This window comes from Falco peregrinus, chromosome 12 (genome assembly GCF_023634155.1).
Source record: "Falco peregrinus isolate bFalPer1 chromosome 12, bFalPer1.pri, whole genome shotgun sequence".
Lineage (NCBI taxonomy): Eukaryota > Metazoa > Chordata > Aves > Falconiformes > Falconidae > Falco > Falco peregrinus.
Genome location: NC_073732.1, coordinates 9989908 through 10060866, shown reverse-complemented (window position 1 = coordinate 10060866; position 70959 = coordinate 9989908). Strand labels below are relative to the sequence as shown.

The window sequence follows — 70959 nt, the reverse complement described above, 5'->3', positions numbered from 1 at the left end:
AGAAGAGATAACCCAAGCCACCCAATTTGATAAAGTAGTATATAAACGACATCCTCTCTTTTTTTTTTTTTGCTGAAGTCGCTCACTAATTACTATTCTATTCCATGTCCTTTCTTTGACTACTTACAGGAGATCCCTGTTTAAATTTTACAGGTTTAGCCTTAAGACTGATTTAGGAGTCTTAAGTAGGAGAGTAGGACCATTGCTTTGTAAATAAAGACATGAAACATGTCTCTAGCCTTGTAGAGGATTGGTGAGTGGGTGCCTTGCTCTGGCTGGGGTCCCAGGGGCGATGTGTTCCACGGGAACCGGTGGGACATGTATGTTCAGCCGGTCCCGGTCCCATTGGCCTCGCTGGTCTGACGGGTATCTACCCCTGGATTAGTCTGTCCGTGTGTTGCCCAGCCATCAAAGGGAATGCCATGTGATCGATCCAGAGCTTCCTGAACAAGTTTCTTTCCAAAAACAGCCAGTCTGCTTTTGCAGACGTGAAGGAGCTCTGGTAGGTCTGATGCCTCCAAGAGGGTTTTGGGACAGGCACAGCTATTTGTGCGTGCGGTGTTTAGGTCACCTGCAGCAAATCTGTCACATGTGTGTGCTAGTCCTGAGATGCCTCTGGAAGGTGGCCACGAGCACCACAGCGTGTGCGTGCTGCCATCAGGAAACCCCCAAACAGAAGTGTAAAGAGCTTCGTAGACACGATGTGGCAATTCAGGTTCTTTGTCTGAACTGGGGTTCAGCTGGGTGGCTGCCTTGGCAGGAACAGCAAGAGGACAAGTGCATGTGTTACACCCCACCAATATACACTCCCAAACTGCCTGCTTTAAACTTGAGGGTCTTCTGAAACTAGCTGTGGTAATTCTTCTTTAAGTGTTTATCTAGTCTCCCCTTGAATCCACGTCACCTTCTTGTATGCAGGGACTTCCCCAGGCCTACTGCCACCTTCCTTTAACTGGAGCTGGCTCCAGCTGGCTTCATTTGATGGCTTCTGCTTCTTGCATTGCAAATGGCAGGGAATGGACAATCCTTATCAGTTTCTCCGGGTGGCTCGTGGTGGTTTAGCCTTTCATCCTCTCCATTCCAAAATGTCTTTTTCCCCAGGATACATGGGTGTTCCTCTACTGTATTTGCAATTACCCTTATCCATTTCTGAGCGTTTCCAGCTCCATGATACCCTCTTGTGTGCTGCAGGTGAAGGACAGGCATCATAGCCCAGCTTTGGGACCAGAGCTGCACCGTGCATAACCATGTTCTCCATTTCATTTGGAATAATTCTTAAGATTTCATTTACTTTTTAGACTGCTTCAGGCACTGAACTGATGCTATCATGCTGCTGTCTGTCACAGAAATGAGACCCTGGGTTACAGTCACCTCACAACCTAGCATTTTGTGTGTAAAGCCAAGATTATTATTTTTTTTCTATGTGCATCACATTACCTACATTTTCATCTGCTATCACTTAGGCTTGTAGGACCACTGTGCTGTTCTCTAGTGGGGCTCTGACTCATGCTGCAGGCGATTTCAGCACAGTGAGGCTGGGTGAGAGCATCACCACTTGGCCAGGCTAGAACAATCTGTTAATGAGGTTCTCTCTAAATTTTCTTCAACAGGTACAAGAGAGGTCCAAGCCCCATGAAGCACATGTTGGGCTTTCCCATCAGCATAACGCAGGCAATGAAAAAATCCTGCAGGACTCTGTCCCAGCCCCTCTCCCTGCAAAACAGGGTAATCCTGGGTGGAGAAGCCAGGAGGTCAGAGCCGCAAAGGGTAAAATAAAATCTGACCACAGCGAAGCCCTTATTCCTGAGCAAGCTGGCGGTGAGCTCCACAGGCACTTCTGCTCTTCTCACAGTGGTCCAGCAGCCCGGCCGTGGTGGGAAGCCACCCCGCTCCGCAGGCGGGCGAGCAGCAAGCAGCAGGCTTCTCGCCAGGAGAGCCACGTCCCTCGGCACGCGGCGGAGACCAACGTTGACACTGGGCTTGCCGTGGCCAATGCTGTGAGTGGCCGCTGCCCACTGAACCGCTTCTCCAGGGACCTGCGGAGCAGCCTCTTCCAGCTGCGAGCACCCACGGATGGGGCCAGCAGCACCATGCCCACCCCAGGCAGGACCCAGCTGCTGTCTGCTGCAGCCAAAAGGAGTAAAGGAGCAGGGCAGAGCGTGGCAGCCTCTCCCTCACAACCGCCACAAGCCAGCATTGCAAACAGGGCAGAGGATGAGGAGGAGGAATTCTTTATATGACTGAAAACAGACATGCTAGACAAAGTCAGCGTTTCCAAATGGCAGCAGGGTGCTTTTGTGTCTATTGTGCCTCCTCGTGCTGTGACCGCTGATGCTCAGCTTACCTCTGTAGCTGTCACAACATTTCGGTAGTGGGTTCACCAAAGTAGACGCTTACCTTCCATGGAGCAATGCTAAGGAGGCTGCAGATAAAGCAAGAAAAATAACACTGAATTTACAGAAAGCTTTATATTTTTTTAATGTAGAATAGATTGGAGGATTATTGTGCAATGAATAGGAATAAGCCATATGGCTCCTAGAGCTGTTCTAAGATGCTAAAAAACAGCCAGTGACATCTTCAGATGGGGTTAGGTGGGGTTAGATGCAGTTTGCCTAAGCTGCCCAAGCCGCTGGATGCCCCCAGCCATGGGGCTCATCGTCCTTCCCTGGGACCTGTTGGAACAAGGTAGTGGCATGGTCACGGTGGTTATGCTGATTTTCCAGTGTGTTCCTTCTCTTTTCCCTTGTTGGTATTTAAAAGCTATCAATGTCAGTTTTATGCAACATGTGAAACGTAAGCATGTTCTTTTAAAATATTTTTGAAGAAAAGATTTGTAGGTGCCTTTTCCCCAAATGAGCACAGTACATGCAAAAACACAATCACTAATAGTTTGAGCTATGTTTATGCTGCAGTAAGACCTGTGGTTGCCTTTTCATGTGACACTTACAAAGCCCACCATGTTGCTGGGTTTATTTTGTTTAGACCAGTGTGGAGTTACCAGCAAGCAATCATAACTGGGTTTTAATTAACAGAAGACAAGAGAAGCTAAGAGTCTTGGAGGGAGCTGCTGAATGCTGGAGAGTAAAAAGTGCAGGAGAAATGAAGTAATGTTTCAGGCACAGATGCTGAAGTAACTCCCATCCTGATCAGCAGTTTTCTCAAGCAGGATTAAGTAAATCTCAAAGGGAAAGAGATGGGAAGGGTATGACAGAGGCACGACTTTATTAAATGAAAAGCCAAATCTGATCATACTTACTTTCCAAACAGCACAACATTTTCCCCTTAAATACACCTGAAGTTGACTTTACACAGAAGTGTGAATGTGTCTGGTGAGTGCCATCTCGTTGCCTCTCCTTAGGTCACAACTCAAGCTTGACAGGTGATGACTTCTTGTGGCCGGAGGAGAGGCAGAGGGCGAAGGGCAGCAGCAGCAAAGCCTTCCTGGGGCTGCACAATGTTATGGGTATCTTCTGGTACTTGTGCCAGCTGAGCACAGCTCACACTGCACTGCTACAGCTTTGCTACCTGGGGGGGTCCAACGCCTGCCTATGCTGCGGGTGGGCTGTGCGCTGGGGGGCTGGGGAGCCATGCCACTGCTGGGTCTCCGCTCAGGCTTTGGGAAGGCCCCACGTTCTGGGGAAGTTTGAAGCCCAGTTGGTCTTAGGGCTGTGGGTGGGAGTAGGGCAGTCCCTGCTCTGCACCCCCACAGCTGGTGCTGCCCTGGCAGTGATGCTCACGTACCCTCCAGTGCGGGGCCCGGGACCTGCAGAAAGCTGAACTTATTTCACTGCACACTTACGCACCCCCACTGCTACATTTTCACAAGCTCCATAAATATTTTGGGCGTTTTAATAAATCATACTGTGATATTTTACATCTTTAAAGGGTTATTATTTAATCTTGCCTAACATGCTAGAAATCTAGCCAGCACTTTTCAGAGCCGGAGGAAATGTTTGGACAAGAAGGCAAGCGGCAGAGGGCTGGCAGGGGGGTGAGCTGTCTGGGCTCGCTGTGGTGTGGCTGGGGGCAGCCTGGGAGGGATAAGGAGAGAGAAGGGGGATCGGGGTAGGGCCCTTGGCAAGGTAGTTGCAACCCTGGCAATGGGCATGGACAAGGATAGTCATGAACCCAGGAGTGAAGCCAGAAGTGGGATTCCTGGGAGAAACTGCTTTAGAGATTTCATGGTATTATCTCTATTTTGATGCCAAAGGTACCTATTTGATGCCTATTTAGCATCACCTCATTCTACTTAAGAGAAAGAGGGTGCATAGGAGGTGGAAGGTCAGTATCTAGCATGGGGGAAATGCTTCATCATTTAAAACAAAAAAGAAGAAAATGTTCCATGAGGTTCACCTGCCTGCAATAGATCACAGAAGAGAATGGCTTCAAGTCAAATGAAAACTGCTCTGAAAATACTGCTTGTGACAGTGAATATATAAAGTCCATCTATTTTAAGTGTAGGATACACCTCACTTAAATTCTGTATTACCCAGGCAGCTGTTTGGTCCGGGGGTGCAGTTTCTCCCTGGTTGGATTCGGTAGTGAAAGGCAAAGATTCACATTTTCCGTAGACACTTCATATCTCTGCAACCTTTATTTTACAGTTCCTTGCATGCTGTGCCATTTCTTTCGGGCTTTTTAAAAAAGGCTGGTTAGAGTGTGTGCAGGCTGGCAGGGGGCTGCTGAAGCTCTGTGCCCCCAGTAGTGTCCAGGCAGCCTCCTGGGACCGGGCAGGAGTGCGGGGTTGGCGATGCTGGCAGCAGGCTGAGCCGGGGGCTTCCCTCTCCCCTAGCTCCCATCCCACATGTTGGTCCCAACAAAGCACGCAGGGGCAAACAGTCTTGGTGGAAAACCAAAGAGGGAGTTTTGAAAAGTTATGCTTAGAGGTATGATGGCGTTGCAACCCTGAATGAAAGGAAGTGGTGTGGGGGTTTTTTACCATCTGTATGTGTCAGGCTTGATATAAATGATTTAGTCTGGTGGAAAGGGTTCTGACTCAGTTGTGACCATCAGGGGTGATGATGCTGTGGGTACCGAGCTGCTGATTCCTCCAGACACCTTGATGGACAGCAGCCAAGGTGGTCAGCATGGGTTGGCACCTGCTAATCAAGATTTTAATGTTGAGATGTGTACTTTTAGAGGGTGATGGTCATCCTGTGTTGTGCAAGTCTGTTGGGTGCTATCACACCTGGGAGCAGGAGCATGGCCCTGGGATTCCTGTGAGCCATGTGGCTGGGTGACCCCGTTCCCAGGAGGGAGCAGAGATGCTGCTGTGGCTCTGCTCACAAGGGATGATGATGAATGGTCCTGGCCCAAAGGGAAAGGCTTTTCTCCTGGTCTGATTGCACAGCCTGGGTGATGAAGGCTAGAAATCTCTTCTTGTGGGAGTGGGGTGCATGCTGAGAGCGAGAGCTGCTGGCAGCAGGAGTTGGGCAAAACAGGAGAGCTTGCTCTGGAGTCACCTTAAGCCAGCCTGCAAGGGTGGCTGCTGTTGCTTTTCTTGTTTTGGTCCCTGGCTACAAAAGTGGTGTCTCTTGTCTCCTCTGAAGCAAGTGCAGCGGCATTTGTGAGGGACGAGTTGCCAGGAAGGAGTGGGAGCACTCCCGGATGCCTGGATACGGGCACAAAGGCAGGGGGTGCTCTCCCCACTCCCTGCGCCTGGCACGGTGTGGCGGCACAGGCGGGCACCCGGGTAACCTTGGCCTCGGCACGGCGGCTGCTGGAGTCAGTCCTGACACCGCAGGCTTGGCCCCTCATACTAAGAAGAAGCTGGCAAGCTTGATTCTTTCGGGGAAGCAAATGCTGAATGCACTCTTCTTTCCCAAGTTTTGGGCCAAATTCAGCTTTTGTGAATGTCTTGGTAAATCCTGAACTGGTCCAGCGAGCACAGCTGAGCTTTCCACATTTACACTGGTGGGTCTGGGGTGGGAGTTGCTTCTCTCAGCTCTGGCAGGATATTCTCCATCTGTGTTGGTGCTGCGCTCCGTGCCCAGGACAGGCAAAGCTTCACAGCCACTTGGTGGAGGGAAAAAATGTTGCACGTAGCAGAAATCCTTAATTTGTCATAGGGACACGAACCAGAAATTGTCTCTTTAGCCAAAGATGAGCGTGGCAGCCCCAGCTTCTCCGCGGGCTGTGCATGGTGCGCTCCTGGCACCCATGGCCGGGCCGTGGGGTCTGCCTCGCTGTAAATTGCGTGGGCAGGGTGCGGGGCGGCTGCCCGTGGGTCCCTCTGTCCGAGCACGTGTAGCTGCAGCAGTAACAGAAATGTTCTCTGTTGCCTGTCTGCTGTACCGCGTCCAGCCAGGTGGCCTGTCCCCTCAGGTGGGGACACCGGGGGGGTGCCGGGGGGCGGGGGGGCTGCCCGTCCCTGGTGCACCAGCTCCGCCTGGTGCCCGCCGGTGGCATCTTCCCGGCCGCTGCCGCCCCCGCCCCCCGGCAGCAGCGGGGACCGACGGCGCTGCCCCGCCGCCCCGCCCGGGCTGGCACCGAGCGGCCGTGCCCCAGCGGGCGGCCCCGCACAGCAGGGAGGGGGCAGCTGCCGGCGGCCGGGGCTGTGTCGTCCCCCCCCCCCCCCTCCAGGCTTTGCCCTTCGGCAGCGGCAGGTGCCACCCCCGCCGTGCCCCGGTGCCCCCGGGCTCCTCACCCCGCTGCCTGCCCGTCCTGCGGCTTCCCACCCTCGCTCTCGTTAGCACGGAATTAACCTGGTATAGAAGAAAATAATAGAGATACCAATACCAAAGAAAGCTAACTTAGCTCTCAGTCATTCGTTTTCTCTGCCAGCAAACTAAATTAAGGAGATCTGCCACGTGAGCGACAGGGGTGAATACCGTCCGTCATTATTCCGACGGCAGCCTCAGGCATGGATGCGCTGCAATTCCATATGCAGCTGTTAATGTGTATCTGCTGACTGCAGAGAAAAATCAAGGCACAGTGCTAGCATGCTTGTTACAAAGGCGTTTTGCTAAGAAATGCCATGGCAGATCAACTGTTTTAGCTGTAATAACAGAAAAAAGTAAATCATTAATTTTAACTGGAGGCAATTTTGTTTCAAAGGTTAAAAAAATAGACTTCTCCCTTTTTAGTTGAGCGCCAAAGGATCACTCTTGGCTTGCCGTGAATTAATCCTGTTCCCCTTCGTGGAGGTGACGATCCACTGTGTGATGGAGCGGGGCGGGAAGCAGGACCTTTGCCTTGGTGGGGTGGGGCAGGAGGAGATGCGGGGCGGGAGGAGAGGTGGAGCGCTCTGGGGCGGTGGGGTCATGGCTGTGGTCCCTCTCCGCCTCACTTGCAAAGTGAATTAGGAAGCTCAAAGGCTCTTAGGCTTTGCTTTAATAATGAGGAACTGGAAACTTCTGTGGAAGCCAAGAAGGGGTCTGGGCTGTGGGAGGGATGCAGAGGGCTCAGGGGTCCCCATGGCACACTGCGTGGAGCGCGTGTCCTTCTCCCCCGCCACCCCATGTGGGTCCACAGTTCACCCCTCTCAGCACAGCAGCAACAAAAGGGTGTTTCGGGGTGGGGGGGATTCTCTGTGACCCCCTTTGCCGGGGTGCTGCAGACGCTGCTGGTGGGGCAGGAAGGTCACTGCTCCCTTGTACACCAGGATCTCCCTGCCCAGCCCTGCTGGCACCTCCTGCAGCCAGGCACGGCTTTGCTTGAGCCCAGGTAGCGGAGGTGGGAGGTCTGGCTGCTGGATTTTGCCAGTGAACCCTGAGTGACCACCCAAACATTAGTCCTGTCGGCCTGCCAGGCCGGCTGGCATGAGACGTGCGGCAGCAGAGTGGGAGTGTGTGCACATCGGGGCTGGGGCTCAGCTTGCACGGAGCTACCTGCCCTGCATGTGTTCTTTAAGGGGTTTTGCTTTTGTCCTCTTCTCCAGTAAGTGTTCTCACGCAAGGTTCACCAGGACCTTTCTTTTGTCCTTAGGGAGATGAAAACTCATTTTTCCTTCAGTCTTTTGGGCCATGATGTGGTAAGTGCAGAAGCTGCATCCCTGCCTTGGGATGCCGCTTACTTGCAGACATCAGGGAACATTGGGAGAGGGAACTTGCAGCAGGAGCTGCCTGAGAATGGGGCAGGATGTACGGAAGGAACTGGAGATGCCCTGTTTGGGCCTCAATAAGAAACCTGGAGTATGATGTGCTTCCGTTCAGCAAAGTGCCTACCTGGCTGTGGCTTTTCATCCAGCGTAGGGTTGGCTCAGCCCTGCAGGGGCTCAGTGCCTCAGAGACGCTCTGCTGCTTCATAAGCCAAGTAGCCAAACACACTGGGGAGCAAAAAACTGACATGAGATTAAAAAAATGTCTTTTAAAAGACCTGCCTGAGAGCTGCAGTATAATCCTCAGGGTGGCAAGTCTTAGTCAGGCCCCTCTTCTGCCAAAGGCAGGTGTGCCTGCAGGCTGGGCTTCAGCAGCAAGTGGTGTCCTGGATCTGTCCCCTTCTTGGTGTCAGATGTTCCCCATTGGTTTTACTTTCAGGAAGAGCTGCTCGTTTCCAATGGCATATCTCAGGTGGAACACCTCATATCCTTAGTACCTCATTGAAAAGAAGCATCAGAGGTATTTCTCTACACCCAAAACGTAACAGTAGTTATACAGAATAACAAAATATAGCAGCTGTTACAGTGAGCAATTTCTTTCCTGTTCCTGTATAGTGGGTTTCATTAAGCACAGAGGATGCACCTGATCAACCTGGATTAAAAATTCAGTTATATTATATTTTACAGGAGAAACAATGATTGCACCCAAGTTTGGAAGGGTGTCTGGAAAGAAAATTCAATGTGTTGGGAAGCAGTCGGTATGGGTTTGTGGTCCTGGGCACTACCAGGAGGCAGTGATACTCCCGCTGCATTTCCCCACCTCCTCTTTCAGCAGGCTTCCCCTGACACTACCACTGCATTGCAGTTTGCTGCGCTGCTCTTCTAACATTTAATTCTCATTATTCGAGAGAGGTTTTGAGAGGTTTCCATCTCCCATGGAGCACTTGCATTAATATTCCAGTTCAGGATCTCAGTTCTGCTGCTGATTACAGGCAAGGACAGATCCGATTCCTATTAGTGTGAATTAATATTCTTTAAGAGTCCCAACAGCTTTCTTCTCCCCTATCACCCTCCTTCAGGCACTGGCAGCCTGGCTATGCTGGGAGGTGATTAGGTTTGTAGATTTGTTCCTGCAGACACTCGGTGACACCATTAGTTTTCTCATCTCACTTGTGCAGCTGAAATTGTGACAGCCTCACTTCTTTAATTGGGATCATCTTGAGTTGCATCTCAGCATCAGAAGGAGCCTTGTAGGGCGCAGGCCTGGCTAGGCACGGAGCAGGCAGGAGCCACTGGGGCTTTTAGCTGTCACAGCTGGTAAAAGGTTGATCCTTGCTTTCTGAAATGGGAAGGTAGGATGAGAGATGCCCTGACAACTGACTGGATGTGGAAGATGTTCCTTGCTCTGAAGTAAGCCCCCTCCTGTTGGCATGGCTGGGATTCAGTGTCTTGGTGTGGAGCAAGAGGAGAAAGTTCCTCCTTCTCCTCCTCTTGCCTTAGGTTTGACTCACTGCTGCTCCCTTGGGAGTGGCAGGAGAGATATCCTAGCCCTTGTGCCACTGTGTCACATGTGCTGTGTAGTGCTGGTAGCTGGGATTGCCCCTGGTGGATGTGGTGACTGGGTCAAGTGCAGATCCTGCATCACATCTCTGCTCCAGGGTGGGAAGGGGTGCAGCTGGAGTTGTGACTCCCCAAAGGTCACTTGCCCTGTGCCTGGGCCACCTTTGTCTCTTTCTTCACGTGGTGACAGCAAGCACTTCCACTGGGCAGGAGGACCAAAGGTCTCTGCAGAGCTCCACATGGCCCTGAGTCACCCTCGGTCCCTGTATGGCAGGGAACCACCCTGCCACCTCTGCAGGCAGCGACAGTCAGCCGAGTGGCTGCCTTTGCTCTGCCAGCTCCCAAGTCTGCTGTGGGGACAGGGCTCTTGTGCAACGCTGGGCTGCCCTCACTGCTGTCCTAGGACCACTGCTATCAGAGCATCTCTTCCTGGCCCCAACTTCATATTCCAGCATCACCAATTCTCCTCCCCTGCTCCATCTCCCGCTGTCCTGCAGAAGATGCTCATTGGGTCCCACAGCGGGTGTGCAGCAGGGTCCAACTGGGACCTGCAGCGTGGCACATGGGGGCAGCTCCCTGCCCCTGCTGTGGGCTGAGGGCCGTGCCCTGCCACTGCTGCCGTGTTTCCAGGAGGAGGGAAGGGAGTGACCCACTTGTGGGAGAGGTCAGCCTTAAATCCCAGTGTTTGAGCACCAGTAAGGAAAAACCTTGGGATAAACAGCAGCAGTCTCTGCAGTGCCCCTTTTAATCTAGATGGAAGAATTTTTCTAAGGCCTGAGAGTTACCAGCTGGTGGGACAGGTGACTGCAGCTTAGAGAGATACTACATTTATATGAAAAAAAATGTTAAACCGCAGCCTAAGTCTCCCCTTGGATCTCATACTTTATCTGTTCCCATCCACCAATGTTGTGCTGCTTGGCCAGAGGCTGCACGGCAGGGCTGTCAGCAGCCTCCAGCTGCCGGAAGGCTCATAGCCTGCATAGGAGTGACTGAATCAGCTGCCTGGGCCATAAACGCTCATCTGTGATCCTTTCTCTGGGCAGGCTGGGAACCCCATCCTACCACTGGCTCCTCCCAGGCTGCCCTGGCCTCCCCTGCCCTGAGCTGCCCTGATGCGGCTGGAGCCTCCCACAGCCTCTGTGCCCCGAATCCACTGGCTACGTGGGGAGTCAAGGCTGCTTTGGGGGGAAAAAGGGTGGTTTGGGGGGCTGAGAGCAGCCCCATGGTGCCGGCAGCAGGGCTGCTGGAGCTGGGTCTCGGGGCACAGTGCGTGTCCCTGCCGGCTCGGTGGCCGGGCCAGCAGCGTGGGTCAGCCCTGGGCATGGGCACACAGCTGTGGTCATTAAACTGCTGCCTGTTCCCGTGGGCTGCTCTCTCACCTCGCCTCAGAGGTAAGGCTTTCCTCCTCTTGCATTTATTGCTCAAACCCGGAGCTAGGAGACCATGTATTGAGCTGGAGTGCCTGGGGCACAGTTACAGTTATTGCCCACCCTAGATTCTGGCAATGAGCCCGCCTGGCTCGTCAGACTTCCCTCTTCAGCTAGCTGCCGTGGCTGAGCCAGCGCCGCTGCCAGCGCTGCGCTGGGTGCCCGGCTGTTGGCTCCTGTGGCTCCGTGCTGCTCCGAGCCGGGGAGCACCCTGGGGAGCACGGCCACCCCCTGTGCCCTGCCGCCCCGCGTGGGCAGTGCCCGCTCCGCCTGGGAGAGCAGCAGTGCCACACGGGAGCTATTCACTCGCTGGTGATGGAGAGAGGTACCTGAGCCACGGTGTTCCCACGCTGCTTTTTGATTCTGAAGCTTCACTGGCTTATGGTTGGAATGGAAGCAAGGTTTGTGGTTTTGCTTTTGCTTTACCAGAATTGGCTTAAAGCACCCCAAGGATTTTCAATTAAAACAAACAAAGGAAATTATATTCAAGGAAACTCCCAGGACAGTACAAGAGATGTGATTCTGATGTGCAATGAGTACAAAGGGAACGTGTTTTGGCCATCCCAGTGGCTGGAAGTTTTGTTTCCAGCCTGGCAGTGGATCTAAGCAAGTGGATTTTGGTTGTGTTCCTCTCCCTCCTCTATTTGTTGGTCATGTTAGATGGAAGCATCCTTGCAGGGCCACCACATGTATTGGGAACAGCACCAAGAGCAGCTTCCTTCAAATGCAGCTGTGGGCAAACCAAATAGCCACTGTGATGGATGTAAGCAAGTGGGATGAAGTAAATCAGTGTTATGGAACCTTGTCATGTAGATCAAATGCAACATTTCACAGCATTGATACCCCAGGGCTTCCTTACCCATTGGGCACGGTGGTTGTTGTGTTGGCCTGCGTGGCCTCCTGCCAGTCCAACCAGTGCTTAAAAATGTAGATGTACTTTCCAGAAGCGGGTTGAATTATTGGAAGGTGACTAATCAAATTGGTTCTGGCACCACTAGCAGCATCCTGGTGGATCAGATGCTGAACTGTGATGCCTGGGCTCTGCTGAAGGCCCTGCTGGGCTGCCACTGGCCTTGGCGGGGGTGGTTTGGCCACCAGCTGGTTTCAGCTGTAGGGTCAGTGGCTTCACACTGAGGAGGGCACTGGGCTCCCAGTCCCTCAGCCTGACTCCCCGAAACCTACAACGCCGATGTAAGCCAGGCTGTGAGGGTTTCCAGCCTGTCCGTGTAAGCTGGGAGACCAGAGGGAAGGGGTGGGGTGGGAGCAGAATTTCCCTGAAAATTTTGCTGTGTTTTTTCATCTTGATTTAATTCAGAGCTACTAGGCTTTGTGGAGGGAATAGCTGATTGCAGAAATGTCTCATGCTGATGTTTACCAGATACTCTTTTTAGATGGGAAAGTCATTCTGTGTCACGAGAAATTTTGCAAATGTTAGTTTTTGTTGCAAATCAGAGTGAAACCAGATTTCAGGAGATTTAGACTTCTCACAGACTTGGAGTTTTAGCCACCCTTAGCTGCAGCTCTCTGACAGCCTGCTTGAGCTGCTGAGCCACCTCCTTCAGTAGCACATGGCACAAGGAGTTAAAATAATTGGAACAAGATATGCGCCATGGGAAGCCAAGCATTTTCTATTAAGGAAGAGCAAACCTTCTACTTCTTGTAGCTGTTTTGATTCAGCAGTTGTCTTAGTGGAGACTGCTTTTTTTCCCGATTTCATTGTTCAGCTCTGGTAATAACCACTGTTGTGTTTGCAAGTTTTAAGTGATGACAGGCCAAATGCCTTACCAGCATTTCATTTCTTCCTGTGTGAGTGTGCTGGCTTTGCCTGCCTTCATCAGCACCATGGGCTTTCTCTCTCTTGCTCCACTTGACATGTAACTGAGCTGTGGACAAGCCCTATCTTGTATGATGCTGGCATGGCATATGCAGTCGCTGTGCCTCCCCAACAATCAGTGTCTTGAGGCACCGCTCATCCAGAGGGATTACATTCAGTCTGCAATTTTTTTGGCATCAGCAAAGCGGGTTCTCAATGTGGGGGTCCTTAATGGCCTTCATGCTCCTTCTGTGCCCTGTGTTGTATTTGGTTCCTGAGTTTAGTTTGGAAAGGAAAAAAAAAAAAAAAAGTGCTGCCAGGGTGTCGGTGGGAGCAGGGATGTGTGTGGGTGTCAGAGGTGCAGCAGATGTGGCAGGCAGGCTCACGCAGAGGGCTTGGCAGGAGCGGGGATGGTGTTGGGAGGACATGCCAGGGCTGAAAGTGGTCCCCTCTCCACGTACCAGAGCAGGCTGGCCACGGCCATGGCATGTGCCAGGAACAGCTCTTCCTCCTCCTCCTCGTTGTCCACATGCGCTGCTGGCACAGCCTGTCCCCACCGAGCCTGCCCGGGGGAGCACAGCACGAACCAGCCCCGCCACAGCAGCCGGTGCCACCCAAGGGGCACCGTGCAGGGCGGCCGGGAGAGGAGACTCCCGGGATTCCAGTTTCAGGGTGGGAGCTGCGAGTCACAGGCTGACGCCAGCCCAGTGGCCCCCGCAACCCCAGCCAGCCCCACCACGGCTGCTTGCACAAGCTGGGTTATTTAAGCTCCCGAGTGATGTGGAAAGCTGTGTCCCAAAGAAAACCTTGTGCGTTTAGCCAAAAAAAGACCCAGAAAAAAAGGAGGAGAGGAAGGGAGGAGGACCCATAAAACATTTTCCCCCACCTTGCAGACTCAGAGCCCTTGCCCCACTTACCTGGCCGCTGGGTTTGAATTTCAGCTGTTTGATTCATGAGAGCGTGTCTCGGAGCCTCTGGAAGCATGTGGACTGCTCCCACCCGCAGGGTGACTGCCCGGCGGCACTGCCACAGCCTGGCTCCCCGGGGAGGGGAAGGGGTGCTGGGGGCGTGGGGGTCCCGTGCCCCGGGGCCCTGCAGCGCTGCCTGGCCAGGTGCCTGCCAGTGCCGTTGGGTAACATGCAACTGCAAAACCAGAGCGGGATGGATGTTTTTGTTTTTGTTTTCCAGGTCTAATGTGAGCTTTTCATGGTTCCAACCTAACTGTGAGGTTTTATGGACTCCTGTTCACTGTGTTCTGCTGTGCTTTTATGGCAGGAGCTATGCTCACACCATCACCAAAACCTGTTTGGACTCCTGTTTACTGTGTTCTGCTGTGCTTTTATGGCAGGAGCTATGCTCACATCATCACCAAAACCTGTTTTTGAGTTGTTTGTGACAGAAACCGTACTGACAATGAAAATACTTGGGAAGTATTGCAAAGCCAAGGTTGAATGGAGATCTCCTCCCTCCACACCCACCACAGGGATCTTGGACCTCCAGGAGGCGGGTGAGGACAGCAGCCGTGGCCACCCATGAGCAGCTGACCCACGGTGCACGGAGCGGGTGGCCTCCTGGGTCCTTGTCTGAATTTCCCAGTTGCTATTCTGGGTAGGAGTTGTCTGCAAGAGAATCTGTCACGGTTTTGATTCAATATGCGGTTTACTGCTTGGAGAGGTGATTGAGAGCTTTTGTTCTATGTTTTTCTCCTTTGTGTTCTGTCTTGCTTGACCTATACACAGAAATGCACGTTGGCAACCTCAGCCTATCCATCTATAATCATTGATGCTCCAGCATGTGTTTTTACTTTACAGAGGGTTTCAGTGTTGCTGTTGGTAATGGGAAAGGAGATGTTATGGGCATGCAGCAGGGCCTTTTAACATCTACAAAATCTCAGCCAATTTTTAAAAGCCAAAGCAGTCACCCGCTGTATGTTCTAAAAGCTATTTGTCCGTAATTTTAAATTGTAATAATAATAATAACCTTGCTGATGCAGAGGGTGTGTGGAAGAAACAGGCATCCTTGAAAATTTCCTATGAGGCTTTGCCAAGCTTGAAGTGACTTTTTGATATTTTTCCCCCTTTTTTTCATGACTGAAAGCCATTTCTCACAGTGGTGGGTAGCAGCTCCAGCTGCTACATGTCAAAGCCGAGCACAGGATCTGGCTCTGGAAGCAGTGCAGCTCTCTGCTATCCTTCTGCAAAGCGTGCAGGAGGCAGCAATTTCCCCAGAAATGTGGGAAACGAAGCCCTGGATGCAATTGCCCTTCGGTCCAGCAAGGCTGTCAGCAGAGCAGTCCCATCCCCTCCTGGCCCAGCTGTGTGCTGCACATCTGCAGTTCACAGAGCGCATGCTTGGGCTCAGCCTTTCCTCAGCCACCCCCAGTTCACCCAGCATCGAGGCTGAAAAGCCACTGATCTCACTGGAAAGGATGCAATGCACCGGCTTGCTCCAAAGAGGCGGCAGGTTAAAACTTGCTTACCTCTGTGGTACCGTGGAGGTGTCGGCTGCGTAAATGCAATTTAATGCCTTGGAATCCATCAGGCGCATGGGTGTGCAGGGCAGCAGCATGAGAGCTGGCGGGGTGCTGAGCGTGCCCCGGGCTTCAGCCACCCCCGGGATGCTGCGCTGCGGCACAGGATTGATGAGACTGTCATAGGTGCAGCCGTGCGGTCACAGTTAGGAGGTGCTCCCATCCGCAGCCCCTCTCCCGGGGCTTCCAGGCTCTCCAGAAAATTACCCTGTAGAGCATCGCTTCACATGCTTATTCTTAGCCTAACGGTGTGTAGTCATTTGGGGGTTTGGAAACTGGATGAAATTCGATTCATTTGAGTTTAAAAATTCGGTCAGTCCGATGTGGTTGGTTGAGTTGTTTTTTCTTTCACCTTGTGCTTCATAAACATTTTGGTGGCGGGCATTGTGAGCATTAGGGCCGAAGTGATCTAACCCTCTCCACCGGGCAGGAAAATAGAGTTATTCCCATTTTATTCAAAGGGAAATGAAAATAAAGGGATTTTATACAGCTTGGCCAACACTGCAGGGAAAGTCCCTTTAATAAAAACCAGATCTCTCATCTCTTAATCTTACACGTTAACTGCAACAACATCCTTCTTCCTTAATCTTCCTTTCATGCACTTCAGAACTTTGCACTAACAGTTTGCTTTTATTGGGCATGGCCTTGATAAGTGATTTCTTTGAACAATAGCCAATTCACTGGCTATTGTTCGGTGGTAATGAGCTGGCTTAACATAAAGTCAACAGTGAGCCAAGACTTCACACCTGAATAGGCATCCAAGAGGTCGGAACCGGTGTCTGATATTTGAAAAAAAATCCCCATTACTATTTGGAAAATAGGATAAGAACAATTAAGAAGAGGACTGATGCAGGTGTATGACATAAATGCAAACTGCAGCCATCTTAGGTGCTCAGGCTGGTTTCTCTGTTTTCTTATGCTGGACCATCACTGCCTGTTTCAGTCTTTATAGTTACTCTTTGTCAGAGGGATGGTGAGACAATGATGTTGCCTTTACCCAGGGATGCTGGGGGCTGAGAATGGCTCCGTGAAGGTTGGTCAGTGGTGGGTGGGAGGGAAGGAAGTTTTGGCATCTGTATGAGAAGGGGCTGTGGATGACAGTGAAGTCCTCCTCCCTGCCTGGAGGAATGACGAGCTATTTAGTGCATCTTTCTTCCATCTAAAGTAGGAGTTGGGAGGCCAGCTAGACCACAGTTAAGGCACTTCTGGGTGAATCTGGGCATTCCCTGACAACAGGATATCTCAGAGGCATATGAATGATGGGATCAGAAAGAACTCATGAATGTTTTTATCTCTATGCTCCTTGGCTCTTCACATGTGTTAGTGGAGCTATTTCTGCCTTTTTCCTGCCTTTTGGAGGTGCTTATTACTACAGGCTGCTGGAAGATCCCGGGGAGTGAATGGTCCTACTTTGACAGGAGCATTGATTATGCTTGGAAATTGTTCTGGCAGCACTTAGTTATTTATCTTTTTTCCCCCCGCCCTTCCCCTAGGCAAGAAGTGCTTGTTACAGTTGAGTACTGTACAGTGATTTTGGATACTAGGGAGGCAGATCCTGAGGTATCTTTGCTGTGCTCATCTCTTGCATATTTAGGTTAGTCAGCTAACGTATTGTTGATGTTGCCTTTTAGAAGTTATACAACTGCAGCGGGCTGGCCGCCTGCTTCAGGTGCTCTGGTGCTAAGGAAGCCACACGTCCACCCATGGGTGCTCCCCTCGGCATGCAGGCAGGGCGTGCTCATCCCCCGGCTCCTACCTTCTGGTAGCAGAAAACAGAAGCTGATCCAACTGGGAATACTGGGGCTGCCCCCACTCACGTGTTGCCCTGCAGAGTTGTGTTGCACTGCTGGTTCTGCAAAGCATTACTCTAACTGACTTTGTTGTTACTGATAATTTTCTCCTGGGGTCATAGATTAGGCAGTTTTGGTTTGCTCTTTTTTCAGTTTGGTTTTAATTACTGTTTGACCTCCTTGCTGCTGGTTCTCTTCTGCACTTGCTGTATTGTAGTAAATTTGCTCTGGGCTGTATTCTGAGAAAAACTAGGACATACTCAGTGCCTTTGGTAGATGTTATGCCTGGAAGGTGGCCAGTGCTGTAAGAAATGCTCCTGACTGAGTAACAGAAGCCAAGAAATAAAAAGTTATGACAGTGTTCCAGTTAAAACATGGCAGTACCTCATACAATTTCAAAGTGGCTTAGCCTGTGTCATCACAGTACCAAAAGAAAGGTGCGTCCCGAGTACTGCTGTTCCCAGGAAATCACTGGCTGCATAAATAATCACTCAAATGAGGAGTTTTCAGTGATAGCCTAAAACCACACCTTCTGTCATGCCTGTATTCTTTGTTAGTCTACTGGCAGACAGGCCAGACCTCCTTTATAAGACTTACATGCAAAGGATATTGCTGCAGGCTCAGTATTTATCGAGAGACAAGGTATTGCTGGACTCTTTCTAACGGGTATCATTTTAGACCTAATGTTCTGCTCTGCTTTCTGTGTCCGTACTTATTTAAATCTCTTCCATGTGTGTTTCCCAGAGCGATAAGATCTCAGTGGCACAACCTCAGCAACAACAATTGCATTTAGCCCATCATCTTTCAAAAGCCTCTGCTGTCAGCAGCAGCCAGCAGTTCCTCCTCGCCGGGTGGAGGAGCTCCCTGGGAGAGCTGCCGGCAGCGACATGCTCTGCGGGGATCACGCTCAAGCAGTGAAGTTGGACCTGGCCATCCATGAAGGCAAACAGCTGGCAGCCAGTGATGGAAATGTTAAATGAGGTATGGTTGTGCCTTTTAAACGCTCCTCTGGGTTACATAGAAGGTCAAGTGTTTGTTTGTATAAGGTAAACAAATGCCATTACTCTTAGCCCATGTTCACAGGGTGTGCTGGTCATGACCTCCAAGTCAAAGTTATGGGATATGCAGGTCTTGGTTTGACATGAGAGTTGGAAGTATCCACCTGGAATAACAGGGATCTAGGTGGGTAAAAGCAATGGCAAGAGAACGTTTGGTGGAGATGCCTAATTTAATTGGGATTTGCCATAGGTGACTATTGCCTAAATCAGCCAGGCTCCAATGTACTCTTGTCCGTGTGACTTCTCTTGGCAAGAAGTGGGTCTTCTGCTATATGTTTGTAAAGTTCCTCATTTAACACTGTTCTGACTCGCTGGTGATACCGCTATGCGACGGGTAAATATTGAAATTTTATTGTCTAGTGCTGAACAGGCATAAACTTGCTATTTTATCATCCCTATTGAATTATTATTAGAATGTTGTTGAATAAAATACTAACTTGTCAGCATGACTTCATTTTGATGGTATTTGTTCATTGAATCTAACCTACAGACAATGGTGAACTTTGCCCTGTGCTGTGGAAACGCTCCTATTCTTTGACTTGTGCCCTTTTAAACAAAGTGATCTGCAAAGTGTTTATCTAGAGGCATAAAAGCCCCCCTATAAATCGATGCATATCCCAACTTTATAAGACTTGCATATTAATTTGCTTATTTTCCATCTGAACAAAGGATCTCAGGAACCCACAAACATGGTCAGAATCATCTTGATCCAATTTGCTACATAGTTTTGTTTGACTGCGCAGATGTTTTCTGTGTGTTTGGCAAAAAAGGGGTCAAACCCTCTATCTGGGCCTACTATTTCTGGCATGATCCCTGAAGTTTTTAATCCTTTTCGAACATGAATCTTCTGAGAGTTTATTTTGATTTATTAACCTGATTGTTTGAACACAGGGAAACAATCTGGAACTGCGACCTTCGCTCGGGAAAGTGCATGCTCAAGTATTTCTGCTCTAAATCTCTCCAAGCTCAGTGCAAAGCATGTGAAGGACCCTGATGGCCACAGCAGGGCTCATCAGAGACACGGCTGAGCCTGTGCATCCCCCCTGCAAGGTCTGGGTATGGCTGTGGTCTGCATGGGGCAGTGAGGCTTGCAGTTACCCAAGAGAGTTCTGGTGGAGGGCCCGGGCTGTATCGACAGAGCTCTTCATGGATGAGCAGCCCCAGCCCGGCCAGCATTGCGTGGGGCTTTCTGCTCTGGAGCAATGTTGACAAGGGCTGATCTCGTCTGGAGCCTGCGACAGGGCACTGTTCTGCACGTACGGGCTGGCCACTGACGGGGTAGCCGTCTTATCCAGAACAGCTGGGTTTTGGGGGATGTCACCCCATGCAGTTTCATTAAATAACCCTCTCTGTCTCTGCAAAGGAGACCTGGAGATCTTACGTGCTTTCGGAATATGCGCTGACATAGCCTTAGTGCAGCTCCCATTCCTCATTTGCCCCGTTGCAGCATGTGAGGGGTCCCCAGTGTGGGCACTCTATGGACAGGGTGCAGAGATGGACACCATCCCTCAGTGCCTTGCAGTGAAAGTGTATCTGGCCGGTGAGTGGCAGGATGAATAGTGCTCTTAACATTTTCTGCGGAGCTCCACAGCCCGTGCAATGAGGCAGCAGTCATCTGGGTCATTATACCTCCCTTCCTGTTACTCACAGAGTTACTGACTAATTCACACATTTCTGGCCAACGTTTTTCCAACTCAGCTGCCTCAAAGAAAGCACCTCTGACAAGAGCAGCTGGGTTTCAGAAGGTGCTAGGGAGTCCCTGCTGCCAAGCAGAGTCAAATCCACAACTGCTGGCCTACATTTGCTTTATAATTGCAAACTCTGTAAGCCTTACCATTGCAATTGGAACTGTTGGGTTTTTTTTGTAATCCAGTGGAGCTGATCCGAGTGTGCTGCAGACAGCGCGGGCGGACCCAGGAGCAGCGAGGATGTGCAGCAGGATGGTTCCTAGCCCATGGCAGAGCTGTCTCTGCGGGGCAGACCACGGTGCCACGGCTGCTGACAGGGTGCAGCACGCAGCGATGGCTGGGGAGGTGTCTGCTAGATGCAATTAGTGCTTCTTCGGCAAGCCGGCTGTTGGAGAAGCAAACCGATGGAAACAATAACAGGAGCCAATAAGCAGCCTTGTGTACAGCAAACTTTTAAATTCTCCATTTTGTAAGAAACAGCAGTTGTTCAGGGCCAACATCATAAACGCCCATCTCGGAGCGCTGCTCTCCACGCTGACGATGACCAGATGTTTAGTCAAATCTGACTAACCTCTGTTTCACAAGTTCAGGCTTTTCCGGTGCTCTGGGCCAAACCCAAAGCTCACGGGTGTGATGGAGGGCCTCTGTGGGACACAGGGGCTTTGAGATGTTTTCAAAGCTCCAAGGTTGTTTGTATAAATATTGGAAAGTGGTTCTCAAGCAGCTCTCGCTGTGTTTTGAGCGCTGTTCTCTTCCGGGCTTTGCAAATGCGTCAGATGGAGACATCAGTAAAAACCCAGCACTGAGTGGCACTGGCATGAAACCTGGGGATGGGGACAAAGATGATAAAGAAGCTGAGCTCTCACTACTTGTGTTATGTCTTGAATACACTTCTCTCCCTCCCTTCTCCAGAGAGGTCACTGTGGGCATCACAGAGGCAGCTGTGTTTCAGGCCTTAGCCAATGATTTTATGTGCTGACTTAAATTTTGGCCCTTTGTGCTCTTTCCCAAGGCAGTGCTGTAACTAGATTTTTCATTTAGGGAAGATTTGCCGTGGCTTTTAATTACCAGTCTTGGCTGATCCTGATGTGGCTTTGCTACCTCAAGAAAGCCCTTTTTGTCACAAAAGCCATCTCCAAGACGAGCCTGTGAGTGAAGTCCAGAGATGCAGCAGGTCTCATGGTCTTTCCTTCTCACTTCTAACCAAGAAAAGCAGAGCTGGCTGGCGGGTGGCACACAGGCGATCGCTGCCTTTGGCTCCCAGGGGCAGTGAGTTATCATGCAGGTGTTTCCAAAAAGCCTTTTCCAGCCAGCAATGCTCTGGGTGGTGGAAGTGGCTCTGAAGGAGGACCTGTACACAGATTTGGATTCATCTCTGTGATGGTCTGATCTGCCTAATGTCCAGGACTGAGACATCCTCAGCTGAGTGGAGACTGGAAAGGACATTGCATTTCATGCCTCAGTTGCCTCATAGTCAGCATACAGCAGCACAGTGTGATTGGCTTGGGCTCAGAGCTTGTCAAGGAAATTTCTCTTTTAATCCAGAAATGTAGGGCACCTGTCAGATTTACTCTGTTTTCACTTATCCCACGGTGCCTACTGTCACATCTTTGAAATATGGCTTGGGGTCCCTTTGACAGTTGTCCAAGGTGTAGGTTCCTCATGGACATGCTCAGCAAAAACCCAGGATATTATAGCACAAAACTTCAATGCCCAAATTTCTTTAACTCCCCTAATTTACATACTCATCTGCAAAATCCTCAAATATTTCCACTTTATTATACTCCCTCTCCTGCCCCCACATTCTCCTCATCTTTTACTCCTTATTGTAACAAAGGTCAGCAGGGTCAGCAGAAGGTTTGCCTATAGCCTTTGCAAGGTCTGGATCTGTAAACGTACCTGAATTATTCTTCACCCATCTAGGAGTCCTTAAACTTTTTGATATTGCATATGGACACCAAACAGCACCTTAAATTACTTTCTTTTCTATTAAGCTCCAACAGAGACAATCTTGGGGGTGGGATGTACAAGGGTTTTTTGAACTACCATGTGTTTTCCAGAATTGCAACTGTCATGCCTACAGCTCATTTCCAACGCAGGAGAGCCACATCCAGGAGATCGAACTGTGAAGTGACGAGCAGAAGCCTTGCCCACCCGGTGTGTTTCTCCCTGTAGATGAAGATCAGCACAATGAAGCTGGCTGGTGTCTCCAGGTAAGCTAAGAAAAGGTTTAGCAGGTCAATGAATAGCCATCTGTTAGAGAAACTTGGGGTGGAGATCTTTGTGGTGGAGAATGAATCATGAACTTGTGGACTACCCAGTGTTCTTGTCTAAGAAAACAAACAATTTGTTGCCAATCTGGACAAACTGATTTTTTTTGAGCAGGCCTTGTTCTAAGCCAATGATGACAACATGTCTCATCCCAGGTTGTTGTAAGAAATCCTACATTCAATTCAACTCTCTTAATAGACTGCCTACTCATCTGCTAGGAACAGAAATGATAGTAAATGTTTTGTATAACTTTGCCACCCAGTATTTCATATAGCAGTACTGGCACCGATGGCTTGCACCACACTGGTGTGTCCTAAACCCAGACCATAAAAGCAATGTGCTGCTGTTGACAATGACGCTAGCAGGATTTGAAAGGCTGGTTGTTGCTCTTCGGGCAAGCTCTTTCAGATCCCTTGGTCTCTCTGTACAACCCCATCCCCGAAAGGCCAGCTGTTGCCTCTTGGACACATCAGGCTGTACTGGGCAGTGGGGAACCCAAGGGGACCAGAGCTGTGGCCCCTGCCACCTGCCTCACCAGCACCCAGGCTGTGCCTCGAGCCACCGCAGGGCAGAGGAGAGCCGACCTCAGTAGCGTCAGGGGCCACTGGTTCTCACGCAATGATGCCATGCAGTTGTTTTGGTCCACACTGAGCAGTACCAAAGCCTGCAGACAGCACAAGCGAAAAGTATCTCCATGTTCTTCATATGTTGATTGACCGGTGTTCCTCTGGGACGGATAAAGCTGTCCTGTAGGTCTGGCCTGGACTCTCACCTCCTCTTGGCAGAGGGGAATGGAGCTATCGGTATCTGTTTAGTTTCCAATGACTTCTGAATTTACCTGTATCCTATGGAGGTGGAGCCCTTTGTGCCCCCCCTGATGTTAACTGTGGTAGGATGAAGCATTAGTTTTGCTCCTCTCTACTGCCAGGCAAAGTTTCTGTGTGTGGGCAGAAGGGAAGCAGGTGCAGGGAGTGCTCATCCTTCCTCATGCCCACGCATTGGGGTGCACGCTGCTCCCTCACCCCTGTTATAGGGAGGTGCATGAGCTGGCGTCACACGTAGCTCTCCATTTCTGTCCATGGGTCTTCCTAAGAAGAAGGATCTCTCTCTTAGCACTGATTGTAAAAATCGGGAAATGCTGGTGTTTTATAGCTTGGCAGGCATGGAAGCTGGGGCCTGACCGCTGTGCTGTGAGGGGACAGCGTGTCCTCCCTTTCACTGTTTAAAATAGGTTGATTTGAACACTATAACAGATTAAGGCACTGTGGGTGTTTAAACTTTCAGGATGATTGATCACCTCTCGGAGAGAGGCAGATGGCACTGTGATGAGTTCCAGATCCTCTCAATTGAGCATCTCCAGGGAAAGCTTTATGGACCAGGCTGGGGGCAGGGTGCTCTTAATTTAATTATTTCTTAAAAAACAATGTAGGATTTCAAATTAAATCCTCTTGGCTCATAAACAGAAGTCTAAAAATTGACTTCTTTTAAAATAAACTGCCTGAGCCAGTCTAGGACAAGGGCCAGGCAAAAGGGCCTCGGTTCACAGCCCCCTGAAGGCTTTGGGAAGGCTTGGCACGGGTCGGACTTTGTGCCATACTTTCACCTGGGTGCTGCTGTGTGGCCCCTGAAGGGAGCCCAGGTCTCCTCCCAGCCACGTGGCCTTGGATGGTGACCGCTGCCAGCTGCTGGGCTCTGCCAAAAGCATCCGCATTAGTGCCCCTGTTTGGATCACCCTGCTTACAGGCTCCTGATCCCTGGGGTAGGAACGTGCTTTCAGGCCCACTTAAATATTCCAGCAGCTGTACTGGAGCCGTTAGCCCAGTAACCCTGTAACGGGGCTGATGCTCCATGAGCTGTCATTGATCTTCATCAGTGAAAAGCAATAAGTAACTAATGAGCAGAGCTCAGCACTTTCCCAAACACATCCCAATTCTCTGCTAGCCTCAGTTGCCTGAGGAGGGGGAGAATTGATTAGAAAGGGTCATTTGCCTTCTTGCTTTCTGGCATAGGTTTTAACACTTCCAAGCAAGGATGCAGTCAGCATTCCCTTCGTCTGAAGCAGGTTCCCCCCAAGCATCCCCTGTGGCTCGGAGCAGAAGCCTGTATCTCCATGTCAGGGGCTGCATCTCCACGTTCCTGTTGGTCCCCACCGTTTGCCAGCGAGGCTGGGAAATCGCACACTGGCTTCAGTTCAGGAACCATTAACTGTGTGGGTGTTAAAGGAGCCGGTTAGTTTTTCGAAGGCAGTTTCGGGGCTTTATGGTGATGTAAAGTTCCTCCGTAAGCCAGTTGGCAGCAGCGCCTGGGTAAAAGCCCGTGCTGCGTCACTCTTCCTTGAAGTGCACTCCCAGCCTGCCCAGGCCCCGGCTCTGTGACTGTTTGGGCCGTCTGGCTTGACTTCTGCAATTAGTTAAAGGTTATTGTAGGTTTAAAATGTTGCCTGCTTTGGCAGTATCTGCAGTCCCTTAAGGCAAAGATGCCTGTTTATTGTTATAACACCGCCTAAGCACAACAGACAAAAAGTCCCTGTAGAAAAGAGTATTTCAGTGAAGTGGATTTTTTTTAAAAAAAAAAGTCTTGGCTGGCCTCTGAAACTCAGATGCCATTGGAAACTAATACTAAGTTTATGGTTTTTTTCCTCCATAAATCAATCTCAGAGCTTTTGTTATTCTGCTCTCATCCTGTGGTATCTCCCCAGCGCTGATAAAGAGCACTTAGATGCCCAAGGGGTGAGCAGAACTGCCGGGGCTGCTGGCGGGTTTCCCAGGAGCTGAGCAAGCCCGTGCTTGGGCGCCAGGCATTGCAGGAGGCCGGCGGTGCTGCCGGCCGGGACGAGGGTCAGCCCGTGCCACCGGGACGATGGTCAGCCCACGCTCCCACAGCCCCCCAGCACGTGGTGGTGCTTTACTGGTGCTGAGGGCTCCACTGCCGCCAGCACGTTGGTTCAGTCGCAGTGCTTCTGCCACCCGAGCAGGCTTGCAAACCAGCTTTGCCAGCACTGCGTCGAGCTGGGAGACATGCTGGCAAGTGTGACAAACTGACTTTCCGCTAGCTGCCAGTCGGTCTGCACTGGCATCTATCAGCTGTGTTTTGCGCTTTACCCAAGCATCACTGCTGTCAAGATGGTCTGCTTGGGCTGTCGCTGGAAAACGGAGGGAAAAAAACCTATTAATCTCACTCTCCTGCTAGTCCTGGTTCTCTTTAGCACAGCTGCAGGTGGCCGGGGCGGCACATGCGTGGCGCTGGGGGGTAGCATGGCTTTTCTCCCGCAAGGCCAGGAGCTACGCTTGTGGCTTCTTGGCACTTGCAGGAAACGGAGGAGACAGCATCGCTCCCTGTGTGCTGGGGGCTGGCCTGTCACCCAGCCTGCTCGGGGCACCCAGGGGTGCCTGCTTCTGCTGGGGGTCTGCTGGGAGCCACCACTGCATCCCAGACCTGTGGGAACAGCTGCTCTGGGGCTTGGTCCTTTCAAGGCTAAACACCCAGCCACCTGAGAGGCCATCTCCAAGGGGAGGAAATCCCATTGTGGGGTGGGCTTGCTTATGAATTAAAAGAAGCAAGTGCCTTGAAATCCATTTTGGGTTTCTCTTCAGAGGAACTGGAAGATCCAGTGTGAAAATCCCTGTATCCCTCAGTGTGAAGCAAGGGATGGCTGGGAGGCGAGGGCCTGTCTGTTTGGCTGTTTCAAGTGTTTGGATGTCTCTGTTTTTTTATCTGTAAGAGCAACACCACACATATATATATAAAATAGATGGGTTGTTTGGCCTTTTTCCCTCCAGCACCCACCTTTGAAGCTTTCCCTGCACTCTACTTGGGCCGTGCAGAGGAGGAGCCAGCCCAGCGTTACTGTGTGGCTTCATTTCACACACATTGACGTGAAGATGCTAAATGACAGGACAATTCAGCCCACCCCCCACTCACAGATGGGTGGGTGCAGGTGGCAATCCTGCTGCTCTGAGGGAGCAATCACGCTTTGCTGGGCCCCCAAGCATTTGCTCATTTCTGATTACTGTAAGCCAGGTCATCCTGGATCTTTGTAATCATACGGACTAGTTACTGAGGCCTTTTTAATTCTCCAGCTCACTGTAGAAGACATTGATGCATCATTCTGATCCTTTCCTACTATTAACCAGCAGGGTAATCACAAGAGAAATGGAAATATCCCTGTATGGATAATGCCTGACTGTACAGCCTGTGTGCTGCCTGCCCACGGTACCTATTGAAGATTTTCGAGTGATCTGGCACATGATGAACTGGAATGATTTCTGATTTCACTCCTGACCCCCTTCATCATGCATGAATAATTTAGCAAGAATAATGGGCTGGATCATCATGTCTGCTATGATGCACCAGCTAATGAAGTGGCTTATCATCTCTGCAGCTAATAGCACGTCCTGGTGCGAGCAGTGGCTTGAATGTCTTGGCTTTTACTGAGAGCGCTGAAACTTCTGAGTGGATTTATTTCACTTTTCTCCTTGCATTTGATGTGAACTTTATGCTAATGCATTTCAACTCTCTTGATGTTCCTGTCAATATTCCAACTTTCACATCTTTGCCAGTGAGGAGCAAATCAGTTAGGTTCCTCAGACTTCACAGGAGTGATGTTTTCAAAGCAACTGCTTGTAAACTCATTATTCAAGGAAGACTATTAGCAGAATATTCATGATTTAGGTTTATCTTCTCGAAGGAAAACATTCAAGCTTAAATACCTCTGTGTGCTTTATCTGCCATACTTTCCCTTTTGGGTCTCTGTAACTACTATATGAGATTCTAATATTATATAAACCTAAACTTCTTGAAGAAAGAGAGATAGGCGAATTATCTGCTTAAATTCTGAATTGTAGTGGGTTTTTTTTCCTGCTTTTTAAACAGCAACTGTGGCTATGATCTTTTCTGAGGATGAGGTTTTAATAGCAGTGTATATTATACCAATGTTTTCCTAAAAGCATGAACTGGAATTTACACTTAAATTATCATTTGATTAAAAGTGGGATTATGTGAACTCACAGTAATGATCTTTCAGCGAGGGTAATTTCTCTCTCATCTCTCTGAGGGAAAGTTGGGAGGAACCATCCTAGAATAAGCAAGGTCACAGTGTTATTGTAAACCTCCCATGGTTTCCAGAAGAACTTGAGACAATATTTATTGGAAATATAGTGCTGATACATGCCTATAAAGCTAGAGTGCATCCATTACCCTTACTTATGGCGAGCTGCAAAAATCCCTTTAGACCTCTTTTTGGTAAAGGTGAGTGAATATTGTGACTTATTTTTTTTAAGACTTTTTATGGGGGTTTAAAGATTTTTAAACCCTTCTACCAGCACTGCTGGGCAGCAGAGGGCAGGTTCCCCTGCAGCCTCCTGCTCAGCAAAGCCCACCACTCCGCTGCTTTCTCTGTGCAGTTTCAGGAAGAATCTGTATCTGTTGCCCCTCTGGGTGTGCAGTTTGCCAGCACTGTGCTGCAGCCCCCAGCCCTGGACGTGATGTTGTGGAGCCTGTCGAGCCACTTGAACCAGAAATAGCTGCTCTGCCTTCTTTGGCCTCTCTGGCTTTAGAGAAAAGTTGCTTTTCTCCAGGTCTAGCTGCCATCTTCAGAGCCTCCTCCCTGCCTGAGAAGACCCTGTAGGTAAACGCGCCTCTGGTATTTCCCCTCTCATTAATATATGGATGCCTTGCGTGCCCCAGGCTATCAAAGCAGAGCTTCACTACTTTGTGCTGGGGAATTATGGAATCTTTTGCCATTGTGCACGCTGTGCCTGAGATTCCATTGGGTATCTCTGTCCCACATGCTGTTAATTGACCATGGGACCAGTTGGCATTTTGCAGGCAGCTGGGGGGTGACTACCCTTGCAGCTTGTCGTTCACAGCTCACTGGCTTGTGCTAGGGATGTAGCTTGTTGCCAACATAGAAACTTCTCTGGAAAGAGTTTGGCAGGTTATGTCCTTTGAGAATTATGGCTGTGCCGTGGGCTTTGTAATAAATTAACTTTGATACAAATATTATTTTATTAAGTTTGATGGGAGAACTAAACAAAATGTTTTTGGGGTAGTTATGTCAGCGTTAAGCTGCTTTCCCATGTTAATACCCCATAAATAAAAACCTGACAACATATTCTTTGTTCAGAACCATACACAGACTGTTGCACAATATCCTTGCTTACTGCAGATGGGCTTTATTTTCTATGACTTGCGACTCACCATGGTTGGAGCATGAGCAGCCAGGAGCTGGGTCTGAGCAGAAAACAGCCCCACGGGAGGGGGCGAGCCCAGTGGCTGCAGTGGGGCTGGGACAGAAGCAGGGTGGCCATGGTGGCCAGGGAGGGGTGTGCTGGCTCTGCTGGTGGTCGCCGTTGTGGGTACATGGTGGGAGCCATGCCCTGAGGGACGGGGAGCAGCTCCCTGCGAAGGTGCTCCTGCACACGCCCAGCAGCTGATGGTGTGCGGTGGGAATGGCTGGCCCTGCGGTGCTTCCTATGTCAGTCACAGCTGTCGGTGTAGGCTGGGGGTCGGTGAGAACTCAGGAGGGAGGGGACACCTCTGTGCCCTCGCCAGCTGACCACCAGCCCTTTGCTGTATTGCAGTACCGGTCTGCTGGTGTGCCTCGGGTCCCCGGGGCTTGCTGGCCAGAGCTACATCCATCTCCTTGCTGCAGCGGGTGCTCATGCGGGCTGGTTGTGCCATGCCACCCCCCCGCTCTGCCCTGTGGCACACACCCTGGCACCACAGCCCCCTTCCAGCTCTGCTGAGCTGACGGCTGCTGGCTCATGGGGCTGATCCTGTAACGCTGAAGCTCAAAAGGAACAATTTGACTGCCAGCATTTAGATGCAGGAGAGACCCCTAGTCTTCGCAAGTTCTGAGCAGCAGCAGCCAACGATGGCTGCAGAGTGGGGCCCTGGGAAACAGCTAGCTGACGGGGATGTGCTGCTGGCATGAACCTCCTTGCCCTGGCGCTTTAGGGCCAGTGATTTCCAGATTTATGCTGGGGTATCCCCAGAGTTAAACCACGTGCGTGGAGCTGCTCTTGCAGGCAGGCAGCAGGTTTTGCTCACAGTAAGTCTGTCTGCGTAAAGCTCCTTAAGTCTGTTAGTCAAATTATTTCCATAGTCAGCATAAAAGCACTGAAGCCATGTAAGCACACTCGGGTGTTAGAGGCAACCCTAGGACCTTGCGCAGGCTGTGACCTCAGATGTCACTGGGGTTTTCAGCTCATTTCTTGTGCTTCAAGTAAATGCCAGAGAGTTGAGGGACATGGACAAAGTGCAGGAGGATACCCAAATGAGCTGCCATCACCTGTGCGGTGAAGCCTTACACAGGCAGCGGGACCTTGCTGTGCTTGCAGGATAGCACGGCTCTGATGAAGGGATGGGTTGCTCCCTTTGGTGGCTGCTGGGCTGCTTGCCTGGAGATTGTTAACGTCCTTCAAGCGAAAGTCGAACAAAGCTGCCCTCCCTGCTCAAAAGATCCCAGTTTGTTGCTGCTGGCAGCATGCTGCTGCTAACGGGAGCTGGTGATGCCAAGCACCGGCAGATCTCATGGCAGTGCAGATGGAAAATCCAACGGGGGGGTGAGCACGTGCTCTGTGCCTCGCTCTCCAGCTCCAAGCTGATGTGATTCAGCTGCCAGTGCCAGGCAGAAGCCAGGGAGAGCCTGTGGCTCGGAGGAGGCTGAGCCGAGTTTCCATGGGAGGGGTCCAGCAGGCTGTCCTCCAGCTCCTGGCACCGCAGAGGCTCCCCAGTTCCCACTAACCTTCCCGTGGTGTTGCTCATGTGCTACCCCAGCCCCACAGCCTGAAATGCAGTTTGTATGCTCTGCATATTTTGCTTCTTCCCACCATCCTTCAGCTAGTCCTGGAGCAAGCAGTAGCAGAAGGCTCCCAGTGTTTCTCCCGTGGGCAGCGGCCGGGAGCGATGGGATGTGTGCTTCTCCCTCAGATGTCACAGGCAGCGGTGAGACAGCCAGCTTCAGGAACTGGCTCTGTCTTTGGGGAGATACGCAGTGATGATGGCTCCGTCCAACCCTGCTCGTCCCAGCTGATATCCCTGTGCTGTGCTGCTTTCCTTCTTATCTCTGCATCCCAGATTTCTCCTCCTAGCTCCCTGTCTCTCCCGGTTTCACACCCCGTCCTGCAGTCGGGAGCCAGCTGCAGCAGTGTGACCGGGCTCCTTTCTGCAGAGGTGTAGGACGTGCTCTGCTTGAAGCGGCTTCTTGCAGAAACACTGAAGGCTGCTGAGACCACCCCTCCAGGATGTCAAAATGCTGCTCAGCATCCCGATAAACCACTGTAATGTTTTAAGTGAGCCAAAATGAGGAATTTTCCTTTTCCTTCCCATTCCTGGTACAAACATTCCCACTAAAACCTTCATGAAAAGCTCAGCCTCAGGGAAACACCTGGCTTGGGGAAAAAAAAATCTTGATGTGACTGGTTTCAGTTGCTCAGCTTTACAAGCACCTGAAAAGGAAAGGTTTGGAGGCAGAAAGTGCTAGGCAGTTGGTGGCTGCAGCTACCCACAGCACCTGGGAGTGATGGGGAAGCAGCTGCCGGCTGCACTGTGCTGCTTGCATGGCAGCAACGGCCGAGGCCAACAGCAGAGCTCCCCCCTGACCTCCTCAGGAATTAGACTGAAGTCAAATGCTATTAAGTTTCCCTTTCTAATTTTTGCTTTTCAGGGGGCACACACAAATAAGCGTTTAGCATACAGTGTGCAGAGCTTTTAGTGCCTTTTGAAAGATTTCTTTAATACCAAGCCTGACTGGAAGTAGGTCAAGTGAAAAATGAGTAAATTACACTTGTAAAAATGCATTAGGAGCTGAGGTGTGCATATATCTAGCTGTCATTTAGCAGAGGTCCTAACAAATTAGAAAATAAAGTTTTAGATAGAAAAGTTTTCCTGGCTACAGTAGGTGAAGCAGCCTCTGCTGCTGGGCTCTTTGCCTGCCCTGGTGTTGCTCTTCCACCTCACTTGGAGACCTGTGGGAGCGGTGTGTGGGGCAGCTCATGACATGGCTTTCTGTGCCAGATGTCCCTCTTTTTTGCTTTTAAGGTTGGATGATTCTATAAAAACTTGTTTCTTGGTGCACTCCTTATAAAAAGGACTAATGATGCTACCACTAGCAAAGCCCTGTTGAGGGATGAGTGCTGGCACTCTTCTGAAAATCAAAACCTGCAGCTTATGTTGAATGGAATTTAGGCATCACCAGCGTTTTGAAGGTGGAATCCTTCCAAATGTTTCCAACCTCGGTCACTAAAAAGCCAAACTCTAACTTGTGACTCTTGCTCTTTTTCTTAATGGTAGGGCGAGTGGGAAGGGGCTCATGGAAATACAGTTTCAGCAATGTAAATGTAACTCTTGTTTTATTTTCTTTTTAAAGAAAAAAACCCAAAACACATGAAAACCCACCCTGTTAAAACTATAGTCTGAGCATGCTCATCCAGAAACACCAGCAAATCTGTTTCTCAAAGGATGTTCTTTAGTCTCTAACAAACACATTAAATACCAAGTCTCCAAGAAAAAGCAAAGCAGTTTAATGTAAATATGTTGGGTGAGCTGTGATAACAAATACTTTGAAATAAGCATTTTTTTGAAATAAGTATTGTTTTCTGGTCCTCAGGCTTATAGTTCCTGGGCCAAGCACCCTCAAACTGCAGAAAACCAAGAGGTTTTTTCCTCTCCCTCTCCTCTCACCTAATTTGAACGTTGCTCTCTTTCCCTCAGTGTGGTGGTTCTCCTGCTGTCTGCCAGGCATGCCTCCTCCTCCAAACATGTGATGTATTTAAAAATAAATGTCTGTTGTGCCCTGGCACCTATGCTCATCCAGCTCTCAGATTCATTTGAAGGGTAAGAAGCACCTGATTTTCTTTAAAAGGTAGCAGGACTAGCAGTCAAGAAAATAGCTTTAAAATGCACCTCCCTTCAAACACCGTTCTGGGTGCTTGTTTTACCAACCGTACACATCCTCAGATAGCCAGGTAGGGAATTTCCTTCAGCCTGGGCTGCTGAAATCAGGTAATGAGCAAGTTTAATAAGCGCTCATCTGTACTGCAGATATACAGTAAGCACTGTTGCTGGGGTGTCCCAAGTGTGGCCAAGGGCCGTTGGAAAGGAAGACTTTTAATTGCTATCCAAGTTCATCCGATACCTTTTTCACCAGCAGTAATGGTATGTAAGCCTGGAAAGCTTCTGTTTAGTTCTTCATTGCTGCTAGAGCTTCCGTATGCTTGCAGGGTGAGAAATTTCACCCCGGTACCACAGAAGGCAATGTGAAAAACCCACACTGCTGTGTTAAGTCCTCTTGTAAAGCAGAACCATGATTTAAAATGTTAAGAGGCTTCTTCCTTGTCTGTCTTCATCTCCTCCTCCCTTTCCCCAGCTGTTTGTTCTGCAGTGAGTTTGTCACCCTCCTTCTCGCCGCATCGATTTCTAACGCAGGGCTGCAGGGTGATGCACCGCTGCAGTCGTCTTTCTGATCAAGGGGGAAGTGTTTAGCTGAGTTTTGCTCACAACAGCCTAAAAGAGAAGCATACACGAATACTGCAAAGTTGTTTACAAGCGCAGCTGGGCTCCTGGATGTAGCATCCCTATGACCCTGAAGAGCAGGAGCTGCTTGCTTTGCCGGAGCGATGGTTTGTGTGCTCTTTGGAGTCCCGAGTGCTAAATGTATGATAGTCAGCACCCGAGTGAGGAAACCCAATTACAGCTGCAGAGATTAATGTCCTGCCAGCTCATGGGATTGCTGTGCTTTGTAACCGTGACCCACATGAGGCAATGAGGCCTTGTAATGAAGCTCAGTTGCTTACCAACACCCTGCTGTCACCTGTTCTCTGACGCAAGCTGCATTTTTCAGCAGAAGCTTCTACTTTCACTGTCTTGGGACCTTGGTCTGAACTTCCAAAATACCTTCTTGTGCCTGAACCTAGGGTTTGTATTTGTTTATTTCATAGCTTTAGGGCCCCCCCCTGGTTTTGTGAGGGTGAGGGAGTACCCTGCACAGTTGTGTTGTACTGGCTGTCGAGCCTATATCTTTGATTTTCCACAAAACCATTGAAAACAAAATGACAGTAATTCTATTCCAGGTTAAATGCTGTCTTAAATGCAGGGAGGGAATTACAGGTGTAGACAGCTAGCAGTTTGATTGTATTTTAAGTGCATTTTCTCCCACTTTTAAATCTTTTATTAAATACCGTGTAGGTATTTCTATATCTCTTCTTGTTTTCATGCCAAAACATGTATTTTGAGGCATTACTGTATGCACTACTGAGACAAAGAAGAGACAGGTAAGACTGTGTTATGATGCAGAAACACTTCTGCATCCTTAATACCACCAGCAGAAGCCAAGGCCTCACGGAGGGTCCAGTTCTGAGCGAACTCGGCACATTCCTGCTGGGGCTGGAAGGGAGGCACGTTGCAATGGGGTTAAGACAGGGCTGTGTACCAAGTCACACACGTGTTGCCAGTGGGTGTTCATCCTTGCTTTAACTGGGGTTTTCAACCTTGTTAATGGAAAGTGCACTGAGTATTATGAGCGTGTAGGAAGAAATAAACCCCTGCCCAGGAGCTTTGCTGAGGCCTGAGCTGCAGGAGGTGGCTTTGGCCAATTTATGGAGAGAGGTAAATGAATGGGAATATTCTCCGACTTGCAAAGGCTTTGCCACAGGAATCCCTCACAGGTCTGCAGCTCTTTGGCAGCATACAGAGAGTCTTCATCCGTAGACATATATGTGGCAGATGGCCGTGCTTGTGCATTCAAGGCATCTTTCAAAATCACTGCAATGATTAAGACTTTAACTGATGGTTTCCATATTCCCGTGTCCTGGTGGGTCCTGCCTGTATAATGGAACAGGATTGTCCTGGGGAAGATCGAGATAATGGCGAATGAAAAAGCAGTTTTGGTGGAATACAGCAGAACACCTGTCTGGAAAGATAAGCAGTTCTGCAGCAATCAACAGGGTCAGGCTTGTGTACCAGTGACATGTCAAGTGCAGGGCTACGGTCTTCTGGTTTCATTTTGTTTTAAGCTTTTAAAATTGCGACTTTCCATCTCCTCAGCAGCTGTAGACTAGCACAGCTCCACTGATTACCATGGACCTCTGCTGATCTGAAGCGATTGCATGTCGTTTTGCTGAGGAAGACAAGGGCAAGTGCCGCAGGGGCACCAGGAGCGTGGTGATGGTCAGCGAGACCCCAGCCCTGGGCTGCAGCCCTGTCCCCCTGCCTCGCTGCCTGGCTCTGCCCCGTGCAGCTGGGGCTGGCCTGATAGTTTGCTGGGAAAGTTATTTGTTTCCCTCTGAACAGGGATCAAGGCATGGTGGTGCGGTGCTGATGGCCCTCTGGATGAGGACTGGTCTCTGTTTGCCTGTTTCTTTTTAACAGTCGACACTCAGAGCCTGTTCACAGTTTCAAAGGAGCAGAGACAGGCATGAAACCCATGGGAGCAGCTTTCTTTTGTGTGTGCCAGTTGCTTATTATTATTATACGTTTTGTCACTTGAATTATGCATAATCAGAAATCAGAGCCAAGCAAAATCAGGATATATTACCACAAACAAAATAAATGGAATATTTGTCTTTGTGTTCTTTTAGTTAACCGTTTTGCATGAGGTATTTCAACAGAGCAATTTATTCTCTTCGGTTACTCAGTATAACTCTATTGGCAAAGGCTGGGGTAATGATGGTTAATGATGGGTAAATTACTGTCCAAGCTGGTGAATCCCACATGTTTTTGTTACCTATTAAAATTTATCTGTTGAATATTCCTCCACAGGGGACAACTGGCCCTTCAGAATCAGAATCAGCCATCTTGTGTCTATTATCAGCAGAGGCTGCGCTCTACTTAAAATCTAACATTCCAAATGTCACTTCCAGATGATCCAAAGAGAAGCGCTTGCAGATGCCCGAGTTGAGGAAAACAGCAAGGGAAAGGGCATTACATGCGTCCATCTCATCAGGAAGTTTTGTCACATTGCCAAAATCTGAAAACATTTGAGTTGCCAAGCGCAGTTTCTCTCGCCCTCTAAAGCCGTTCAGTATGCCATGCAGGAAAGCAGTCTGAACAGCAGTGTCCTTGAAGGAGCTAGTACGGCTCACTTATTTTTAATTGAAAATAACGAACCAGATGTTCAGCATATACTGGGAAACTCGAAACACATGCCTACTGCTGCAGGGCCAGACCTTCACTGATGGAGTGGGACCACGTGTGGCCTGGGGCACTTTTCTCCCCTGGAGCTGCTGGGTGTCTCCCTCCCCTCCCTGCCTGTTGTCCTCGGCCCACGGTAGGGCTGGGTGTTTGTGCTCCCAGCCTTTCCCTACTGTCCCTACACCATCCCGCACAGCGTCACTGCCACCGCTGACCCTAAGCGTAGCACCAGGGTGACTCAGCTCTTCTGAGGGCAGCTCCTCCTGCCCCCCTCCTCTCCGTGCCTGACCTCACATACACTCAGATGCGCTTGGCTGTTGCATTTTATGCTTATTTGGAGTCAGAAGAAGCCTAAGTGGAAAAATAGCCGCTGTAACAAGTTACCTGACTTGTCCCTTTCTGTGTGGCTTGGCTGCCGCCCCAGCTCTCGGAGTAGTGCTCAGCAGTCCCCGAGCCTCCCAGGCTCTGGCATCTGGTCGGCTTTCAACGGGAGCAAAAGCCAGCCATTTACAGAGAGGAACGGGTGTTTGTGGGAGATGTTTGCATGTGGTAATGTGCTCAATGGCTCTCAGTCTAAGTACTGAAAAATGCAAAACACCCTGGAAAAACTGCTGGCCTTTGGTACTTAACTCTTTGGTGATCGTGTAACAAGCAGCTAATAACTGTAGTAATTTGGTCAGAAGTACAACTGGCACACCACAAAAACAAAATTCATTTGTTTCCTCTTTTACTGCTTACTTAAGAGAGAAGTTAAATCTGACTTCCCAGCTTGTTCAGAAAACCTTTGTAGACTTCTTTCCTGGTCTGCATAAGAGATATTGCTATTTACTACACTTTTTTTTTTACTCTATTTCAGGACATCCTAGAACTTCTTGATTTACCATGAGTCATTAGGAAGTTACCAATTTTTAGGTCCTAGCAAAGATTAATCAAGAGACTGTTTCACAGCACGCCGCATTAGCTTGCTCCATCACGTGCTGTACCTGAGAACCACTTGTGGTGAGATTTATGTCAGGTGATGGTATCTCCTGTTCGCAACCCAAAAGTGGTCCACAGATTTGTGTCACCAAGGAAGGGTGAGAGAAGAGCTGAGAAATGGCCATAACATCTCTATGGCTGAGGTCTGGTGGCAAGCCAGGCCGTGGCTGGGGGGAGGGGGCTGGCGGCAGCCTTCCCACCACCTGCATCGCCAGGCAGTGGCAGCGGGGGAACCTGGAGCATGGAGGTTAGGTTAGAACTAAAACATCTGTGAGAATGTCAAGGCCCAACTAGCAATATCAATTTTGGTAAATGATTTTTATGCACAAACACATGTATAATAACGTATATTGTGAAAACATGTTATACATTCCAGCGTACATACAGGGCGTGTGTACCACTAACACCTTAGCCCTAGTCTTCTGTGTGAAAATGCACAAGCTCCTCTGTGAATTTCAGTTGATCTTTAGTCCTTCTTCTAGCAATCAAGTATATTGTTTAAATTTTTTTGGACAATACACAGATCACTGACGGGCACTTCATTAAGATAGCTAAATCCATCCTTGCAGGCTTCATCTCTAATTTTATAATGTGGTTTTCTTTGTCAGATGACTATGTTTTTTCCTAACTCTTTCAACAAAAGTATCCAGCATGATTCAGGTTTATTCTTTTATCAGTCGTACGTGTTGTGCATTCAAAATAACCAACTCTGTCATCTGGAGAGCTGTACAGTGCTCCTGAAGCAGCAGGTGAGATGCTTTAATCTGAGATACCCATTACAAAGCTGGTGCAATCAGTCCGTCTGACTCCTTAAGACTTACACTGGGGGTTTTTCCCCCCGCTCCGTGACTAGGAGTGACTTACTGACTGCAGCATCCCTGAATTGCTCTGGAGAAGCAGCCTGCTTACCTGTGATACTTGCCCCACTTCTGTCCCTGTTGCAGGGCGAGTGATGGGCCTGCCCTGCTTCCCCTGAGGCTGGCTGGGAGGGCAGGGAAGGTGCGGGGCTGCTGCTCCCTCCCCTCGGGATTGCCCTGTGCCAGCCTCACCACTGAAGAGCTGTCGGAAGCAACTTGTTGAAGAGGTGCTGCACTTTTGGTCAGTCTCTTGGTGCTCAGAGAGCCAAAGCTTTTTGCTGCTGTTTTTTTAACCATGTTTTACTTTCCTCCCTGTGCCCTCTTTCCTTTTGCGAGCTCGAAAGCAGAAACATTCAGAAGCAGCTGGGGCTGCTGGGTGAGAAGAAAACCATATCAGCAGTTGATTTGAATGGGAGTAACAGAGTTGTAGATGGGAGGTCAAGGCTATGGTACATCATGTCTAACCAGCCTGTTTACCTTCTATAGTTCTTTCAAAATGTTTCTTCACTTTTTTTTTTTTTTAAGTGGAAAATCTGGGGGTGGTTCTTTCCCTTCTGCTTGTAACCTCTGGATTTAGTTAAACCCACAAAAATGCTGAGAGAAATTGCTTAATCCCACTGAAGTCTGTCATCATCTTTCAGCTCGATATAAATTTTTGTTTGATTTTTGAGGAAACTGTCATTTCAAGTGTTTCAGGCCATGACAGAAGATGGTATCTGTATGTGTTACGGAAAGGTTTTTAGTAAGTACAACTAACATATTGCAAAACCAATGTTCTGCACGTTCTGTTTTTAGAGGTAGGTCGAGGAAATGTCCTAGAGAGTCAGGCTGAGCAGGCTCTGTGTGCTACACTCGAGCTAGCACAGCTAGCCACACGTGTTTCACCACACGTAACTACTAACAATACATATCTGTGAGGGTTTTGCTTTCTGCTGTTTTATGCTTTTATACGTCAAAGACCTTGCTCTTAGCACAAACCTGAGCTTCCAGGCTTTATGGCATTGCTGTAGCCTGCTCCAAAGCAGATACTTACAATGTTCTCCCTTGTTACTGCTTCTAAAATCACCTTTTTTTTGAAAAATACATGTTGTGTTCTGGGTGATTACAGGTTGGATAATTATGTGTCTACACACTTGGCAGAATAAAATAGATTTATTGATGTATATAGCCCCTGGCTTCCCAGGGGAGTTATCGGTAGGAACCCTTTTTTTGGCCAGAATGTCTATGACTCAGCATCCATCACTGATCTCTGAAATTCATCACTACATCTGTCAAACGTTCAAGTTTTTTTCCATCTTACAAGTTTCCTAAACTGTTGTTGTATAAACAGCCTTTTAATTACATCTTTCTTATAAGTCTGTCAATTTACTAGAAGGACACTCTGTACTATCTGAATGAGCTATCACTCCTTCCCTTTGCCTTCCATCCTTCTAAAAAATCTGCTCGTAACTGTGGCAGGTATTTGTGTTCAAGTCATTACCTGATCTAGAAAAATGAGATCTTCTTGTACAAAGCACTTATGTCCTGTATTTCAGACTTATGGCTGACACTGAACTGAACTTGCTGTTGAACTCTCTATCTAGCAGCCTGAAAACATCTGGTCTCTTGTGACTGAATTGAATAAGCAGCAAAACGCAGTAATTCTTTTTTTATTATTTTTTCTTGACAAGTTTTAGCACAAATTCTAAGAAACTTCTGTACCTTTCATATTCTGAATGGGGTCATGAACCTTCCTTGGCTATAAATGTGCACCTGCTCTTCCACCTTGCAGAGCAGAACAGCAATAAGCTGTATTTAATCACTACCTGTGAGCATGCCCCCCATGAAAATGGCCTTGCGGGGGACTCTCAGCTGGCTGCAGCCCCCAGTTGAAGTGGAAAGCATCTCCCCTCCATCGTAGGGCTGTGTGGTTAGGCAATAGGGGCATGGGGGAAGTGAGAAGCAAGTAGTAGACTTTGGGTTGGAAGAGCATAGGAACTAGAGCACCATCAGCTTGCTTGAAAAGGTGTGTGATCAAAGGCTGGCATCCCCCCCGTGTTGTCTGTGTCTCAGGGCTGCTGGGCAGTAGGTAAAGATTGGGCTTTTCTGCCTGGTGCTACAAGTATGAAATGACTCCTCATTGTGTCCCTGTACTACTTCTTGGCTGATTTTCTGTTGGCTGCGAGTGTTGTGGGGATTCACTGGGGGCTTTGCAGCACTGAGGTGTTCCAAAACAACTGCAGAAGGTGTTCCCTACAGCTCAGAGGAGCTGTGTAACAGCATACAGCTGGAATATTTTGCCTTAGTAGGAATCATACACCTGGGTCAGAACAGATAAACCAGACTTGATCCCGTGGGCAAGCAGAAGGCTCCCAGCATCACCCCCACTACGCCCCACTTAGAGGTTTGAATAGCAATGAAGTGCTGTTGTACAAATGCCCTTTTGCAGGACAAATAAATGAAGTTTCTGTATAAAGGAGTAACATAAAGCTAAAGCCCTACTGATTCCTCTTGAAAATTCCATAGGAAGACCAACTGCGGCCAGCTCTTAAAACTAACTTCATTTACAGCATCTTATAAAATTATGTGATAGATGAGGAACATGTGTCCCTTTTTCCTGTTTTATTCTGCCCTACTTTAGCTCCTTTCTTTCACAAAGCCTGTCTTAGCTTGATGTAAGGGCTCCTTCTCAAATCTGCATTGTTTCCACCCTAGTTAAGTGTGGAGAAAATATTGCTCAACACAGCCTAAAAAAATGAGCGTAAGAAAAGACTCATCTGGATAATTTTTGATTAATTGGTTTTTTTCTTTCCCTCTTTTTCTTTTTTTTTTTTAATTTTATTAACTGAACTAAAGTGGTCCCAACTTGTATAAGCTCTTCTGAAAAAATGCAGCCAGCACGAAATGTGATAGCTGGGAAACACCCACTGCAAGGCTGATGGTGCTGATGGTAAAAGCCTGGCAGAAGCCAACACCAACGTGCTATTGGTATTTGTAGAGGGAGTGCTTCTCACCCCGCTCAGCAGTCAGAATTAGCTCCTGTGCTCCTTCCTGGTGATGTCTGCCTCATGCCAGCTGTAAAGGCAGGATGCTGTGTGGCAGAAGCTAAGGCAAAATGTACTTTTGGGGGCTTTGGTGTCTGAGGCTGAGAAAAAAACACCATGACACAACGAATCCACTGAGTCATCTGCCCGGGGAACAGTGTGCTCTGTCACTGGCTTCTGGAAATTTTTATAGCTGTTAATTTCCCAGGACAATCCCCCGTAGCAGTTCATTTGCCCCAAAAGGAATCATTTGCTGTAAATTCAGGCAGAAGATGAACAGCTTGTATTTCGAATCAGCAGGACCAGAGTGATGACTCGGAGGAGCAGCCCGAGGCCCCTGGGGCTGGGTGCAAGGGCAGCGCAGTGGGGACCGAGACCATCCCACTGTCTGGGGACAGATGCTGCAGCTCGGTGAGGCCATTAGTCCTCGTGGCATCTTCCCGGCTTCCCAGCAGGCTGCATTTAGCTGGTGTGGAGAAATGAGCAACTGGGCACCGTGCACCCCTTCTGACAACCAGATAAGGAACCAAAACTTGAAGCTGCTGCCATCAGGTTTTGGTGGGCTCCAGCTGCACTGCTGAGGGCGAGTGTCCACCTTCAGGGCCTCAGCAGCTGGCTCCAAACTGGGCTCATCCAAAGCTCTGCTCCCGCTAAGAGAGCATGGATCAGCTTCAAGGCTTTGTGCACCAAGGAGGTCTTTAGCAGGAAGGAAATGAAGGGGGAAACAAAACTCAGGCTTTCAGAGCAGCTGAAAAATCCCCATGATCCAAGAGCCAGCATTAGTTGTGCCCGCGCAGTGAATAGGAGGAAGGAGGGATCATTTCCTCGGGCCTCCTTTTGTGCCTGTTAAATCATTAATGCCGCTCTAGGTCTCTATGACTCCTTTAAGCTTGAGCACCTGGAAAGCTCTGGGTTGCATGTAGGCCAAAGAAAACATGTTTTTGCTATTAAAAGCTCTCTTATTTTGTCTCGTCAGCCTATGCATTTCTTGCAGACCATGCTAACGTGCGCAAAAGTGAATTTCTCTTTTCTCTCTTCTCCTTAGATGCAGCTATTTCATTGGAGAACACCCGACCTCACTGGAGAGAAATGTCCCATTCAGGGTACGGAAGGTAAAAAAATCTCATTTAGTTTATTGCAGCTCGTGTCACGTCCTGGAACAACGACACCCCTGAGACAGCACTGATGTACAGCTCTGGGTGGCTGCAGATTTCCCCACCAGACCTGGCCCCCCCAGTGGGGCCATCAGGACCTGATGCTGGGAATCCCCAGCAAAATTTCTGAGCTGACAGTAAGAAGACAGATGCCACTGTGGGGAGAGAACTGCTCTGTTACGAGATGACAGGAAGGAAATCTCAGGTTACTGCCAATAATACAAGGACAGTACTTTTTCATGATGAACTGAAGTACAGGTGGGGCCAAGAACAAGTCCATCCTTTTTTTACCCCCAGTGTTACTTCATAGAGCACTTGTAAAAGATACGTTCTTCCCCAGAGTTTGTTTTTCCATAATTTAGAGGAATTTGTAACAGGGAAAGATGACCCTGATCCAACTGGTTAATTGAAGGATGTTCTCTCTGTAAACCTGTTCTAGTAAGATGCCAAGAAGGTGACTTACAAGCAGGTGAAGGCTGTTGGGTGCTGTGCCGCTGTCGGTGCACTCCTTTGCGTAGTTCCACACTTGTCCTTCACTGAGATGCTGGTAACAGAGCCAGGGTTCTACTGGCAGAGCCTGTGCCCCAGCTAACCCCCTAGCATTTTATGCAAGGTGAATCTTTATCTTTGCCTTTGGGGATTGATTGGGTTTTTTTATTTCTATGGTTTAAGAGTTAATACTCTGTTTCTGTTTAATATTGGTGAATTAGCAGTACAGTAAGGAAATAACTTGGTAAATTAGCTCTTTCAAACTGATGTGATCCAGAATTACATACACAGTGTAAGGACTTGATTTCCAAATGCTCTGGAATGCATGTCAGCCCCGTTTTTCCTTATCCTTTCTGTGTGTGACTAGCCTTTGCCATCCAAATCCGAAAGCTGTAGCTGGAGACTAGCCGGAGCAGTGGCGTGGGGCAGGCGGAGGCGGCTGAGCCAGCCCAGCAGCCAGGCTGCGGAAGGAGAGGAAGGACCTGCAGGGCACGCCATGATCAGTGCTGGAAGGGAAGGGAAGGAACCTGAAGCTTCTCCATGATGAGCATGGTCTTGGGTAGCCTGTGCACAGGAGTGATGCCGCATTTTCCCAGTGACCTTGGGAGCTGGATGTAGTGGTAAGGGCGGCAAGAGTTTGGAACAATAACTGCTAATGCACTACAAAGGGGGGTGGGCTATGTAAACAAACGGCTATGATTAGATTTTACTTGGTTCAAAGAAAATATTCCCATTCCTTTTAAGTTTCTGGTAACATCTGGGCCATCTGCAGGCTCCGTGGCAGGTGATGTTTGCCAGCATCCTCCCCTCGCCTGTATCCTCTTGCCTGTGTTTATGGCAGAAGAGAAAGATGTTAAGGAGAGAACCAGCCTTTAAAAAACCTATATCTCCAGGTCTTTTATTCCCATACCCCCGACAGGAATATTTTCTAGGCTTTTCAGGTGTACAGCTGTGGTAAATAGCCCTCGCTACCCCAGCTGTTGATTTAGCAAGCTAAATCTGCTCATTTCCCTTAGCCCCTGGAAAGCTCACGCCGAGGGCTCTCGGTGCAGTGCTGGGACTGGGAAGAAGCTATCCGTCTTTTGATTATTGTTTTCTCCTGCGGTGTTTCAGCTGGGAACAGTCTTGTCCTGCTCTCCTAAACAGGGAGGACTTGTGGTTTTCCTGCATGCTTGATGAAAAGCAAAATCTGCCTGGCATCTCTGGGGGAGCTGGGGGGCAGCCGCAGTGGTCAGAGGAGGGAAACCCAGATTTCCCCACTTAGCCAAAACCAGAGCTAATTGTAGGAAAAGGCAAGGTCCGGGGGGTGGGCGGGGGGAAGCGTGCCATGCTGCTGCACCCCAGCCAGCCCTGACGTGCTGGGGTGGGCAAGGCTTTCGGAGCACTTGTAGCTCCCTGGTGCCCAGCTGGGAGAGGCTCAGGGAACACGGATCCGACAGCCTTCCCGTGCCACTTCCCTGGGACTGCAGGCAGAGCCTCTGTCTTGGGAACGGCTGTAGCACGGAGTTACTGCAGGGCTTAGGAGTGCTTGCCACGGCTCGCGCTCCCGGCTGCACCTGCTGCTGTCAAAGAGGAATAAAGAGAGATGGTTCCTGCCCCCAAAACAGCGAACCTTTATAGTTTTGGGGGATTTTATCTGATTAATGGAGCTGTTCCTGCATTTATTCCTACAGGGTCAGACCATTTGTTTTCATGGGGTGTGCTAATATATTTTTTATTTTTTCTCAGCCATTGCTTTTTTTAAAAAAATAATATCTTAGAGGTTTGTTAGGGAAAGTGTGGTAGAGGTACTTCCATGTGACATATTTATACATACCATCAGTGATGTGAATTCAGCCTTGCACTAAAGTAATAACTGATAGGTTGTAATGTTTATAAACATTGCTTTGAGATTTAAATTTAGAAGACAAGCATAGGAAATAGAACTTATCACAACACACTGTAACCAAATAGGGTCTCAATAAAGAGAAACAAAGAAAACAAATTTTATACCTGGGCATTTACATTCTCCCAGATGTTGGGTACCATCTGCCAGGACTTTTTAGCTCTAAAGTAAGCTGCATTTATAACACCTATAAACCCGGTGATTTCTTCCCATCTTTCTCCCCTGCCCACACTTTTGGAAGAGAAGGATGTACAGTATAGTAACTTGGGGTGACAGTTTTCTGTTGGTGTATATGGAGAACAGCACAAGCATATTCAGGGGGACTTGGCTCCGTGAGTAGGACCAAAAGGACCAAAAGGTTCTCTTTAGCAGTGGGTGGGAGAGCCGTGGCTCCAGCTTCCCATCGCAGGTGCTATGAAGGTGCAGCTGCAGCCAGGGAGGAAGGTGTGTCTCCATCGGGATTCCCACCTCTGAGCTACCCCGACCATCAGTGCTCCTGGGAAGGACTTTCATAGCTGAGGAGGTTTTATCTTCCAGCACCTGCATATTTAGGATGCTCCCAGTTTATTCTGGCAACAAGGCTGCTAACTTTTATTATTGTTTTGAAAAGATCCACACAGGTGTTATGTGTATTTATGTACAGTTCACATGTACTACTTAACAGATGCTCGACATCTCAATTCCGGCCTTATTGCTGTGTGCTTGTTGTATCAACAGGATATTTAGACTCCCTAGAACTCAAGTTTTTACTGGGAAAAAAGTCAGGTTTTACTGAAATATTGAAAAGTCTTATCTAGTTTTGTTTTCATTCTGAATCCCAAGGATTCCGCACAAAGATGAGATTTATTAGAGGCTTGAATGCTCAGTTGTGTGCATTATTTCCATTGGATTGGGAGCAGATTGAAAACTGGAGAACTGGACATTCACATGGTCCAAGAAATGAAAGGTACAACTAGCACTGGGTTATTTTTTTTGCTCTCTGAGTTATACTGACAGCAGCCATAACATTAAGGCTGAAAAGTTTATTTACTATATAAAGGCCATATTTTCCCTTCTTATCCCAGCTTTTCTTGGCTTTCATTGCTTGGCAGTATCCCCTTAACCACTAACACCCAGAGGCGTGGTATGAAACTGGGATGAAAAATGAACATGCAGAAGAATATTGGAGATTTAAGTGGGTATGGCTCTAAGAAAACCAGTGGAAAATATGTTTACTCCAAGCATCTGTAGCACCTAATTGAAGCAGTGATATTTTCTGTAAGAACATAGGGAATGCTTTTGTGCTTTCTCTTTGGCTTTGAATTTCACTTTGAATCAATGTGACATAATCCATGGAATTATTTTCTCACAGCTGCAATGGAAACTTTCTGCCAATAGACAAGGATGTGTTAATTGGGATGAAAAAGCTTACATTCAGTCCAGCTTTGTTGCTTTCTGGAGTCTTTGTTAGGAACTGTTGCTTCCTTCTAATTTATTGAAATCTAGTATACAGTAAATGCTATTATTTTGAAACTATTAATGTTGCTATAAATCTGAATGGCTAGAAAAGGGTGGCAGATCGTGATCAAAAGGGAGCTGATCTACAGCTGTGTGTGAAATCTTTGCTGATACTAAATGTGACAGAGAATGAAACACGTATTTATGCGCCCATAAAGGATGATGCAGTCCTCCTGGGCCTGCAGCGTTAGCATCGCTAAATGAATTTCTGTGAATCTAATTTAGAAGAACATAAAAGAACCCGTATCACCTTCAGGGCATCTGCGAGTGCTGCTGATTTGTTGTTTATTCATATTACTTTTCCCAGGCACCTCTCATTTGGAGGTTGAGTTCCCCTCGGGTGGACTTGGTGGCACCCGTGGGGGCACGCAGCCCTGCCAGGATGGGGGCCCAGCTGCTGGCTGCCGGCAGCGGTCCCAGCTGAGGGAAGGCTCCCGGTGCAGGGGTCTTCCCCTGGAAGAGGCGGTGGGGTACAGGGCGGCCCTTCATGGGAAGGCTGCCAGAGCGCTATGCACTGCTCCCTGGGCACTCCTCGCTAACGCCATGCATGTACCGGGGTTTTAATTACATACAGCTAAGCCGTGGTCAGCAGTTTTAGCTCATTATGGTCCATTATTGGTCTCAGGGTTCTGCAGTGCCGTTGCAAAATAAATAAATAAAAGGCACTGTGTGTGTTTGATGGGAAGACACGGGCAGAGAATGGCCTTTTCTTTCCTGCATCTCCATGCCCCCCTTTTTTGAGGCAGTGGGGTCCTGCAGCAGCCATCTGTTCTAAAAGCTACAGATTTAAGCATCCAAATCTTTTCAACTACATTAATCTGTATTTATACAGGTTACTTACCTTCCCAGGGACACAAAATGTGCAGGCAATAAGTCTGCCCACAGTGCCCTTGCATCCCCAGGGAGCCACAGCAGTCCCAGACAGGCAGGGGACCCCCCAGCCCTTCCCCTCCCTGCAGCTGCATGGCCAGCTGGGCTCATCCCACCGCTCAGGCATCCCCCAGCATTGCAACTCACCATCCTTTCACTCCTTCCTCCAACCCCCTGAGGAAATGCCACTCCTGCCAGAGCTGCCCGGGGCCCCCGCTGACAGTCTGGTACTTCGGTTGGACCATGGCCGCTGTCACCAGGTCAGACCAAGCCTGGAGAGCTGCCTGCTGCACCACCGGTGACTGCCCCAGTGACCTGCCAAAGAAGAGAAGATGGGCTCCCACACCTCTCTGGTCAGTCTGACCTCCTCTCCCTTGCCTTTTGTTGTATGTGCTTAATCTGGAGCTGTTTCAAAAATGTACTCCCTCCCCCCCCCCCCCCCCCCCCCAAATGCAGATTTACATTTTCCAGAGGCCTTTGAAGACATAAATCAAACAAGATAAATTTTAAAGCTCTTCTAATCAGCATCACAGTCCTGGTTTGTGCCATATGGAGGAACAGAGGAACAGACTGGAGCTGAGAGTGTGAGGTGGGGTGGGTGACGCACCAAACAGCCTCACCAGCAAGTGACAGCAGCAGAGATAAGCCCAAACAGGGAGATTTGATGGGCACTGTAATGTACATGGTCATGGCCATCACAACAGAGCATGACAGTGCCATCAGGGCAGCTGGAAAAAACTGTTTTTCCTATTTAACCAACTGTATCATTTTACAGTCATGTTTTGGAGATTAACAACAAACAGCAGAGGCTACTAATGCAAGTGCTTCAAAGAGGGAGACTTCATCCTGCAAAAGGCTTATCGAAAACCCTGACTGAAAACAGCAGGACAGTGTTCAGGCTGCATGAGCAGGGCCAGCAATGGGCTTTGAGTAGAGGTAGTTTCATGAACGTACCTGTGGGGAAAACGGTCGGAGCTGAAACGGCCCCAGCTGCCTGCTGGAACTGCTGCTGCAGGCAGTGCTGTGCCAGGTGGTGCCTGGCTTTCACGAGCCTTTGCAGAATGACAGAAATGTAATACCCACCTCATTACGGGGACCAGTTTCCAAATCTTTCTCAGTGAAGTTGCAAGAAAAGCTAATGTTCCTTCCTGGACAAAGCTTTGCAACTCTTCTTTTGGCCAACTATCAGCCCGAGTGGTGGATGTTGCCTTGGGTATGGGATACCATGCCCACGAGGAGGTGGCTTCACGGCAGGCTTACAGCATTTCATGTGCTTTAGGGATTTGCTTAGTCTGGCAGAGCGGTGCCTTGTGACAGGAGGGGGTGGGCTGGCTCCTCCTGCTCCCCATCGCTGCCGGTGTCACTCCAAAGCATTCCATGGCGAGGTAGCTTTCAGCCGGATGAGCAAGGTGTGATGTGCTGAGCGGCCATGTGGTTGCCAGACCCCTAGCATGGGGCTGCTTGAGAGAGTGCAGGCTGCAGCAGGGATGGGAACAGGACCTCTTGCTCACCTGAAGGTCAATTCTCTATCTTCTCACCATGCAGAGCAGGGCTTTATTCCAGGCTTAGTCCCTGAGTACAGGCATGCCTCCTTAAGGCAATGGGAGCAGGATGGCACAAAATTCAGCTCCGTGGGATCTCCGTTGGTGTGTGCAAAGAGCAGGCAAGGGGAAAGGGCTGTGGTACCTCACGCAGAGCAAAAGCAGACATGAAGTTCTTGATTTGAAGGGGGCTGTTCAGACTTTATCTCCAGCTTCCCATGCATTCAAAGCTGAGCTGTTCCCTTCTCAGTGTTAAAAGTTCTTCAAGCCCTGCCTGACTCCAAGCACAGAAAGAGCCCTAATTCTGCCACTCTTTCCCGCCTCTCAGACCTGTTGGGAATTTTTTTCTCAGCAGGAGTAATCAGAGTGCAAACCGACGGGCTGAGAAGGGCAGAGCTCTTCCCCAGCTCTCACCTTTGCCTGCAGCAGAGACCTGTGCCTCCTACCTGTGTCACTGCAGGGCTGGCTGCTGGGGAACTCGCATGGAGGTGACAGCTGGGCGGTCACAGCTCTGTAGGTATCCAAGTGTTGACAGGGATTTCTAAAAACCGTTTTGAAAAAATGTATTTTTGCCATCGCAAGTCCCATCAAAGGAAGTCCACAATGTTAAGTACTCAAATAGAAAACATTTATGGAAAGAACAAAAATGTTATCATTCCTTCTCTTTTCCGGTGAGTGTAAATTAATGGCAGTTCAGTGCTGCACTGAAATAAGCAGGGTGAGGTTGTGGGAGAGCTATTTTTAGGCCAAAAATATTCAACAGTTTGTCACTCGCTCATTCACTTTTTAATGTGAACAAGGCTTCAGCAGGCTCCAAAAAGCACGTGCCTGCTGCCCGCACCGCCCTGCTCTGCAGCGGCCCCAGCCAGGGGCCTCCAGCGTGTCCACAGGCAGGTTTTTACACAAATACGAGATCACTGCCCAAGGAGCCAGACGCCACCTCCTGTGTCTATGACGGTGGCTTATGAAAAAGGGCTCCCCGCTTTCCAGTGGTGGTAAGCTAGCAAAGGAAAGTTGCTAGCTTAGCCCCCTGCTCCATCATTTCCCATGAGATGTTGCTGGGCGCTGATAACCTCACCATCTCCCGTGGTGAGGATGTGCACGCAGAGCCACCACAATGCACTGTCATGGAAGGTGCTCAAGCTTTGGGCTTTTTCTTCCCCAAATCTGTGATTGTTTTTGGAAGGTGAGGGAAGGCTGCTCTGTATCTGAGGGTTTTTCAGAATCCTCTGCAGTGGCCTAATCCTGCTGTCACCCATTTCAGCTGGGGAAGAGCCTGGCCGCTGCTGAGGATTTTTGGAAGTGAGGTGCAAACAGTAAGTGATGCCCCCACATGGGAGAGGGGCTGGCCACCCTGCCAGCGCTGCTGGTGGGACTCACAGGACTATGAGGCCCAACAGCCCCCCAGGGCCACCTCCAGTTCTATGTTGCTTTGTATCCATAGGCAGATTTACCTCGGGTGTTTGCAAGTTACTATCAGGGAAATGGAATAATATTGCTCTACTTCACCTTTGCGTTGGAGTTCAAGCACCATCCTCAACCCCATGCAGAGACCCACGTCCTGGAGCTGTAGTTGCACCTGGGACCTTCGCACAACATAATGCAGAATAACAACCTGACAACTCTGTGTGTTCAGTCAGGATCAGACCTGCTGTCCTCCTTCGCAATGAAACTACTGCTGCTCAGCTAGCGTTGGTTTTCCAAGTGTATCCTATGGCTTGTTATCAATTGGAGCGAGGCTTAATTTTGATTCAAGCTTTCTCCTGAAATATCCAGCAAAGCCAAAGAAAGCCAAAGCCAGGAGAGTGAAGCAGAGATAAATGCACCTTAAAAAAAAAAAAAAAAAAAAAAGACCCAGGGTTCTCTTTAATTTGCAATTTATCTGCAATTTAAAAGAGTAAACACAGCCATGCTGAAGATGCATAAACACAGCTTGGAGAGCTATTGAAATCTAGGTCAGGGTTTCAGCTCTGCCTGGGGATCTCATTATGTGAATCAGGGAGACTCTGCTGCTCCAGGAACCAGGTGGAAGATACTTCTGAACCAGTGTAATGAAACCAGGTAGGCTTCTGCTCAATCGACAGCAGCTCCATGCAGGCTGATAAACAGGTCACAAAGCCATTGCTGAGCTGAAATTGCTGAATTATGACCGAATCACAGTGTTCAGTAACGGCGAAGGAAGCCTTCCTTTTACTCTCTAGTGGCTTCGGTCTACAATTGTGTTCTGAGGAGGACCTGAAGCATTTGCCAGCAGTAACCAACTCGCCTTCCAGATGCTTGAAGTAAAGTATTGAGCTGTCAATCTGACAGCTGTTAACAAAATACACAATTTGGGGGGAAAGAAAAAAAAAAGCTTGCATTGATCCACATTCATTTGATTTGCAATCTGAGCATATGACTTTTGCAGAGCATGAACCTATTCTGTATTTGAGACCCAGCCTGTGTTTGTATTTTAAGCTAGTCTTCCAAGCAAAACATGTGAAAAGAGAACATTTAAACAGGAAGGGTTCGATATTTTTTTTCCTCTCATAAATTTCTGTAGGTCTTGTTGCTGCTAATTACTGGAGATCTCAGCACAAGAGCTTTTCTTTCTAGTAAACCAGCTTCTCATGTTTCCTGCCCTTCAGTTAATCAGTTATAATCTCCTGTTCTGTTTGCTTATTTAACTTTTAAAAAGCTAATTGACTGTTTGTGACATGAGTCGGCCTAAGACTACGAAAGCAAAGTGTGTTTGCGTGTACCCGCAGAGCAGATGGAGGGTGGGCTTTGGCAATGCCCACAGCTGGCCGCTGCGTCCTCTAGCTGCTCCTTCCCTGATGCCCAGCGACCACCGACGTGCAGGGCGGGGGCGTTCAGCCCGGCTGGCTGGCTCTGTCCCACCATGCCTGCCCGTGCGCCTGCCAGGGAGGTCGGCGGGGCTGGCTGGCAGCCCAGCACCCCTGCAGGTAGGGCACGGGCAGCTGCCGGGGATGATGACCTGCAGCCTTGCCCAAGCGAGGCAGAATCCCAGCCGGCGAGGGTGGGTTAGGGTCGAGTAAGGCAGGGATGCGCAAGGGAGCCTCTGCAAGCCTGGTCCTCTGATTCTTCTGGAGGGGCTGGGAAAGCGGATTAGAAAGTAAAAAAATGAGGAGCTATTGCAACCTCATTTGTGCCTCTGCTCTGTTAATTGAAGGAACATGTTTGTGGTGGGAGTGGTGGACTTGTGTCCCCTGTTGCTCTGCTGTCCCACGTCCCCTCCCTGGCACGGGCATGCTCTTTGGAAACCTATTTCGTTTGGTACCTATTTCTCTCTGTGAACACGTAGAGCAGGACAGCAGCTGCACCCGCAGCTCCTCACTCCCCCACGCCCTGGAGCTGGACTTCACAAGATGCAGACCAGCACGTATGGGTGCCAGGGCTTCTCTGCAGCCAGTACTGGTTTCCTTGTTTACGTAGTAACCATGTCTTCAACCTGAGTACCAAAGAGGTCTCTTCCCAGCATGTACTTCCCGACGGCTGCTGCCTCCACAGGCAGCATCTCTGGTGGGGCAGCCCAGCGTGTGTGAGGCTGATGTGAGCCACCTGGGCTGGGACGTTACTAATGGTCTATTGGATCCTCTGAGCAAGGTTAGGAGATGGCTTTTCTCAAAACGGTATTTAATTGATTGCAAGTGAGGGGTTTTTTCACAGTGTGGTTTTTGCCTTGATCATGCAAGAATAACTAAGCCACACTAAATCTTTTTTTTTTTTTCCTCCTCCCTTTAAAACAGGTCTCTAGATCACACCAGCCTTTGGCCCCCTTGCAGCTCTCTGTGGCATCGCATGGCTACAGGCTCAAAGGGTACAGCCAGTGGAGAAGTCCTCCCGCGTAAGGTGAGTTTCTGAAGGGATGGGTCTGCTGTGAGGTATCTTAGCCATGCTCATGCATGCATATTTTTGCTGCAAAAGAGATTATTTTTTTTCTTTTTTGGCAACTACGTGCTCCTGGGATTGTGTTTCAGCATGACAGAAACAGGCTCAGAAGGTCCCACTTGAGTTCCTGGTATGACAAAACTACCTTTTAACGTCAAGCCATCAAATATGAGGCACTCTTGGTTTCTAAAGTGATTTGAGACATCATGCACAGTTCTATAAAAATGCAAAATGGGGCTGCTATATTACCTCCCATGGTTCAGGAAGTCTGGAGGAACTGGTTCAACATTTATTAGCGAAAAAGCACTTCCTTAAAGCCATGGCTGCAGCATCTTCCTTTGCAGCAGGCTCTTTATTTTTGTGCTTATAACATTGCAGTTTATTTCCGTGGCAACAACCATAATGCTATAATTCACATCCATAGCCACTTCACTGTTATTAGAAAAGGTAAACCTGTGACAATAATTTTAAAAAAAAATTATCTGGGTCCAGCTGAAATAGCAAACTATTAAAAAAAAAAAATTAAAACTAAGTGAATTTCTGGTGCATTAAATCATGAGATACTGAGCTGAGCTTATGATTTTTCTCCTCTCACTGCAGAAAAGTTGTCTGCCATACCGAGAGGTAAGCCTGCGTAAGCAGGCTGAGAGCTGTGGCTGCAGATGAGGGAACACACAAGCACTCTCATTTGTATTTTACTTCAGCTTTACCAATGTTGTTCTGTGTTTTTCCTTCCTTGAGGACTCCAATTACTCATGTACTGTTTTCCTTCGTTCTACTAAGTGATGCACAAATTGTTTCTGCATTCCAGGTTAGTTTCTGACGTCCCTCTCTTCTGTTTAAATGTGGATAATGACGATGCTGCCCTGCTCATCAGGAAATGAGTAGGCTGCTTGACCCCAGCCTGAGCTGAAGGAAAGAAGCCACATCTAGGTCAGTGGAATCACTATGGCTTACCACTAGCCCTGAATCGGGATTTGCCCCAACTTCACCAGTTATTCAGTGTTTTTGAACATGTTCTATCTTTCACCTGTGTCCAAAGTATCAATGCTGTCCTTCACTGACAAGTTTAGGACATAACGTGGGCTCTGCTGGGATGAGCACTGCACGCAATCAGTGAGGAACTAAGGGAAAAATTGCCTTTCCCTTGGTTCAAATTCCAAACCGGCCGCACAGTGTCCTTCCTAGTTCTGTCTGCTGTGGGTTTTGCTTGCTTTAAATATTTTTAGAACATAGTAAAAGGGTTTTTTTATTTTATTGTGCATGTGTGCGCACACGCACTCTCATAATTAATCAAATAAATGAGAATCCTGCCTGTATGATGAGACTTGCCTACAGAGGGTGTGTAGGACTCCACACTTGTCTGGTCTTCATTGCCATGCCTTGATTCACATGATCTTCTGTTTTGATGGGTTGATTTAATCTATTTTAACTGAATACTTAGTAGGAGTCAGGCTACTAGTAATATTAAATGAGCTAAGAAAAATACTGTACGTATGCTTTCCTGAAAATCTTTTATTTCCTCCATAAATAGAAATATAAAAGCTGGCACTGAGAGAACACAGCAGGCTATCAGAGGGGTCAGTTTGGCTGGTGTAGAAATTGCTCTTCAGATGATATGATTTTCCATTTATTACTGACTACATAACCAGGTTGTGAAGTTAGACTTGTTTGAGAAAGGTGTGAGCCATACGAACCATTTGGTCCCACACGTGGTCACGAGCTCTTCATCCTAGCTTGAGGCAGCTGGGTGAGCGAGTATCACCTTTCCTAGTTGTGTGTGATGTGGGTTGCAAATTGGCATTACGAAACAAACCTCCTCACCTGCTGCTTTGTCTCGTTACATTTCCATAGGCCAAAAAGAACAAAAAGCCCCACATTCAGTAATGCAGGTGTAGGCTCGCCTGGGCGCTGTGTTCCCTTGCCAAAGGTGGTGTGAGGTCTCTCCCTGGCCCCTGAACGCTCCCAGGAGATGACCAGCAGCTCAGCTGGCCTGGGTCTGCCTGCTCTTCGTGCGCACTCCTCCTGCACGGGGCGCTCACCTACACTGCTACACGGATTTGACACGTCAAGTTTGCGGCTGTATATAGACATTCTGCAATCTGCTAATTAATGCGTGGCCTTAATCAGAATACAGTTATGAAGAATTGGCTCTGATATTGGGTTTCACCAAGTTGGATAGGCCACATTTGATTTTTGCTTTCTTTTAAATTTCCTGCTTTTCCTGTTGCATGTTATTGCAGTCTTTTAACAGCTATCAGAGTCACCACGATACATGCTCCTTATTGCTGTGTGTGTTTATTTTTTACTTCATGTTCAGAGTATTATCAATATTGATTCTCAAGATGGTTCTTGTGCCTTTTCTAGGGCGACATGCAAATGGAGCGACTTTCCATTTAATAATAACTGAAACACTCTGGAACATTATCATCTGCATGGCAACCACGAGCCCATCTGCGGCTAACATCAATATTACAAAGCAAAAAAGCCTGCTTTTACATGGTAAATACACATTGTGAAAATCCTTATCAGAGCTGAATGTGGGCTCGGTGGGAAAAGCCATCCTCTCTGTAACACTAACAGCAGGTCACTTTATATTTCAGCTGTGAACAATGGACAGCAGTGATTCACTCTGCAGCTAGTCTCATAAAAGTCTACTCCTTATTCTCTGAGATGAGTAGGAGTGATATTTTTATGGATGAGTGTTGTTGTTGTTAAGTCTTTTCTAGGTCAGTTTAAACCAACACGTGTAACCCCTCCTGGCTGACTCCCACCTCTGTGCAAACTGGCAGATCCATTCAAACACAGGCAGGCGCTGGAGCGGTGCTCTGGAGGGGACACGCTGGACAAGCCACATCATCAGAGTTGGGAATTGGGTACAAAACGGCACCTAAGCCAGATGTCGAAACTCAGGAGTGCTGGACTCCGGTCTTTAAGTGAAAAAGAAGAGTGCCAAATGCTTGCCAGGGAGGAAGAAGCCTGTTCATCTGGGCACCAGCCAGAGAGGACCTTCAAATCTTCTCTTGGTCCTCTGCCTAGGGGTGACATCAGTGCAGGCTCCCTGTTTGGGGTTGTGCTTTCCCTCAAGTTAATGCTGCTCTTCTGCTTACAAAAAATCAGCACAGTATTAATTTCACTGTGTCTTAATTATTCCATTTCTGGTTTTATAAATATATAGCTGCTTTTATGCTTTAATGCAATATTTTCCATTAAGCAATCCTATACGGTACAACAAAAATAAGCACTCTTATAACAACATGTGTAAGATTAAACTATTAAACTCACTCAAAGTACACAGTTCATAAATTAAAAGTGCTTATGCTCATACTTTAGTATTGATTGCTGAGTTTATAAAAATAGAAGAACTTGCCCTTAGGAAACAAAAATCATAGTTCCTTAAGCTTTTCTTTGTCAGGAAGCCAAAAAGACAACATTACATGGAAATGTCGCCATTTGTTCATGTCAAATGTAGTTTATTCAATTAGATATTTTATAACTCTACTGAGTTATACGAAGGAGGTTAATATTTTTATTGTTTTTCTTCATGCTGTGCCTCTAATACACAGAAACATAACTTAGCCTAGTAAAATATACAGTGTAATTTGGTAATGTGTTTATTGGATTCCAGTAAAAGACTACGAGAAATTACTCAAGATTTTTGCATCTTCGACTAAAATTATCTTTTTTCTTTCTGCCCCTCCCCCCCCCTTGCAAGCTTTTAGCTTTTTGTTTTCTGAAAATGCTTTAAAGAAGAAATTGCTAGAAACAGTTACATTTTTTTCCTCAAGAGTCAGGAAAGAAAAGACTTTCTGGAGAACAAGGTCTTTAATTACTCATGTTTTTCAAAATTTAATTATCTGTGGTTCTGAAACATATCTGACATCTTGCAGAATGATAAATGCAAGAGGACTCTCAATTTACAGTAACTTGCTTTTTGAAATTGTCTTATGGAGGGTTCAGATCAGTGATGGGTTTATGGGTGTGGTTTTGTGGTAATTCAAAATAGCCAAGAAGTATTCATTTTTCCTGTGGACTTCATTTTCTGCCAGATTGGAATCTGGAGCTCCATTCAGCTCCAGGGGTCAGGTAAATGCCACCATCAATGTAGGAAGAAAGACGGGAACATGCAGCCAGTGCAAGGAAAAGGAGAGGACCAGAGCGACATCAATTTTAGGTTCACTTAACCAGTGATGGAACTGCAGCCTAAGCAGCTGGATAAAGCTACAGGCATGCTCATGAGTTTTACTGAACTGGGACAACGGTACCATGCCCCGTGCAATGGCCTTGCCACATATGCAAAGAAAAAGGAAAAGCAGGGCTGTTTAGCTGACTTTGGGCTGAGAATCACATATGTGGTCCATGGTCACTTCCTAAAAGTTCCTGTAAGCAATTTCACTATGTGACTCTACAGGAGGTGATGTTTCTTGAAGAGACCAACGCCCTCCCTGGAAAAATATCAGAAGTTCAGAAAAGGTGAAAGTTGAATGCTGCCACCCCCTTCCTCTTGTATAATTTGATTAGCTCATCCTCTTGGGCAGTAGAAGTTGCCGTCCCCATGGTGTTGGTTTTAGGGCTTTTTTTGAAGTCTTGTGTTGTATTAGGAGCTGCTATCATGTTTGAACTCAATTGAGGACATGAAACCAACTGCAGTTTGGCAAGCCACATAGGCTGGAGATAATTTTTGTTCTCTGTTAATTGACCTGCCTGTGGTTTTTTGTGCTGCCCAGGATTTAACCACAGCTTGCTCATGAGATGCTAAACACGTTTGTCTGAAACTGTGCCGGCTGCTGACCAGCAGCAGCGGTGTGTCATCCATTCTGGTTCCTCTTCCCCATGGCCAGGCACAGCTGCTATGCTGTGACATGGACAGACCCCAAGCCTAAGGCTTCCCTTGACTGCTGCATCCCTGAGGACATGGAAGGAGTGTTGAAAGGGTCTTTCACAGTGGGTACAGTGCTGGTCTGCCCCGGCTGGTCAGGAGCTAGTGGGGCTGACATGCAGACACTCTTCCATCCAGCTTACGGGCTACGCAAAGAGAGCAGAAGCGCTGGAGATGACAGTGGACTGTGGCACATAGTTTGTGGAGTGGCCTCTGGGAGAGACGCTGCAAACTGTGATGACTAAGAGTGGCCTGGAAGCTAAATCCAGTGTAACTAAGGGTTACATGAAATGCTTAATCCAATTTAAATGCAAACTGCTTCCAACAGAGATGGCCTCCCCGCATCCCACATGTGCATTCCTGCCCTCTCCCTTCTGTCACCTGTGGGTATCCTCGGGCTGTGGGCTGACTTGGATCATGCTGTTCATCCAGCACAAAGCAGGCGACGTTCTGTGTGTTACAGGTTCAGTTTGTGTCAGGCCAAAACTATGCATGTGCCAATCTAACCTGGGAGACCCCATCTGGCAGAACAGAGGGAGGAACACTACTCCGTTTGGTAGCCTTCAGTCAGACTGGATTGAGTAAAAGGAAACTGGGCTGCAGGGAAGCCAGTCTGAATAATGCTCAGGGCTGAACCGGTTTCAGCAGCTCAGGAGACTGGAAAACAGAAAACCACTGGACACTCCTCTTTGCTACCTCATGCAGGACCCACACAAAATCTGGAGCCTTCCACCAAGCTCTGGTGAGCAGGACTGCAGGCAGAGGAGCCTTCTTTTGGAAGAAACCAGCCAGCTAAAGACAGTTTGATGGGGCTTGCTGATATATTTATACAGGTCAATAGTCTGGAGGTCAGAAGGAGCTCTGGTTTCTAGATAAAGGCCTCTCTCCTGTTCACTTTACTACTGGTCACAGCTCTCTCCCATTCATTTTGCTGCTGTTTTTCTCCCATTTCAGGACAGGGATGTGGCAGGGTTTGAACAGGGCTGGTTCACACAGTTGTGAACCAGGGCTGATTGAACACAGCACTCACACAGTGGTGCAAAGGAACACAACCAGGGCATCACCCTCCCACTCCACTGGCATCCAAAGTAAACACCTTTTTATCACTGTACTTATGCTTTGATTTTAAACACAGCTTTTCCATTCCAGATGTAAACCCTTTCCAGGATTATCACCTCCAGTTTCTGTAAATGGACATTTGTTTCAGGAAACAAGTGGAAGAGCAGCATACTGCCAGGGTAAGTTCCCTGAGCATGAGGTTGCATCTCAGTGTTGAGAAGCCTGTGGTGATTATTTCTTCCAGTCTTGTCAGATGAATGTAGTGGCGGCACACTAACAAAAGGTGCTATGGGACTGCTGAAAGGAGCAGGGGCTCAGGGAGGTTTTGGGAGGTGCAGGTGGGAGTTGAAAGTGAGAGATATGGAGGGAAGTGGAAGAGATACCATTCCTGGAGTGTGGCAAATATTTGGTAGCTGTGGGAAGGATAGAGAAGACCTCTAAGTTTTATCTGTAATGCAAAAAAAAAAAAAAAAAAAAAAAAAAAAAAAATCTCAGAGAATTCAGGACATAAAAGTGGAGATAAAGGCAGAATTCCAGCTTCTACTTCTCTGTCCTGCTCCTTCTGTTCTCTCTATGCTTGGTGTTGGCGTGTTGCTGCTCTACATTCTCGCCTGCGGTATTGCTGTGAATTCTCCACCCGTCCTCCTCCCCGTGTGGATCACAGCGTAGGTGCTGTTGGGGGTGTTTTCTGACATGCACAAGTAAAGGCTTTGTCTGGGTGGGTGCCCACCTCGGGCAGGTGGGTTAGGAGCCCCTTGCATTTCCAGGAGAAGTGACATGCCTACCAGCCCAGCACCAGGCAGCCAAACCAATGTGCGTGCAGGATTTGTGAGGCTTGTGTGCAGCAGAAGCAGGGCTTCCCCATGCCAGGATGTTGTGGCTGAAAGTCAGAGGATGATGAAGAGAGGTTTGGGGGCTCATCTGCTGCTGAGACAACACACCTTCCCATTTAAGCTTGTGGGCTCTACCGCAGCTTCTCTGTCGCAGCTCAGGGATGCACAGCTTGGTCATCATGCCCTTGCCTCTGCCACTGCCAGCGGTGGCACAGCTCAGTCCTGCAGTTTCCAGCCTCACAGAGGGACAGTGAGGGGAATAAGAAAACAGCACAGAGCACAAGCCCTGGCAGACCTCAGGAGAGGGCTGCACAGGTACTGAGCAGTTTCTGGTCTCTGGACCATGCTATCTTTACAGTCAAAGCCATTACCGCATCAAGTAAATACAAAAAATTAAATCAATTTAGGTGGCCTGCTTTACACATTAACATACTGCACATACTGTCACTGAAGTGTTTAATGAGTTCCTTCTACAGTAAATTCTGGTCTTTTTTATTATTATTTTTAATTCAGCAGAGTTCCAGAAATGTCATCCTATTTCCCACTGTCATACAAAGTGCCCGAGGCGAGGCCACGATTGAAAAATCTTATGAAAAGACTGATATTCTGTTTCTAATCTGATGCATTTCTGTCTTTAGAGCATCTGCTAGTTTCTTTTTGCCTGCATGCCTTTTCTATTTTGATCTAACCTCTTCCCTTCCACCCCCTGTTGCAGTACCTCTGTCTGCAGTGCCGGTTTCTCCTTCACTTCACTAGTTAATACGAAAAAACTACCTTGCCCCATACCTGGGCAGGTCAGCTTCCAGCACTCCTGAATCCCAGCTTCAGCTGATGTTTATGGTGGCTAACAATGAGAAGATTTTTTACACTGAGGATAATGGTGTATTTTGCACTGTAAGATAAACCTTAGATGTAAAAATCATTATTTATTTAATATGAACATCAAAGAATACCACTGGAGAAGGGAACTTCAAAGTTTCACAGAATAATCAGAATTCTGCTATTATATGAGGTATTTTTTTTCTCCCAACTCTATAATAACAAGTAATAAAAGTGTAGTTATCAGAAATCATTGAAAGCGTTACTAGATTGAGCTGGGGAAAAAAAAAGGAACTAAGTTTCCTTAGAAGCCAGAAGCCTAGCAAGCGACAGGACTGCAGGGCTAACGAGAGAAGTCTGACTTGGGGCAGGCTGCAGTGCTTCCAAAACCCATTCCTGACCCCAACACAAAGATTTGATTTTGGGGAGAAGGAGAACTACCATTGGGAAAGTTCGTTGCTCAATTTCCTACAGGACTTGCTTTAATTAAATGCATATTTAAATAAGCAGGAGCTCAACAGTGAAAGTATCCTATAGCATCATTATGCATTGTGCTCCAGCGGTACAGAAGCACCACTGAGGGCAGCCCGGTCCCCAAGCATTGCATATTCTAGGTAGAGAGTGTCACAGAAAAGACATCCTTTGTGGCTCTCCCGCTACAGATTTGTCTGAACGACTTTCTAAAGCCTTTGATGACTGACTGTGAAACAAGGCTCCAGTTGATTAAGGAACCGAGTGGCTTGGCAGAAGAATGGAGTCCTTCAGTTTAAATTCAGCCTAGTTTCCGTTTTCTTAGTCCTTTCCATGACTCGCAGAGAAATACCCCACGATTTTTTAACCCTTTGCTCTGCCTGGCTGAACCCTGGGAAGATGTGGGCTGTGTGGGTGACCGTGAGCTTTCTTTGTTGGCATCACCTCACTGCTGGACCGACCCTGTGGCCCCCGTGAGACCCCGCGTGGCAGGAGAAGACTTGCCAGGCAGGGCTTGGTGGAGAGATGGGTCCACTCTCCTGGTGGGCAGAGGGGAGGAACTGAGGGGAAAAAGGAGGCATCCAGCAGGTGAAGGAGCATTAAGGTCCAGGTGATGCAGTCTGTGGCTGGGAGAGAAGCGTGATGGTCTCTGTCAGCCCCAAGCCCACATGCAGCTTGTTGACCCCATCTGTGATCTGCCCATGTCTATGAAAGCTGGGGTGGAGAGTCCTCTGCTGTGTGTGTGACATTTGGCGAGCAAGCATTTGTGTTTGATGTTAATCCACTCAGCTATTGCTCCAGCCCAGGCATGGTTGCGGCCACGGAATTGCCAGGTTTTGACAACAGCCTTGAAAGGTTTCTTCATCCTGAAAGAACAGGGTTAATTTCCTATTCCCACAGTAGGTGCATTGTTTGCATGCATGCGTGTAGGGAAGGAAGAATAGTTTCTAAGTGGGTAGGGCAACAATCAAGGTCTCATTGGACCTGGCTTCTTGTACCACAGCTGTCGAGGGTCTGCTTGATGGCCCCCAGCAAATCAGCTCACCTCCTCATGGCTCAGTTTAGCTATTATGAAACAGAAATGAAGGTGCTGACCCTTGGTAAAGTTCATACAGTGACATTCATTAGCAGAGGGTATGGGAGGTTATACCAGTATTATTATTACAATGTGCATAAGGAGAACAATAGACAGAATTGGAACAAAACCAGATGAAGTGGAGGAGGAAAAGGATGGAGCTTAGACTGGAAAAGAATATTTTATAGCAGTGACAGCAGGCAGGAAAAATAGTTAGGTGGGAACATGTCCTGTTGACTAAGAGTAACCCGTGCTGTCTCTGTACGTTAGGAGACATGGGTGACCTCTTGGTGTCTGTGCCTGATGTCCTCACCAGGGGAAGATTCCTTGACAGTAATGTGTGTATTACAAAGCTCTTCCCAGCCTTTGGTTTCATTGCTTAGCATTCTCAGGCAGTGCTCCACAGTCCTCTGTAGGCAGCTGTGGCATGCCCGGCCCACGGTCCCAGCTCGCTGCTGGCTGCTTGTGCTGCCCTGCTCCCCAGCCAGAGTGAATGAGCCCTGTGAGGGCTTGTGGTGGCTCTCACACAGGCACGTGGCTTCTGGCTGGCTCACAGCATGGCTGTAACTCACTGGGGTGTGCCTGCACAGGGCCTCCCAGGGCCCAGATGGGATCCAGCTTGCCAAATGACAACTACTTTAAAACCTGGCTGGTGAAGAGTGGTGACACCTCCAAAGGCAGCTGAAGCTGTGGGCAGGTAGGCATCCAGGAGCTCCAGCCAGGACATCGCCCTGCCAGGGATGGCCAGTGCCATCGCCAGGCTGACTGGGGGCTATACACGTCATGGGAATTTTCAGGGTGGACTGGGGAAGGATCACCGAGTTACACATTTGGAGGAATTGCAGTGATTTGGGCTGTGCAGGAGAGCCATGCCGCATCTGATGTGGCAGGAGACCATTTATCCTTTCATAACTTGCTCAGAATTGTTCCCTCTAACATCACTAACCAATGTTTCCCTTCTTATGGGTAAGGGACATGGGTGATCCGTATTCTTGGCTCAGGCAAAAAGTACTTTTTTCCCTTTTCTTCACAAGAGCAAAAATTGAAAGTTAGTTGAAATAAAACCTTTCACTTAGCTGTTTAGAAGGAGGACGGGGGGAAGCACTCACAGTAGACAGTGGCTGTTGCAGTTGCTCCCTTCACCCATTAGTTTAACAGCTGGACTGTTTACCTGGGACATGAGGGATGTGGCTCTGATTCCCTCCTCCGCTTCATACAAGTCCCTTGGCAACACCATCACCACTGCAGCGCTGCTCCAGTCCTCCTGCGCTGCTGCCCTAAGGCTGAGCTGAAGCAGAGTTGAGTACCCAGGGACACTGCCCACAGGGAATGTCAAGCTGGTGGGACAGTGAGTCACTCCATCCCAAAGATGAGCTCAGGATTTCACGCCGGTGGAGCCATGCCACACGGACAGACTGAAGAAGGCTTACCCAAAAACACCATGAGGAAAACTGAGCCTGAAAAAGGGTGAGGAATGGAGGCAATGGTTTTAGGTGAGCAGCACTAGGAACTAGGGAAACACTCAAAGGAGAGCCTGACAGGAGTAACACTCATCGTAGGACAAAGAATTTTAAGACATGCAAAATAGTTGCAGCATTTATGGGCGTGATACCTGGGAGAGAAGGCAAGGGACTGCTCACGGATTTTGGCAACATATGGTGAATTAAGATAGAAGGTTGCCTAAACTACAAAAACAAAGCTGGTACTTGGTAAGCTATATATGATATAATTCTGACGTTCAGAAATAGTTTTGAACTTGCAGATTTTGACAAGTTGCATAAGCTATTTTCAGAAGGGAAAAGAGTATAATGGTATAACTGAAATGGAAGAATATAAATGTCCCAAGGTCTTGAATATTGTCTATGTACTTGCAGATTGTATGAAAAGGGTAATTGATAAGAAGAGAATATACCTCTTGTCCCAGTAATAAACCAAATAAACTGTTCCTACATAAAGTCTGATTCCAGAAGTATATGCAATGTTATAATAAGTACTTTAAAGTAATATCGGATACAAAAGTGTATATTCCTTTTTCATAAATACTATATTGTTTAAAAAAGTCTGTGGTTCTAGTGGTCCAAAGTATATGACATGTTCCACCCCCAGACAGTGATGGATTTGCCACAGAGTCCTTCCCGCACGGAAAATGACTCCTTCTTGTGGGATGTGCAAAACTGCAGGAATGCAAAGTTTCAAAGAATATTGATCTATGTATAGGTTGCGAAGATATTATCAGTTTAATTTTAGAATCAATACAGGCACTTGTAATGATTCTTAATTGCACGAAGCAATCCTCTTACATCCTTTGGCATTGGGGCTGGTGAAGTCAGGACAAGGAACTTAAGTGGGAGCTTAGTACAGCTCTAACCATGCCAAAGGACAGGAGAGCAGGGCCAGAGTTGCATAGTGTGGTTCTCCACTGGAAGGATTTTTTACTGGATCAGGAGAGGTAAAAAGGAGACTTATCCTCAATAAGAATTTGAGGATACCATATTGAGGATATTCTCAATACCTCAGTACCTCAATACAGTATTTTGGGAAGAATTAATATTAACAATGATAGCATATAGAGCTGTCATAAGGACAAGTTTTTGTGGACCGACTTTAAGGAACAGAGGCTGGACAAAAAAAAGCCCTGAAGTAACATGGGTGATAAATATAATACCTTCTTGAACCTAGAAAGCAAAATAGAAAGGCTGGGAAAAGCAGTACTCTGTATGAGATTTGTGGTATTTTTGTGGAGAACTGACTAACAAGCACATGATGTGCAGCTTGGAAGAGTGGGGGGGGGCGGAAAGTGCTGGGACAGAAACCTGAGCTTTCAGAGAGATTAATCTCCCTGACATTAAAACAACCTCACTTCCCACATTTGTAGGAGAAAGACTCAAGTGCCAGATTTCTAATGAAAAGGTAGCCATGATCAAGCCATGAATAGCAAAAAGGCATGGCAAAGGTTTTTTTAGAAAAGGGCAACCTATTCAGGAAAAATCTATATGAAATATGTTGGCTCCAACTGCAATATTGAGACAGCTGTTGAATTGCAGCCTGAAAAAGCGTAAAATATTGAGAACTGGTAACACAAGCTCCAATTCTGAAGTAATTGTGTGACAAGCAGATGAGAAACTCGTTAGGCAGCTGAAAATGTCACAGAACTAATTGTTTCATTTTGCTAGCTACCTTCTGTTACATGCACATCAAAAACCACTCTGTAAGATGGGAATATTCAGTTTTGAGGAGCAGTAGTAGACTCTGTGTCATCCGAGCACTTCCATGCTCCAAACTTCTGTTGTCTGGCACTGGAGTAAAGAAATGCCACTATTCCTATTTTACAGTCAGGGAGGTAGATCAAAAAAAATGAAGTGATTTTGTAAAGATTGCACCAAGAAACTGTTGGCAGGTCAGGGACTGAACGCAAGTCCCCAAAGAACTAGACAAATCTTTAGCCACTGGGATTTTTTACCTGATTTGTGAAATGGGTCATTGTTAATAATCCAGAATTGTTATTCTTTTCTCTTTTGACAGATTTAAGGGCTTTCATGTGCCACCTCCTTGTTCTCTCGCGTGTTTATATAGAGCATGTACTGCATATTTGGCTGAAAGCCAAGTGTGGCTCAGTTCCTCATCTGCTCTTTTTATGTTGCAACTTATCTGCCATCCCACCTCTGCATTGTCTTTTATAAATGTATCTCTAATCTCAAGCAGCGTTTAACAAACCGAGATACCAATGTCACAAGGGGTGACTGCAACAGTAGTGCTCCTAATGGTCTCCACTAGTGCATCTGTGGAAAACTTGAGCAGCCCTAGGAACAGATCACTAGGTGTTTGAGATTATTTTCAAGAACCTTTGCTAAGTATTCACCAGGAATAGGGAGACAGCTGTTAACACTCCAGAAATACCAAGTGAAGGTTTGAATGCCAATCCAGAAAAGGAGCTGAAAATACTGTATATGATTTATCAAGGGCATATTGGAGAAGTGTGAATAGAGATGGTGCTGTCATGATGTATCTTACAGTGCCTGATATTGGAATGACTGCTTAGAGATTTCCAGTTAGACATGGCAAAATTTATTATAATTGCCAGTGTTGCGGAAGTCTGTGTTAAATGGGTACCAAAAGGCAAAAAGTGGAAAGCCTGGGGACAAGGGAATTTGTTAAGGACAATGGAATTTGGGTGGCTGGGTTTGTGGTCGGGTTTTTTTAGGCTTTTCTTGGGTTTGGTTGTGCTTTTTTTTTTTTTAATGTTCTGACAGAGGTTATTATAAAGAGGTAAGAGGAAAATGGCATTTTGTCACCAGCCCACCGGCCACCAGTGGCAGCTTTCCCCTCCTTAGCTCCAGGAATCAAGGGATGGGGAGAGGGCAGAGGTCTGGGGAAGAAGCACTGAGTGCTGCGTTGCAGTGTGGGTGGTAGGGACTGAAGGAAGAGCATCTGCTGCTGCTGTTTCCCCCACTTCATCACTGCTGGTTTCAGAGGCAGCTGGGAGGTAGCCAGTCATAGGAATGATGTAACTTAATCCAAATAATAGGCATTGGCAATAAAATATAAAAGGATACTTGGCAAGAGGGTTGTACAAAAGAAGAAATGTTTTCACCTGAGGTGTGAGGTGTGAATTGCTGAATGCAGTGTGTTTAGGAAAGGTGGACACAAAATCAAAGGAGCTGCTGGCACTGCTTGAGTGATATGTGAGCTCGGGTTTGTCTATGTTACTCGGAGACGGCTTTCAGCTTCTGCTGCTCTATTATCTGCACTGTTTTGACAGTAACTTCATAAAAGTAGGAGCCAACTGTCCTGAGGGATCTGTGTGTCCAGCCTGGGTGTTCAGTCCAAGTCCAGCCGGGTGTCTAGCTGGCCATGTGCACCCACAGATGCCACTTCTGTGCACACACTTGCTATCTTAGTGCAAGAGATGTGGCATGCACTATTTGTGCAGACATGCAGGCAAACAGGTAACTAAAAAATCTAGTCTTGAAAGTATTATGGATATTCCCAGAGATGTAGTTCACCTTGAATCTGCTTAATAATAGCATTTTAGAATGAGCCCACCCTAATGATTATAAAAAGAGTTTGTCATCACGTGTTCCGTTCATTTTGAATATACTGTATGGATGCTAAGCTGCAGTTCTCTGCCTTTGATCCTCAGGTAACTATTTATTCCTACACAAACTGGACTCTAAATGCTGCTGAACTGGAATTCAGTTGTTTTGTGTTGCCCTGCTGGTGTGAACAAACCACTTCTGAAAGGTGAGGGAGCTCTGTGGTGTTTGGTGGCTGCCTGACACCAGTTTTACACGCCTGTGAAAGGTTGGGGGGGTCAGACTCGCTGTCTTTGACTGAAATACTCAGGCTTAGTAAAAATGTCTCTGTTTCACCTCTGAAAGGAAATTGTATCCAGTAGGCAGCTCTCTGCTCTTGATGACAGTGAACACTCAGTAGATTGCTCAACACTTGATGTGAAAAAAAGCTTATAAAAATTGGGTATGTGAAGATTTATTGAGATAAACTGTGGCAAGCTACCAGGAATTCTTCTGTGAGAGAAATAACCATCCTAAGAAAGTTAAAGCCTAGAGCACCTCTGAGGACTGGGCTGGCAGAAGTGACAGTGAGAAATTATTTCTCTGGAAGCAAAGGGAATTTGAAGTGCTTTTAGAAGAAATGGATGGATATGAAAGGCTGGTGCCTTAAGCTGTCTCAGAGCTACTTTGAACCTAATTCTTGGCCTTTCTCTTACAAGTTATTAAAAACATTGGTTTGATACATGCCATTTATGCAACACAAGTGATTGTTCAGCCTGAACAAATACCAGTAACAGAGGGCAGGCATAAAGGCACCCGCCGAGATCACTACCTTTCGACTAGTTTATGAACAACGTGTGAAGTCCTAAGAAAAGCTGAAGGTGCTTTATGCAGCGCATTGTCATCTGGATTACCTTCCTAGACCTTCTTGATACCAGGTAAATTGCCAAAAATAGCTTCCTCTGGTACTGTAGGGCATGAGAACCGGTAACATAATGCCAGTGCTAATACGTATGCCTCCTTTGCTTCACACACCTTTTGCCCCTTTGCCCCTTCCCTCCTGGGGCATAATTAGAAGAATACTTTATGTGGGGACTTAACTGCAGTCATTTTCATCTGGGTGGATGTTTTACATGGTCTTCCATGACTTCTGAACCCCACAGTACACCTTATGAATTATAGATATTGGCTGCTTCAAGGCATTGTGACTAGAGGGAGGTACGTCCACACTTTACTACAGAAATACAGCTCTTGGTGTCAGCTGCCCAGGAAATTGTGAAGTTAGAAACCTTAATCCACATATTTATGATCTTTGAGTGAGTAACTCTGGAGATAAGCTGAAACAAGCTAGCATTTCTGCAGTGGTCCTTTCTCCTCGAGCACTGACAGCTTTCCTGAGTGCTGTCATCTCAAGGGAAGGCGCTGGGGCTACAGCATCAATCGTTTCAGAAGTGTTGTCAAGCCCGATGGGGCAGAGCAAGCCTGAGCTGGGACACTGCTGCCAGTGTGCTAACTTTCTGACTTAAAAGCTTATCCACTGGGCCCAAATGGTGTGACCGGAGAACAAAGCAGTAAAACTCTAGCTGACAAAAGTGGGTGGAGGCAAGCCAGGACTAGAACAAAACCAAAGCTGCAAATAAAATATAGATCATCTCAGCCCAGTTTAAAAAAAAAAAAGTACTCTGGTGTAGCCAGGGTAAGTCTATGCACTGACGGGCACAGAGTGGGCTTGGATATTGATTGATATCCCCTCTTATAACACTGAAACATGGTGGGCAAGGCATGTCTGCCCACCACAAAAAAAGAAAAAGTCATACTTGTTTTCCCTTAGAAGGAGGTGACGTGAGACAACCTCCAGTTCATTGTGTCCTGCCTTGGTTAAGAAGTATCTTTGATCTCTGGTCTGCTGGGCTATGTGTGTTTGAGGTGAAAAGGTCCTGACTCAGGGAAGACCTTGAGAGGGAGACTTTGGTGCAGAACTGAGGTTTTCTTAGGCTAGCCCATGAGCCCACCAGCTCACATGTGGTTTCAAAATGCAGACAGTGGACACAGCTTAGAGATAGAAACACATCCCTAAGCACTGTTATGATAGTTGTGGAAAAAGCAGTCCCTGTCTGCAGAGCCACAGCAAGACAGATCACTGCGGCAGCATCCTCTGTTCAGGAAGGAGCACTCATGGTGCTCGGTTGCCAGCCAGAGGTCCAGACTTGGGAAGGAAATGTGCTCCACCAGAGCCGTTCAGACCCACAAGATGACTTCAGTGTGCTTAATTGCTTCTAGAGGAAACCATTGGCTGGTGTAACTAACTGTCTAGCTTCCTAAGCTGGCATGGTGAAAGGTCCCCAGCCTGGGACAGTCTGGTTGTCTTCCTTAGCTTTCCTAGTGATGCTGTAATTCATGGATGGATCCATCTGCTGAAGCCTCAGAAAGAGATGGAGCTTGTGCCAGTGCAGCAGCGGAGGGAACTGGCAGGGCAGCCCTGCGCATGGCAGGGGCTGGCCTCGGCCATCCAGCTGGGGCTTGACCTGGCACTGCCACCAAAAGGGCCAGAAATAAATGAAGCAGATGGGAAGTTGTGGTGGAGGCTAACCACAGGGCAAGGGTGTGGGCTGCATCTGCCCACAACACCCACATACCATGGGAATGGCCCTGCTGACGTCTGGGAAGCTCTTCAGCATCCTGTCTGTCCCTCGCCTCCCTGTGTTTTTCCTTGTGGTATCATTCCCTGAGAGCACTGACCTGAGCAGATGTAGTGTATTTAAGGTTCTTTCTGAAGTTTGGTTACAGTAGCATCTAAACCTTGTCTCAGAAAGGGTTTTGACCCTTTTTCACCCTCTCCTTAATCTACAAACGCATATTTTTACTTCCCAGCAGCAGTGCGCTGCAAAAGGGCCCTGTAGACTTGAGGGCTGAGGCACTGCGTGGGGACGTACACACCACGCTCGCCAGAGGCAAGGCTTCTGTGTCTTCCCTTGGTCTTGCCATTACCAGTGTACAGCCCAAGGTTTCAGCCAAAAAAACCCCACTTAGGACACTGGCTGCAGCTGCGTAGGAGTACATTGAGGGCAAATGCGGTTTTGTTCCTTGGCAGCTGTTTAGTTGTACAAGGAGAATTCTGGAGCTTTCTTGGACACCTCTGTGTGAATAAGGACAGAGCTGTTTCTGCCCAAAACTCTACTTAGCTGTGTGTACTACTCTTGTTATTAAAGCTACTTGTTCTGTTATTGGTAGTTGTAAAAATTGTTTCCTGAACCTTACTGTTTCTCCATATTTTTTTAAATGGAGTATCTGCCTTCCATAGTGCTACCGGGCTTTGCCTTTTAATTAAAAAAAAACCCCAAACTTAAGGTCATATATGCTTTTATATATATTTACCATGTATTGAAAATATGTGAAACTTTTCCTATAGACTGATAGTGGGCAGTTGACATTTTAGTTCTAATGCACAGTAGCAACTAAATCTAAAGAACTGTATTTGTCTTCATCTTTTTTTTGTTTGTTTTGTTACATCCTGTCAGCCAGCCCTCCAAAGCAGACTGCTCTTGTACCTCAGCAAATTGAGACATTAATTCACGAATTAGTCTGGTGTTATTAAAAACAAACCCCACCCCTTTCTGAAAACATGGGTTTGAACTGTGAACCATTTAGTCTACTTCTGCCTTCAGAAACTGAAACTTCAATTACTTCAGAAACTATGACTTAAGAAATTGTTAGCCTGAACTCCCACTTTAAGAAGGGGACAGGGGAAAGAACCTTTCCCACCCTCTTTCAAATGATCACGATATGGCTTAATTCTTAAAGCTTTGAACCAGTTAATCCTGTCTTCATTGTTGTTGCAGCACAAACTGACACAAGGGGATGTCTGGATTAAACTATAGGCAGGAGAAGTTAAACCAGATCTCTCCTACCAAGCAGAGGGGACATCAGTCCTGGAAGAAGCTGGTGCTGGAATGCAGAAGGGGGTGGGCAAACCCAAGACACTGAGGCATCAAACATACCAAACATAGTGGGTAGGGGAATAAATTGGGAAAATAGAAAAAGAATATTTATCGACAGGTGCTTTATATCTCAGAGAGAGAGAGAAACAGATAAAACTTCACCTTAACCAGAGCTGAGCGTTTAACTGCTAAGCCCTAGACACCTAGAGAGGTCATGATAAGCATGACAGAAGCAACAGAAACTGAAGATCACATCAGCATAATCAGAGTTTAAGTGCAGGCAGGAAAATAGAGACTAGGAGGAAAGCATGAAATACCTTGCCAAGAAATAGCAGGGTTTTCAAGGCAAGACCTGAACTATGTTGATTAGTTGAAAGGCAAGAATCCTTTACTGCTAGCCAAAGACTGCCTGATCTGCCATCTTCTATGTTATTTTGGCAAAATGAGCAAAAAAAAGTCTTCTGTGAGTATTACTGCAGCTTGCAAACTCAGAAGTTAGCTGTTGTTTTGGGAAAAGGCAAGCTAACTTGAGATGCCGAAGTTTAGCTATGGTGCCAGGTCTAGTGCACTTGTGATGATGGAATTATGCTCCAACAGAAAGCTGCAAGGCTTGCTTTTTGGGGCCAGCTGTTGCGCTTACCCTGATGCACAAAGGAGAAGCCACGTTAGCTCTGGCAGGCAGGAGGAGCAAAGTACATGTGTGTTGTACCTTGGCTGCCTGTTGCTGGGTTTCCTTCCTGCCGGTAAATCAAGTGATTACAGGCTGCAGCTGCTAATTATTTCAGACAGTGGTTTGAACCTTAGGGGAATCAAAGCCATAGCATTTCTTTTCTGGACTCTTAACTTTGTACTTTAGATATTTACTGACCAAGCAGGCCAATAGCATGTTCTCTTGCATAGACTTAGCAGCAGCCTGTTTTATCCAAGAAGGTTGAAATCAAAACCCGGAACCGTGTTCGTCCCTACAGGCCTCTGAAAGAGAACAGTAATCTAAATTAATTTAATATCTGTGGGCTGAATATAGAATTTCTCTTTAGACCTTATCCTCAGTGGATATAAAGTAATTGTTAGCCCCAAAGTCACTTAAGTGGGTGGAAAAAACCACCACCAACAACAAATAACCCAAAACAAAAATCTGAAGTCTTAATCTTTAAATCCCTGGGGAAAATACTAGCTTTTTATTGTTTCCCTATCAATAAAATGCAGGAAATAGTCCTAACTGCCCCACCTCTACAACTTCCCATTACTTATCATAAAAAATGTCCCTTCTAGGCTCTTTGGTTTACTCCTGCAAATAGATCATGCAAACATATCCCAGAATTCAGCGTACGGAACAGAACAGATCCAAACGCTGTTCAACCAAATGCGAGGTGCCTTCGCGT

At 47.9% G+C, this 70959-nt stretch overlaps 1 protein-coding gene and 1 long non-coding RNA gene across 5 annotated transcripts in view; both read left to right on the top strand.

Moving 5' to 3' along the window:
• The window catches only part of FAM124B (family with sequence similarity 124 member B), a 21367-nt gene extending 2693 nt beyond the window's left edge, over positions 1-18674 (top strand). For 2 of the 4 annotated variants that reach the window (XM_027779491.2, XM_013295082.3), the window contains exon 3: positions 1611-3874. In XM_027779491.2, coding sequence (XP_027635292.2) covers positions 1611-2240 — 630 coding nt within the window. In that variant the 3' untranslated portion in view covers positions 2241-3874. Of the gene's footprint in view, positions 1-1610; positions 3875-17902 lie in introns of those variants that run through there. The other 2 variants (XR_003552326.2, XR_003552325.2) reach the window with 2 other exon arrangements.
• Positions 18675-21327: 2653 nt separating this feature from the next.
• LOC114010722 (uncharacterized) lies at positions 21328-55146 on the top strand. Its single transcript, XR_003552323.2, has 6 exons — positions 21328-22117; positions 41210-41276; positions 42175-42427; positions 51350-51452; positions 52303-52424; positions 53859-55146. It is a non-coding gene; the product is annotated as an uncharacterized LOC114010722 (long non-coding RNA).
• Positions 55147-70959: the final 15813 nt, after the last annotated feature.